This window comes from Mirounga angustirostris, unplaced genomic scaffold (assembly GCF_029215605.1).
Source record: "Mirounga angustirostris isolate CCGP_5_RB_7025 unplaced genomic scaffold, mMirAng1.0.hap1 SCAF_14, whole genome shotgun sequence".
Lineage (NCBI taxonomy): Eukaryota > Metazoa > Chordata > Mammalia > Carnivora > Phocidae > Mirounga > Mirounga angustirostris.
Window position 1 is genome coordinate 51,503,367 of NW_026991722.1, and position 72,089 is coordinate 51,575,455.

Genomic DNA, 72,089 nt, shown 5'->3' on the forward strand with positions numbered 1-72,089 from the left:
TTGTCTCTCAGACTGATAGTCAATTCTACAATATTTTCCAGCTCCACAGCCCGATTAGAAGTCTATCTCTGAGATAGACTTGAGACTTTGTCTAAGAGGATGGAGCCCAAGATGAAAATATGGCAACCATTCACTATAATCACTGAGGTGAATGTCATTTCAACTTCCTGGTGACTATCACAATACAGGTTATTGGGCTGCAATTTGTTAATGTTATGCTGCTCATCACTATATTTAGCAAACAAAATCTTAAGAACTATGATTATTTTATTTCTAAGCATTATCTGAACTTTGAATAACTGAAAGATATAGGTAGGAGTGAGCCCACCTACTGAATCTGTCTCAGAGGCTCACAGATATAATTGCTAGTAATACAAGATTTCATATCTCTGGTTTCACTGGATTCAAGCTTAGCATTAAGTAAAGTTTTGACTTTTCTTTTGAATAATATGTGCACAGGGGCACCTGGGTGGCTCAGTCATTAAGCGTCTGCCTTTGGCTCAGGTCATGATCCCAGGGTCCTGGGATCAAGTCCCACATTGGGCTCCCTGCTCGGCGGGAAGCCTGCTTCTCCCTCTCCCACTCCCCCTGCTTGTGTTCCCTCTCTCTCTGTCTCTCTCTCTCTCTGTCAAAAAATAAATAAAATCTTTAAAAATAATAATAATATGTGCACAATATTTTAAAAATCAAGTAATAAAGGAGTATAGTAAAGTTAGTCTTTTGCACCACCTGTATCCCGCTTCCCAGTTTCTCTCTTCAGACACATCTGCTTTTAATTATTCCTGGACATAAAGGGAATACTGTGTAAGACATGCCCCCATCTTTCTTCCAAGTTACTTTTTTTTTCTTTAGAATTTTCTTTTTTTTTTTTTAGGATTTTACTTATTTATTTGACAGAGAGAGCCACAGAGAGAGAGAGAACACAAGCAGGGGAAGTGGGAGAGGGAGAAGCACACTTTCCGCCAAGCAGGGAGCACGATGCAGGGCTCAATCCCAGGATCCTGGGATCAGGACCTGAGCCAAAGGCAGACGCTTAATGACTGAGCCACCCAGGTGCCCCTCTTTAGAATTTTCTGGTTGATTACTGTTCTCACACTGGGGCCAGACCTCCTCTTCAGAGTAAGCTGTTGTTTACCTTTGGTTCTATCCTAAATGTGGACAAAAGCCCCTCCTTTTCTTTCTCCTCACCTCAGTTATGACAAGTTGGTATTACCTAATGGCTCTTTGCTAAAAAATGGATAGAAACCAAAGGAGAAACAAACAGGAAAATAAAACAACACAAAAGAGACAAGTTCACTGTGTACAGATGTCGGAACCTCAGTAACAACAGCAGACAGACATACTCGACTGTGAAGTTCTCCCGGCCAGCTTTACACCCTTTTCAGAATACTGTTGATTGATACTCCTAAATGCAATGGATCAAAGTTACTAGCTTTTCCGCTCTTCAGAATTCTCCGTCATATGCCTTCGCTCCTGAGGAGGCAAGCTGCCACAATAACCCGTGTCATTTTCCAAGGTCAGCATATAAGTACAAATCAACAATAGAACACACAGAATTTTCTCATGTCTCCACAAAAAACTACAACAGTGATGGTGGTGGTGATAACAGTGATGGTCATGATGGCCAAAGTGTGCTGAGTGTTCCTTCCATAATCCTAAAGAATAAAAAACACTGAAGCCAGTAAGATGCACCTCGAGGACTTCACCATCTTATTGGTTACCACACTTCTTTTCATAACTTCTCCTTAGGAAGTAACTGCAGAGGTTATAGAAGAGAGAGGCACAGATGGACCCACCACGCATGCCAGGACAGAAACACAGCTACTCCTCGTGTGGTAAGAAATCCTCTTCTCGGGCACCCGGCTTCCAACTCCGCCATCTCCTTTGTCGGTAAACTAATGCACTGACTGTTTCTCAGAGTCTTTTGAGAGAAACTACATTAGAACTGATTTTTATGAAAGCACAGTTGCTTCTTAAATAGCACCCAGGATGGGGGAAAGTTCTCCACTGGAGGGATATAGTTTGCAGAAACCAAAAAGAAAGAAAACAACCCTAAGATTTGCTTCAGGAAACAATTCAAACAAACTGGTTTTTCCACTTCTCAACTGCTGTTTACTTTTTTTTTTTCCTTCAGTTCTATGGCTCTATTTTATCTTTTCCTATGATGTTCCTGTATTGACTTATAATTAAGATTTAAATCTTTCTTGCCAAAAAATTATAAATAAGTAAATTAATTAATTAATTATATCTTTCTTGTAGTTCTATTTCACACACGGGCAGCCTGGACTACTAGAAAAGTCAAATAACCTTAGAGGCTGACTGTATGTAAAACTTTAGTAATTCAGACTAATAGGGAACTTAGCTCATTCATCTTACAACAAAATATTGCTGGGTAACTATTATAAGAGAGTGTTTTGCCAGATAATATTTATCTAAATAAACAATTATTGAAGGGCGCCTGGGTAGCTCAGTCGGTTAAGCGTCTGCCTTCGGCTCAGGTCCTGAGACCAAGCCCTGATTCGGGCTCCTGCTCAGAGGGTAGCCTGTTTCTCCTCCTCCCGCTGCTGCTCCCCCTGCCTGTGCTCCCTCACGTGTGCTCTCTCTCTCTCAAATAAATAAATAAAACTTTAAAAAAAAGAAATATTTCAATAACTCTAACAATATCCATATATATGGAATAATAACTCTAATAATATCCATATATCCTGGAATTAATTTTCACAAAGTAATACAAAAAAAAGACAAGATTATCATCCTGAAAATTTTCATTTATTGCAGCATAGTTTATAAAACAGATATAGAAAATAGCTAAATATTCAACATTAGAGAAACGGTTAAGTAAAAGCTGGCATATCTATTGAATGTGACATAAAATGCTTATGCTATAATGATTAGTGAAAAAGTAGAAAATATAATTGTATCTATGCTATGATAGTAACTTTATACCTATGAATATAGATTTGCAGGGACTATGCAAAAGTAAAATATTTAATTTATAAGCATAATAGAACTGCAAAGAGAATGTATTTCTATTGTCATAATTTTATTTGTGCAATTGAAAAGTAATTCAAAGGAAAGAAGAAAATGTAATTATGTAGTATCTAACTTGTGCAAAGAAAACTAAGACATTAGACCTGCCCACAGGAAACTTATGGATACAAGTAGTATGTAAAAATAGAATGCAAAAACTGTAATACATAAGACAATGTGTCATAAAAGATATTAAAATGAAATGCTACGGAAAAAAAACAGAAGATGTCTTTATATCTATGAACCAGCAAGAAAGTACAATTTTTCAAGCTACACTATTAGAAGGTACAAATATTCTAGGAGATTTATCATTTGCTTTTGCAGCAATCAGAACATTGCCTCACTTTATGACTTTAAGATGTGCAGTTAAAAGACAAAAGGGGAAAAAATCAACACCTTTTGGAAGCTGCTTCTAACAGTTACATTCTTACCAAATCATCTTCACTGGACCTCTTCGCCTTTATCAACTGCACATGGCACACCCATCTGTCTGCCCTTGGAAACAGGGAGGGAGGGATTTGTTCCCAGCAGGAGGAAGCCTTGGGAATAAATACTCCAATCTGCTATTGGCTAAACTCAGTGGGACTGCAATGGGCGAAGGAGCTTGGTTGACACTGTCCACACAAATCAGCTTCCAAGAGCAGGGAGGTGGAGATGGTGGAGAATAAATAGAGTTGGGCAAACAAAAACAAACCAGCACGTATATCTATGAAAATAAACTTCCAGAAGACATCATATTTACTGGTGAAAACCTGAAAACTTTCCTTACAAGATTAAGGATGACTGCTAAAATGACTTCTATTAACTAATAGAAGTCTTAAACAGGACAAGGAAAGATAATGATTAGAAAATTAAAAAAAAAAAAATTTACTATTATTAACAGTGAAATGAGTGTGTATATTTAAAAATCTACATATAAATTATTAAAGTCAGTAAGTGAGGAGCATGGCAATTAATGTCAGGTCAACACACAGAAAATCAATTGTATTTCTGTGTACGAGCAACAAATGAAAAATAAAATTTATTTTTAAATATGTAACATCTTTAAAAGCATAAAAATACAAAAAACTTCGTTAATAAAACAAAGAACAAGAACCATATGATCCTCTCAATAGATGCAGAAAAAGCATTTGACAAAGCACAGCATCCTTTCTTGATCAAAACTCTTCAGAGTATAGGGATAGAGGGTACATACCTCAATATCATAAAAGCCATCCATGAAAAACCACAGCAAATATCATTCTCAATGGGGAAAAACTGAGAGCTTTCCCCCTAAGGTCAGGAACACGGCAGGGATGTCCACTATCACCACTGCTATTCAACATAGTATTAGAAGTCCTAGCCACAGCAATCAGACAACAAAAAGAAATAAAAGGCATCCGAATCAGCAAAGAAGAAGTCAAACTCTCACTGTTTGCAGAGGATGTGATACTTTATGTGGAAAACCCAAAGACTCCAACCCAAAACTGCTAGAACTCATACAGGAATTCAGTAAAGTGGCAGGATATAAAATCAATGCACAGAAGTCAGTGGCATTCTTATACATCAACAACAAGACAGAAGAAAGAGAACTTAAGGAGTCCATCCCATTTACAATTGCACCCAAAACCATAAGATACCTAGGAATAAATCTAACCAAAGAGGCAAAGGATCTGTACTCAGAAAACTATAAAATACTCATGAAAGAAATTGAGGAAGACACAAAGAAATGGAAAAATGTTCCTTGCTCATGGATTGGAAGAACAACAATTGTGAAGATGTCAATGCTACCTAGAGCAATCTACACATTCAATGCAATCCCTATCAAAATACCATCCACTTTTTCAAAGAAATGGAACAAATCATCCTAAAATTTGTATGGAACCAGAGAAGACCCCGCATAGCCAGAGGAATGTTGAAAAAGAAAAGCAAAGCTGGCAGCATCACAATTCCGGACTTCCAGCTCTATTACAAAGCTGTCATCATCAAGACAGTATGGTACTGGCACAAAAACAGACACATAGATCAATGGAACAGAATAGAGAGCCCAGAAATGGACCCTCAACTCTATGGTCAACTCATCTTTGACAAAGCAGGAAAGAATATCCAATGGAAAAAAGACAGTCTCTTCAACAAATGGTGTTGGGAAAATTGGACAGCCACATGCAGAAGAATGAAACTGGACCATTTCCTTACACCACACACAAAAATAGACTCCAAATGGTTGAAAGACCTCAATGTGAGACAGGAGTCCATCAAAATCCTAAAGGAGAACACAGGCAGCAACCTCTTCGACCTCAGCTACAGCAGCTTCTCCTAGAAACATCGCCAAAGGCAAGGGAAGCAAGGGCAAAAATGAACTATTGGGACTTCATCAAGTTAAAAAGCTTCTGCACAGCAAAAGAAACAGTCAACAAAACCAAAAGACAACCGACAGAATGGGAGAAGATATTTGCAAATGACATATCAGATAAAGGGTTAGTATCCAAAATCTATAAAGAACTTATCACACTCAACACCCAAAGAACAAAGAATCCAATCAAGAAATGGGCAGAAGACATGAACAGACACTTTTCCAAAGAACACATCCAAATGGTCAACAGATACATGAAAAAGTGCTCAACATCGCTCGGCATCAGAGAAATCCAAATCAAAACCCCAATTAGATACCACCTCACACCAGTCAGAATGGCTAAAATTAACATGTCAGGAAATGACAGATGTTGGCGGGGATGTGGAGAAAGGGGAACCCTCCTACACTGTTGGTGGGAATGCAAGCTGCTGCAACCACTCTGGAAAACAGTATGGAGGTTCTTCAAAAAGTTGAAAATAGAGCTACCATATGATCCAGCAATTGCACTACTGGGTATTTACCCCAAAGATACAAAAGTAGGGATCCGAAGGGGTACGTGCACCCTGATGTTTATAGCAGCAATGTCCACAATAGCCAAACTATGGAAAGATCCAAGATGTCCATCGACAGATGAATGGATAAAGAAGAAGTGGTACATATATATAATGGAATATTATGCAGCCATCAAAAGGAATGACATCTTGCCATTTGCAATGATATGGATGGAACTGAAGGGTATTATGCTGAGCGAAATAAGTCAATCAGAGAAAGACATGTATCATATGATCTCACTGATATGAGGAATTCTTAATCTCAGGAAACAAACTGAGGGTTGCTGGAGTGGTGGGAGGTGGGAGGGATGGGGTGGCTGGGTGAGAGACATTGGGGAGGGTATGTGCTATGGTGAGCACTGTGAATTGTGTAAGACTATTGAATCACAGCCCTGTACCTCTGAAACAAATAATATATGTTAAAAAAAGAAGAAGATAGTAGGAAGGGAAAAATGAAGGGGGGGATATTGGAGGGGGAGACAAACCATGAGAGACTATGAACTCTGAGAAACAAACTGAGGGTTCTAGAGGGGAGGGGGTGGGAGCATGGGTTAGCCTGGTGATGGGTATTAAAGAGGGCATGTATTGAATGGAGCACTGGGTGTTATACGCAACAATGAATCATGGAACACTACATCAAAAACTAATGATGTATGGTGATTAACATAACATAATAAAATAAAAAAAATACATGTAACATAAAAAAAAGAATAAAGCTACTGAAAGATGTGCCATAACTCTATGCAGATAATTATAAAACCTTACTGACAGGAAGTGAAGAAGAACAAAATAAATGGAAGGGTACACAATGTACATAGGTCAAAGACCTGATATTGAAATATGTTCTTTCTCTTAAATTGTAATATATAGATTAAACCAACCCAAATAAAATCACAATTGATTTTTTTGGAATTTGATCAGATTATTCTAAAACTTGTGTAACAATTGAAGAAGTTAAAAATTGCTAATATTAAAAAAGAACAAGTCTATCACATATCAACACATCAAAATTTTAGAGCAAAATTTTAGACCCAAGAATATTTGTTGACCCAAGAATAGACATATATCAATGGAACAGAATTTGGAGCTCAGATACCAACCCAGACAAACATGGCCACTACATTTATGATTTTTTGCAGGTAAGGGAAAAGAACCACTTTTCAATTAGCGGCACTAGGTCAACTGGGCATCCACAGGGAAAACTAAACAACCTTACTTGACACTTTTCATAAACATCAGTTCAAGTTGCATCTTAGGCTAGATTCCCCAGGATATGAAGACTTGTGTGCAGTAGGTTTATCGGGGCATGTCCTCAAGATCAACACTTATGTGAGAGTAAAGAAGAGGATTAGTCCAAGTAAAAACTGAACTGCAGTGCAGCTGTAACAAAGGCCTCTACCAACCACATGAGTTGCTCCGAGCTGAGTCAACCCTTCAAAATTGCCCACAATTTAGGCAAAGGGGCCAAACCTTTATACCATCCATTTAGCAGACACTGAAGGCAGGTTGCCCCTAGGGAAGGGACAGGACTTTGGGTAAGGTGGCTTTTTGGGGAGGGGGCTCAGGGTAATAGCCAAAAAAGGCCTCAGCATCCTCCTGGAAGAAGTTCCTAAAGGGAGAATGGATAGGGGAAAGGGAAGATCTAGGTGACATAGGTCAGGATCCACAGCAAGGTGCAATGTAAATCTAAATATAAGCTGTAGAATTATAAAGCTTCCAGAAGATAATGTCAGAGAATACTTTCATGACTTCAATATAGTAGAGGTCTTCTTAAACAGAAGCCCAAAAGCACTAAACAGAAAGGAGGAAACTAACTAACAAATTGGGATACATCAAAAGGCACCATTAAGAGAACAAAAAGACCAGCCATAACATAGGAGAAAATATTTGCAACATATATAACAAAAGAAATTTCTATAGTTTCTATAAGTCAAAAAGAAAACAACAAAGTAGAAAAATAAGAAATGTGCAAAGATGTGAATTGGGGGATTCCATTCAAATGACCATTTAAACAGGTACATTAGTCATCAATCAAATGCAAATTAAAACCACAATGAGATACCACTACAACCCACAAGAATAGCCAAAATGAAAAACACTGGCAATTCCAAAGACTGAGAAGATATGGAACAAATGAATTTCTCATACACTGCTGGTAAAACCAGGGTGGAAAACAACCTGCCAATATCTACTAAAGTGGAATGTACACAAAACCCATGATGCAGCAATTTCTCTCCAAGGTATATATATTCTCTATGTTCTATTTTAAACTACATCAAAATTCCTGGTGGCTTGAAAAAATATAAAAGAGAGTTCTTCCAACATAAAAATTTCCAGTGTACGGGCGCAGAGACTGATGATTTAAAAAAAACAACAACTCATTTCACCAACATTCAACATCACTCTTCTAAGGTGTATAGACAAGCAAAAGACTCTACTGTTTCAGACGTGGTGAGAGCATCTCAGGTACAGGCTTACCTCACTCAAGAGTCCGGTGATAAGAACAAATTGTAAGTCTGTGACCAAAGAAGCAGGTGTGGAATCGTTCGATTCTGATAAGTGCAAAGATTTGTTAGTTACAGTATTGTTCATTCTTCAGATAGCTTTGCTGTTAATTAAGATGGGTCTTGCACCTTAAAGCTAAATATAGCTCTGTTCCTAAAAAATTATCATTAATGATCAGAAACAGTGGTGGGCATAAGGCACCATCATGTACTAGCACATATCAATAGGTGACGTTAGCAAACCTAACTGCAAAGAATACAACAATCAGAAGTTCTGCTAAACCCATTCAAACAAAGAAATAGGTGAATGATACAACCTGATGTGTGCCCACCCCTGGTTAAAGGTTACAAAGTAAATTAAGTTCTATTGATGAAATTTTTGGCATCAGCAACCTAAGCAGCTGCAATCCTCAAATATTTTGGACAGGGGCTAGAATGTACCTAAGTATCACTGAAATCACCACTATATCTGTACTTCACTGAACCTCAGTAGCCATTGTCTGTAAACCACACCATTATTTTATGTACCACTAGGAAAGGGGGTGGGAGGTAAGTGCTACCAGTTAAACAATAACAGACCATCCATTGTCAGAGCTATCCTAATTTAGAGATGATAAAATGTGGGTGAAAATGTGTGTCTTAGAATCAATGAAACTTGGTAAGTTCCCCAGTATGCCAGATTTGAGTCTGTCCCCTACCTCCCCTCCCAAGAGCTGGGAATTCTATTTGCCATTGCAGTGGCTTCATGAAACAAGAACTTAGCTGCATCTGTTTTTATGAAACCACTACTGTTAATTTCTATATTGCTTTTTCCCTGAAGAAACTTATCCTCTCTCTCTCTTTCCTTTTTTTATTCCTCATGTTCTCAATTATTCTAACTCCCTTATGGATATCACATTGCATTCTTTAAACAAAAAGGATGTTCTGTCCACAATAGCCAAACTGTGGAAAGAGCCGAGCTTCCCTTCAACAGATGAATGGATAAAGAAGATGTCGTCCATATATACAATGGAATATTACTCAGCCGTCAGAAAGGATGAATACCCAACTTTTGCATCAACATGGATGGGACTGGAGGAGATTATGCTAAGGGAAATAAGTCAAACAGAGAACGTCAATTATCATATGGTTTCACTTATTTGTGGAACATAAGAAATAACATGGAGGACATTAGGAGAAGGAAGGGAAAAATGAAGGGGGGGAATCGGAGGGAGAGACAAACCATGAGAGACTATGGACTCTGAGAAACAAACTGAGGGTTTTAGAGGGGAGGGTTGTGGGGGGATGGGTTAGCCGGTGATGGGTATTAAGGAGGGCACGTACTACATGGAGCACTGGGTGTTATACGAAAACAATGGATTGTGGATCACCACATCAAAAACTAATGATGTACTGTATGGTGACTAACATAACATAATAAAAAGAAAAGAAAAGAAAAGAAAAGGGTGTTCCATAAGAACAATAAAATAAATAATACACGTGTCATTTTAAGTTAAATATTTTAACCTCTTTAAATACTTATGAGAAAAGTTTTTTAAATGGCTGCAAGAACAGTAAGAGTATAGATAATAAATTAATCTTGAGTGTGATAAACCAGCTGCAATTCAGAAATATGGATTGATCCTTAGGACCTTCTCTGAATCCTCAGAAGTATCATACACAGAGCTTAAAAGTGCAAAACACAAAATTCACTCTATTGAGGATGTCCAGAGGATTGACTTCACCCAATTCAGATTTTATGAGTGCTGGGTGATCAAAGTATTATTATTAAGTACCTAAAAAACAAGATGCAGTATTCATTAGCTGCCTTATATTGCATCTGTGCTATGTCTTCTGCAGCTGTTACTTGGTAAGGAAAAAATTGAGAATGATAAAGATACGGAACAAAAAAAGAAAAGGAGACAAAGAGAGGAAGCAGAAAGGAGAAAAAGAAAAAGGAAAGGAAAAAAAGGAAAGTAGAAGAAAATAAGAGAGAAAAATAAGAGAAAATATTATTTCAGTAGAATAATCGATAGATTTTCCTAGAACTTTAATTTTCCAGGATTTACAATTCTACTTTTATATAACAAAAGAACTTTACAATTTATATATTTGAAATCTCCACCAGATTGCCAGCAGAGGCTGTCTTCTTGTCTGTGTCTGCCCAGCCTCAGCACTATGCACACAGCAGCAGTTGAGCTCAATGGTGATGACTCATTAATAAGTGCATATATTTTCTGTTAGGCTTATATCTTATTTATGAAAAATCTGTTAAATGTTTGTTTTAGTCATTATTGGGGGTTATTCGTTCAGTGTTTTTTAAATATTCATGAGCATTTTTGTTTTTGAAAACAAGAATAAAATAGCAAGCCAGGCAGAGAACATTTGAAGAAAGGAGAGAAAGGAAAAAAAGAAATGAGCTCTGAACTATAGGAGGAATGGAGTAAATATGAAGGAATTAATTCTCACTATATGCAAAGAAAGGTATCAAGTCAATTGTTGGAGGCTTTATTCTGAAAAGGAGCTCAGTATAAGCTGACAAGAAAACCAGAGAAATGAAAGGTACTTGGGAAAACAAGCTGAAGGAAAAAAAAAAAAAAAACTAATATTGGGTGAAATTGATATTAGAATAATTTTTAAAATCTAAGAATTCCACAGCTGGATGGGATCAGGTCATTGATCAAACCTTCCATCTTTAGGAAAGGAAATAAACTGTTCACTGTCCCAGGTGCCACCAGACACTCTGTAGCTGGGGATTTGTGGCCCCTACATCAGCACAGTGTCACTGAGGAACTGAGAAGCATCTAGATCAGAGCTTCCCAAATGTTACTGTGTGTGTACAAACCATGGAGTTATTCTTAAAATGCAGATTCCAATTCTATAGGTCTAAGATAGAGCCTGAGATTCTGATTCCTAACAAGCTGCCAAGGGAGGCTGAGGCTGCTGGTCCATGGACCATGCTTTAAGTAGCAAAGTCTATGACAGTGTTTCTCAGAGTGTGGCCCACAGACATATGAGCTAGAAGAATCACAGTACTTGTTAAAAATCCATATTCCTGAGCTCCACCACAAGCCTGTAGAAATGCTGAAGCAATTAACACTATATTCCAAATTTTCTTTAAATATCATGTATTTACATCAAAAGCACTAAGACACATAACCCAACATTTAAATATATTTTCATTCCTCTACTTTAGCCTGTCACTTATTTTCCTTTTATTTATTTTTTTGGTCATTTTTCTTTGAAGCATCACCTTGAAAAGTTTAAAGCTAAAAAATGAATGATAATAACATAAATTAAAAAAATACCCTCTCCCCTTGTCAGTTGATGACTTAAGTCCTTGTACCTCATCCCCCATCCCATCCTTGCCACTATTTCAATTTGTCAGAAACAGGTCACCAGGTTTTCTGTCTGAGAATGCACTATCCCCAGGGATGGTGATTAAGGCTGAAATTCTAGGTTCCAAAATCCCAAATTCACCACACTGGATTTCATTTCTCTGAATCACTAATATGCATCTTATCTTAGTATCTTGAAATACCATAAATTTTACTGCCCCCTAAACCAACAGTACTCTTCCCAACCCTTTCTGCTCCTTACTATTGCCAGCATTTTTATTGCTGTTGTTAATATCATTTTTAGCCAACATTGAGTTTTTGCTATGTACCAAGCATAGTGCTAAAACACTTTTACACATTGTCTTAATCCTCACCCCACAATGAAAAAAAAAAAAAAATACAAACTTAATCTATTCCCATTTTATAGATAAAGAAAGAAATGTTAAGAAAATTAGCTTACTCAAAGGTTATACAGCTAGTAGTAGATGGATGAGCCTGAATTTGAACTCAGATCTATTTGACCCCAAAACATCAACTAGTCATCTTGCCATCATTATTATACTTGCCATCATTTCTTACTCCAACACTGAATTAAATTTCTTAAAGCATTGATTTTTTTTAATTCCATTTGAAAGGGTTGTTTGTTTTCAGATGCTTATCACTCTGGTCTCAGCAGCCATCTAACTAAATGCCATTATTCCTATCCATTTCTGTTAATATGTGATATTTAAATGAAAGGTTACTAAAAACAAAAGCCCTCATCTCTTCCCACACTGATGCATAGCTGAGACGGGCATTTTCATACTGATTTGTTCAAACTGGGAGTGCAGCAGACACTCTAATGTGTTTCAGCTTTCAATATTTCCAAAAATAATGGGAAAGAGTGATGCAATACTGTCACTATTTCAAGGAGAGAAAATAAAGACACAGTGTTTGGGTGTGCTGGTGTGTATACATAATGTTCAACATTAACCTGCCACCTGATGAGTTGGTCTTGAATAGTTCTCCAAATGCGCTCATGCATTAAATGGATGTTTGAACTCTTTTGGTGGTTTTTATTAGTACTCACCCAGCAACATGAGATCTTTATGTCTCTGAGATTGCCAGCTCTGATTACGGATGAAAGCTACACAGCTTCTTTGACCAAATTGCATCTTGGCAGTTACAGCTGTGATCCACTTCCCAATGATTATTTCAAAATCCATTAAAATGAAGAAAATCAAGAGGATGATGTTCATTGGAGACTGTGGGAAAAAAAAAATCATTTCTTGCTCTTAGATACACTGACACTATGTTTACAAAGACAAATATATAGTAATAAGACTCATGCACTGAACAAAAGACATTTTGTTTCTCATATAAATGGTAACTTTGTTCATGACTTGCATGAAATCATAGTTCCTTTATCTGTATTTTCTTATTATCAGTTGAAAATATAACTAGTAGCTGACAAAGGATCTGTCAAGCTTTTAGTTTCCCTGAGTAGAGAACTAGATTTACCAGTTCTTGTGTTGTATTTGCCTTTGAACTATTTTTTTCCATCTTTCAAGATAAATTCTTCATAGATACGTTAAAAGATGTAAAATTTATTTGCCACTTTTTCAAGAATAGATAAAAAGGCCTATGGTTAGCTAACTAATGAAACATCATTCTTTTAAAAACTACTTCCACCCTGCTGAATATTTGAAGAATAAAACTCAGAAATTAAGTATTTCTGCAGTTGGGCCCTTGGTATCCATAATAGCAATAGAAAAAAAAGACAAAATATATCCACTTATAATTTGGCCACTAGTTTTTACTTCAATTTATTTTTTTATTGTGACCTGGATCAGATAAATTCATGGGTTTTTATTTACATATTAATATAAAATCATTCCAAGACTTTCATTTAATTGCAACAAATTACAAATTAGAGGCCATGAAAACACATAATTGTAAACCATGTTAAAACATGATGCTTAATGGTGCAGCCACTCTGGAAAACTGTATGGAGGTTCCTCAAAAAGTTGAAAATAGAGCTACCATATGATCCAGCAATTGCACTACTGGGTATTTACCCCAAAGATACAAAAGTAGGGATCCGAAGGGGTACGTGCACCTCGGTGTTTATAGCAGCAATGTCCACAATAGCCAAACTGTGGAAAGAGCCAAGATGTCCATCAACAGATGAATGGATAAAGAAGATGTGGTATATATATACAATGGAATATTATGCAGCCATCAAAAGGAATGAGATCTTGCCATTTGCAACGACGTGGATGGAACTGGAGGGTATTATGCTGAGCGAAATAAGTCAAACAGAGAAAGACATGTATCATATGATCTCACTGATATGAGGAATTCTTAATCGCAGGAAACAAACTGAGGGTTGCTGGAGTGGGGGGTGGGGTGGGAGGGATGGGGTGACTGGGTGATAGACACTGGGGAGGGTATGTGCTCTGGTAAGCTCTGTGAATTGTGCAAGACTGTTGAATCTCAGATCTGTACCTCTGAAACAAATAATGCAATATATGTTAAGAAAAAAAAAAAGAAGGTAGCGGGAGGGGTAGAATGAAGCGGGGGAAATCGGAGGGGTAGACGAACCATGAGAGACGATGGACTCTGAAAAACAAACTGAGGGTTCTAGAGGGGAGGGGGGGTGGGAGGATGGGTTAGCCTGGTGGTGGGTATTGAGGAGGGCCCATTCTGCATGGAGCACTGGGTGTTATGCACAAACAATGAATCATGGAACACTTCATCTAAAACTAATGATGTAATGTATGGGGATTAACATAAGAATAAAAAAAATTAAAAATAAAAAATAAAACATGATGCTTAAAAAATATACTCAAAGAAAGATAAAAATCTTAGACTGCAGTATCCCCCAAACAGTGCGTAGTGAATGAGAGAGAATTAGAAGTACGTTTTAGCAACTATAAAATTCTCTTGAACATGAAAACCTAATGGTGTGATTTTTCTTCAATATGAAAAAAAAAATGACTTACTTTCTAGGTTGAAAGGAAACAAGAAGTTACAAAAGAACATTAAGAACTATACCCATATATGTTTTATGTGGAATTTGCTATCTTTAAAGTTTGGACGCAGACATTTCCTAAAGTAATAAAAGTTGATCAGAAACAAACCAAAAAGCAATAACCTCAGCATGTGGGCAGGTTCTCAGGATGGGTTTAGATTAGAGACATGAGAATTTACAACCTGGAGGTTGTTGGAATTTAATCCAATGTTCTTTTACTCCATCTATATGATACAAAACTTTGGGATAAAAAAGTGAGAAATTCAACCCAAATAGAATGCTTTATCTGCACAATGTCTAATACCCAAAAGGTTCCAAATCCATCCTATCAGTTTATTTCATCCATTTACACAACTCCAATACATTGTTCCACCTTACTATTAATATTTCCCAAGTAATTTTTAGCAAATTTCATTTCAAATGAAGAGTACAATCATGTCTATATTATTGACACTAATTGGCAGATGATATACTATAGGAAAAAAAAAAAAAAAAGATCAAGTTGTAGGCCATAGATCAAGTTGGGAAATCAAGCCAGAAGATCAGGGCTCAGCAAAGTCAAAGTCTAGAGCTGGGGTCTCAATGTGTCAAATACATCTTGCACACATTCCAAACCCATTGAGAGGTAAACAGAATGCAAATCAAAATATCACTTTTATTATTGACACAAATATTTGGAGAATGTGGCTTAGGCCTAAGAACAGAAAGGGCTTGCCAACACTCTCTGCAAGTCTAAAACTTGGGAAAGCTACTAACAGGAAAGTTTAAGTGCACAGACCACAAAAGCCTGCTCTAGGGTAGAAAAAGAAAAACAGAAAACAGAACCTCCAGTAAAGATAGGCTCTGCCCCAATCGAGAAACTTACATCAATAATGGTCACTTATTAGGAACTTCCCTCCTGCTCCATGGGGCAAAAGATCAGGAGACTTACTGTAGGGAAGCACCTCCACATGGAGACCTGAGGCTGAGAAGTATTTGTCCCTAAAATTCCATAGCTATTTGTTCTGTTAACTCATTTGGCCTGTAGTCAACCAAGACATTAGTTATTCCTTTCTGACAAGAGATCAGAAATCTATCATGACAGTTCTGTACCAACTTCATGAGCCTTCTCCCCCAATACTAGCCATGATTGTTTTGTGGATAACACTAGTAAATAGCACTGAATTTGTCCCTAGAATGTTCTAAAAATGGTCACCAATTAAATTAACTCTAAGGCCATATAATGTCTAAATTTCTCATTTCAAGTTATGTCTGGCCACATCCAACATAGGTCATCAAAGGTTTTGCAAAGAGATTGAATAAAAACATCAAGATACACCATTAAAAAATGCCAACACATATAAGAGCGATACATTTGAATACAAATTACTTTCCATTTTAAATTTCCTAGAGAGACATTAATGTCCCCAAATTAAATTTCCTTACAAGTTAAAGTCCACAGGATTTAGAGTCCAAACAATTCAATCCAAAATCAAATTGCCTTGCTTCTGTGAGTTTAATGTCCAAAGTCATTATAGCACAAATAAAATTTTCTTGTCCTTGTAAGCAAAAGTTCAAAGAAACTAAAATCCAAAGTTCTCAAGTAAAGTCCTATAATCATTATTATCATTATTTCAAAAGCTTTTATTCTTCTCAGGCATAGAGAGAGGTGTCTTATTTTGAACCTGAGTATAGCTGAGTTTTTTTCAGCAGCTACTGCCTGGGTTATTATCTTTCTCAGGAATGTGTGTGGTTCCTCTGGATCTCAGAATTAAAAATCAATTTCTCATGTGTCCCACTATCTTAAAAATCCAAAAAGTTGGTACACATAATATTATATGTTCTATACCAACATCCACTAAGTTTAGAAAATACAGCAATCTTTGCCCTCTTAGAGCAGTTAATCCAGGCAAAATTATGTTCCTAGAACCCAACATTTGGTGTTGCAAATCCCACTGCAGACATTCATGGTACCTGAAGACAGAAAGGTAAATGGAAGATGTTTTCTTCCATTTTGGCCTAGCTAAAATACCAGAGTGCTCTAGAATTCATGAGCTGAAAACAAGCTCACTCAGGAGTGGTGGCGTACTTTCCTTGTTTGGGAGGAACATACACCTATGCCTGCCATCTCTTCTCTCAGGCCATTGTATCGAGACAACACTGCTTTTTTGCAAATGAAGCAAATTTGCAATAATAGCAGCCCAAATTTGTTCTTTATTCTAAAACAGACCTATCTCATTTTATTGCACTCTGTTTTATTGCACTCTACAGATAACAGTCTCTACAGATTGAAGGTTTATGGCAACCCTGCATTGAGCAAGTCTCTCGGCACCATTTTTCTAACAGCATTTGCTCACTTTCTGTCTCTGTCACATTTTGGCAATTTTGCAATATTTCAAACTTTTTTATTATATTTATTATGGTGAACTATGATCAGTGATCTTTGATATTACTACTGTAATTGTTTTAAGGTGCCATGAACTGTGCCCATATAAAATGATGAACTTAATCGATAAATGTTATGTGTGTTCTGACTGCTCCACCAACCAGCTATTGCATCATCTCTCCCTCTTCTCAGGCCTCCCTACTCCCTGAAACACAACAATATTGAAATTAGGCCAATTAATAATCTTAAAATGGCTTCTAAGTGTTCAAGTGAAAAGAAGAGTCACATGTCTCTCACTTTAAATCAAAAGCTAGAAATGATTAAGCTTAGTGAGGAAGGCATGTTGAAAGCCAAGAGAGGCTGAAAGCTAGGCCTCTTGTACAAACAGCTAAGTTGTGAATGCAAAGCAAAAATTTTTGAAGGAAGTTAAAAGTGCTAACCCAGTGAACTCACAAATGCTAAGAAAGCAAAACAGTCTTATTGTTGATATGGAGAAAGTTTGAGTGGTCTGGATAAAAGATCAAACCAGCCACAACATTCCCTTAAGCCAGAACCTAATCTGGAGCAAGGCCCTAATTCTCTTCAGCTCTGTGAAGGCTGAGAGAGGTGAGGAAGCTGTAACAGAAAAGATGGAAGCTAGAAGAGGTTGGTTCATGAGGTTAAGGAAAGAAGCCATCTCCATGACATCAAAGTGCAAGGTGAAAGAGCAAGTGCTGATGTAGAAGCCACAGCAAGTGATCCAGATGACATAGCTAAGATCATTACTGAAGGTGGCTACACTAAACAACAGATCTTCAATTTAGACAAAACAGCCTTCTATTGGAAGAAGAGGCTATCTAGGACTTCCATAGCTAGATAGGAAAATGCCTGACTTCAAAGTTTCAAAGAACAGGTTGGCTCTCTTGTTAGGGGCTAATGCAATTAGTGACTTTAAGTGTAAACCAATGCGCATTTACCATTCCAAAAATTCTAGGGCCCCTAAGAATTACGCTGAACCTACTTTTCTTGTGCTCTAGAAATGGAACAACAAAGCTTGGATGACAGCATGTCTATTGACAACATGGTTTACTGAATATTTTGACCCCGCTGTTGGGACCTACTACTCAGAAAAAAAAATTCTTTTCAAAATATTACTGCTCATTGATAGTGTACCCAGTCACCCAAGAGCTCCAATGGGGATATACAATGAGACTGATGTTTTCATGCCCGATCACACAACTTCCATTCTGCACCCATGGATCAAGGAGTAATTTTAACTTTCAAATTTTTTTTTTTATTTGAGAGAGAGAGAATGAGAGACAGAGAGCATGAGAGGGGGGAGGGTCAGAGGGAGAAGCAGACTCCCTGCTGAGCAGGGAGCCTGACGTGGGACTCGATCCCGGGACTCCAGGATCATGACCTGAGCCAAAGGCAGTCGCTCAACCAACTGAGCCACCCAGGCGCCCGGAACTTTCAAATTTTACTCTGCTGCTGCCTGGGTTCTACTGTGGGTAAAATGCTATCAAACAGCATCACATGCTACAGAGAAATCATTTATGAAAGGAAGAGTCAATTGATGAGACAACTTCCATTGTCTTATTTTGAGAAATTGTTTCAGCCAATTTTTTTAGAAATAAAGTATTTTTAGACGCACCTGGGTGGCTCAGTCAGTTAAGCCACTGCCTTCAGCTCAGGTCATGATCTCAGGGTCCTGGGATCGAGTCCCGCATCAGGCTCCTTGTGCTTTCTCTCTCTCTCTCTGACAAATAAGTAAATAAAATCTTTAAAAAAAAGAAATAAAGTATTTTTAAATTAAAGTATATGCATTTTTTTTTTAGACATAATGTTATTACACATATAATACACTATAGTATGGTATAAATGTAACTTTTATATGCACTGGGAAACCAAAAAATTCATTTGACTCACTTTACTGTAATATTTACTTTATTGTGGTGGTCTGGAACGAAACCCAGAACATCTCCAAAGTATACCTGTCCTCGAAAAGCCTATTTACAGAAATACTCTTTCGCCCTTTAGTTGAAACCTTACTTTAGCTTTACATGCCTACTAAGGTAGAGAAATAAGGGATCATAGAATGAGGATTCCGGAAGACTGTGTTAATAACCTACGTTAAATGATCTAGAATAGATTGGGATTGACAAGCTCTCTTAAAAGGGTCAGATAGCAAATATTTCAGGCTTGCAGGTCATGTGGTCTCTGTTATAACTACTCAACTCCTGGTGTAGCCTGAAAACAGGCAGAAAATACCTAAACAAATGGGTATGGCCATGTACCTATAAACTTTATTTATAAAAACAAGTGGCAACCAAAGCTGTAGTCTGTTGGCCCTGTAAAAGTTCTGGATGTTACCTCAGTGCTCATGTAGGACACATGAAAAATTTTCTCATCCAGAACACAACTAGCAATAGAGCATGCATGTACAATTCAAACTCTAGATGAGAAATGCTGGACAAGATTGGAAATTTAACCTAACTGGGAGGTTTGAAAACATACTTTATGGTCAGTGGCCAGAGGTTGTTAGGAATGATCTTCAGGGGCACCTGAGTGGCTCAGTCGTTAGGCGTCTGCCTTCGACTCAGGTCATGATCCCAGGGTCCTGGGATCGAGCCCCGCATTGGGCTCCCTGCTCTACGGGAAGCCTGCTTCTCCCTCTCCCACTCCCCTTGCTTGTGTTCCCTCTCTCACTGTGTCTCTCTCTGTCAAATAAATAATAAATAAAATCTTAAAAATAAAAACAAAAGAATGATCTTCAATTAGTGTTAAGTCCTGTGAGAATGGGGGCTCTTGTCTGTTCGGTTTACTGCTATGTCTCCAATGTATTACCAGTACCGAGAAATACATCCAGCACATAGCAAATGCACAATTTGTATTGCACCAATGAATTAGGAATAATTTCAAAGAACCACATATGAACTAGATAAAGCATCTAGGAAAAATAAAAACATGCACCTAAATGGCAAATCAGACAAGCATATGCAAAAAAAAAAAAAATTAGCCCAAACTGACTCATTCAGAATCCAGATAGATTACAAAAATCTAGAGACACACAAATAGCAGAGAACAAATGAGATATATATATATATAGCCAATGAAATCAGAAAACATAACTCTTCTAGTGGCAAATGACTGAAAGGGAGGAGAAATACGTGGTCATGGGAACATGCAGTTCCTTAAGTGTACCTTGTATTTTTTGCCTCAAGAATTTGCCTACACTGTTCCCTTTACCTGTGTCATTTCCCCCTCTTTCCACCTTACTTTTTGCCTGAATTACTCCATCTTCTTTATCATGTCTTCTCCGGGAAAGCTATCATCCCCTAAGACTAGCTCAGGTGCCTCACACTGCACTTATTCCTGTAACAAGACTTCTCACACTGTGAATTCACTGTTTATGAGTCCATCTCTACCCATTAGATTGTAAGTTACTTAAAGAAAAGAAGATCTTGTTTAATATATATTAAACTCTTGTAGCATAGTGCTGGCAAAGAAGTGCTAAGTAAATATCTGTGGAATAAATAGGATTGGCAAGACCCCAAAAATAAAACAAAGCATATAGAAGAGCTTTAAGGACACATAACAAAGAGTCTTTTGATGAGTGACTGTGTAATTCTATTTCACATGACTCCACAGAAACCAATCCCACCATGGTAACTATAGAAGTCCAGGGAAGTGGCACTCGACCCTGACTGTACTTGGGTTCACCTGGAGAACTTTAAAAAATACTGTTGCTGAGGTTCCCACCTCAAGATATTCTAACTGGTCTTGGGAGTAACCTAGGCATGGGTAATTTTAAAAGCTTCCCATTTGATTAAAATGTACTGTTAAGGCTCAGAGCAGGTCACTGGAAACACCTGACCAAAGGTGCAAAGTGTGGGAAGAAGTAGGAAGCAGTCTGATAAACAAATCCCTACTAAGGAGGATCTATTTGATCTTTGGTGTTTTTGTAGAGTTCAGTGTCATTTAAAAGACCTTTAACAAATACACCAACAACTGAGTCTGGTGGTGTAAACCCTGGGAATAAGGGAAAAACAAAAAACTCCAGCCAAGTCTTTAGTTAAATACCTGATTGTATTAAGGTGATGATCTGCCACCACTTTTCCTGCCTACTAGATGATAAAGAAAATCCTCAAGAGGAAGATAATATTATCTGGAGCCTCTGTAATGTATCATACACAATGTCCAATATTCAATAAAAAGCACCAGGCATGCCAAGAAACAGGATCCAAAGAAAAAATAAGCAATAAAAACAGACCCAAAGGTAGATATTTATTGGAATTACCAGAGATGGAATTTTACAAATCTATAATTAATAACTCATGATAATAAATGACATGTAACTCATGATAATAATAAATGACATGTAACTCATGATAATAAATGACAAAATAAAGTTATCTTGAAAAATAACTGGCAAAATAAACAAGAGTTCTAGACTTGAAAAAACTTAACTAAACTTAAGAATTCAGTGGATATGATTACCAACATATCAGACATGCAAAAGAAAGAATTATTAAAACTGGAAGACAGGCTGGTTGAAAACATATAAGCACAAACAAAGAGAGAAAAGGCAATGAAAAATGAAGGAAAGAAGTGACACATGGGACATAGTGAAAAAATTCCATCATATCTGTAACTGAAGGCCCAAAGGCAGAAGAAATTTGGGCAGAAGCAATATTTGAAGTGATAATGGCCACAGATTGCCCAAGAAAATATTTTTTTTAAAGATTTTATTTATTTATTTGACAGAGAGAGACAGCACACAAGCAGGGGGAACAGGAGAGGGAGAAGCAGGCTCCCCACCAAGCAAGGAGCCTGACATGGGACTCAATCCCAGGACCCTGGGACCATGACCTGAGCCAAAGGCAGACGCTTAACCGACTGAGCCACCCAGGTGCCCTAAGAAAAGATTTTGATAGGGTTAGAGCTGCAAAGCTTTTAAAAAAATGTTGAAGACAGTCAGAAAGGTACAAATTAAATGGCACATTTCATGGAATAGAGGTAAAATGAAATTTTCTGGGAGCTCTATGGAACTGAAACTGGAAATGCAAAATCAAAATCAAACCTATCTTGGGACCCCAAAGTAAGGGCATGGTAAGATACTCACAAATACGGCCCTCACATCTCTATATGGAAATCTTAGTGTTTCACTGTCTTTTTTCACTCAATTGGCCTGGAGTGGACAGCTCACTTTCAGTCACAACAGTGAGCTGGTTATTAGCAAAGATTTCCAGTCCCCTTTAAAGATTCTGCCCCAGCATCTGGGATGTACCATGCAGATTCAACTCCCTTTAACCACTAGAGAGTCCTACTTCATTTCTCGTACCTAGAAATCTCCCTATCTTGCTTTTAAACTTCACTACATCTTTTAAGTATATTTTTAGGTTTTCACACATGTTCTAAAATATTTTACCCAGTATTTCTGTTTTAGTGTGACTCACATGAGATCAGTCTGCTATACTGATCAAAGGTCTAATTAGTGCTATCTCAATCTAATGTATGTAATGTTCTAAATGGCCCCAACATGGTAAAGGATTGTGAAAGCAGATAGGAACATTACCAATGGGTCAGACATCTTTTTTTAGTGGAAGAGAGAAAAGTAGAAAACATGGAAGAATATGGTAATTTAGCATTTCTCTAGCTAAAATGGAGCATTAAAGTGGCAAATTTTTAGGAAGAATTTGTGTGTACAACAACAGGATAAGGCTGGGTTTCATCTCACTTAATTTCAGGAAGAACTGCAAACATTCCACACTTTTTCTCCCCTAAAACTACAAGCCATGGTTGGTTCCCAGACTGATTCTGGATTTTTTCAATCCCTTAAGGGGTAATATCCTGTTTGGAAAGAGAATAAGGCTCTTTACTCTTCTATTCCTTTCTGCAGATTAGAAGGGATGGTAATTTTGAGTAGCTAATGGATTTTATAGGGTTTGTCACTTCTCAGTCCAAGTTTAACAGGTACATTTTGTGATGAGAATACTTAGCTGCCAAACTCTTTCCACTCTTACCAGTACCTATTGCCCAGTCTCCAGTATTAAAGATAAAAATCAGCTTTTTGCTCATCAGGAGCTATGATACATCTCATGTCACTGTCCTCAGTAAAAGGTTTTTACTTTCAGGGACTGAACCTTAGCTGTTGTGTTTTCTACAAGTTGGGTCTTATTTCCTGGAAGAAGAGAAGAATTGTTCTGAGAGCATTTTGATACAATCTCTAGTTCTAGATGAAGCAAAGTGTTACATTTATTGATTAGACTCTCAGGTCCTCACAGAGGTGGAGCTTCCAATTTCTGATATTTCCACACTGCAAGGCCAATTTATGGGGCCCTAAAAAAAAAGTTTAACTTTGCAAGATATTCACTTGCTAATTGGTATCTTAATTTCATTATTATTTTAAAATGATACTTTCAAAGTTTTCATAAGCTCTTATAAGGTATTAAAAATAGATGGAAGCATGAAGTTTGGAAAAACACTTAACCTCAGTGAAAATAATTTATTATAATGGCCATTAATAATATTATATCAACGCTGGTTATTCCTGTCAAATTCCTTGAAATTGAAATCACATTTAGGACAGGAGGCACACTGAATTTGTAAGAGCAACATTTTGATCTGTTTCCATAGGGCTAAGTACATAGTGACAATTTTCAATTAGCATTGCTTCTGTATAAAAAATATAGAGAAAAGAATTCTTGAATCTAATCTCACTAATTACCTCTGCTGAATCATCCCTTGGATTTTTTCCAACATGCTTATAAAATCTGCTTGTGTTAAAAGATCTATCATCTCCATGTTCTTCTTTCATTTCCCACCAAGAACAGGGTAGTTTAGGATAGCATTGCTTTTCCCTCGAGTCAACATTTCCCAACTTTTTGAATCATGAATACTTTCACATTCCTAATAATTTTTGTCTATCCCCATAGGAACTATTTACTTACTTACTTACTTATTTATTTATTTATTTATTTATTTATTTACTTATTTATCTTGAGCGAGAGAGAGAGAGAGAGAGCAAGGATGAGTGAGGAGGGGAGGGGCAATGGGAGAGGGAGAGAGAGAATCCCGAGCAGGTTCCATGCCCAGTATGGAGCCTGACACGAGGCTCAATTTCACGACCCTGAGATCATGACTTGATCCAAAATCAAGAGTCATATGCTTAATCGACTGAGCCACCCAGGCACCCCACATAGGAACTTTAAATAATCACTTTTGCTTGGCATAGAAGTGATTTTTAAGTAAAACACATATTTCCATTTTAAATAAATATATTTTTAATTCTAATGCAATTAAAATTTCAAAATTAGAATACAAATCTTCTTAACACTTAAAAAATGACACACACCTCTAAATTTAATTATTTAAGAGAAAGCATGATTTGGGGCACCTGGGTGATTCAGTCAGTTTAAGTGTCTGCCTTCTGCTTAGGTCATGGTCCCGGAGTCCTGGGATTGAGCCTACTTCTTCCTCTCCCCTGCCCCTCCCCCTGCTCCTTCTCTCTTGCTCGCTCTCTCTCTCAAATTAAGTAAAATCTTAAAAAAAAAAGAGAGAGAGAGAAAGCATTATTCAACCCAAATGCTTTAAATTTTTTTAAGTAAACCCTACCCCCAAAGTGGGTCTTGAACTTATCACCTCAAGATCAAGAGTCGCATGCTCTACTGACTGAGCCAGCCAGGCATCACCAAACCAAATGTTTTTAAATGACATTATAATGCTCAACCACTCTGCTGGTCATGTTGATAGTAGACTAAAATTCACAGAAAGGCTAGACCCAGCCACCATGTAGATAAGTCAAACTGGGTTTCTATAGCAAAGGATATTGAAGGAAGCCAGGGCAGTCAAGGTCCACAGCAGAGTAATCAGCAACATCCCATAGGACAGGGTTCTCACCTGGGAGCCCAGGTTTGCTGATAATATTTAACTGAGCAAGAGTCACATCATACCTTCTGGAAAATCACTATCCCTCTCCAGGAAGATCAAGGCTGGAGACATAGTGCTGCTACAGGTAGGCTAACTGGATATTAACCTGGCCCACAGTTACTCCATCTCTCTCAGGGCTATCAACATTACACATATGACCACAGAGTCCAGGACATAAAGTACACTCAGGCATAAACCTAGTCTACAGCAGCCTGGTCCAAGGACATTTCTGAACTCAGTTCAGGGGAACCAAATCAAAAGGGAGTTCCTCATTCATCTCTAGGAGTCCTGCTAACATTTAGGTTGGCAGCATATGTTAAAATATACATTAAATAAAATATGCATGTGTTTCAATATTAAAAATATTTTTTAAATGTTTTCATTGTTTGAAATCCTTGCCTCTAGAAAATTCAACAGGATTATTTTTATATTCTTAAGTTTTGATTGCAAATAACAAGATGAAAGATAAAGTCTCAGGATACAACTGGCAAGTAACATACTAAGGCGGAAAATAGGCTTCATTTCCAATCAATGAAATCATAAAAACAATATGATCATTTCTGTGCATTTCTGGTTTTTTCCCTTTTTTAAAAGATTATTTATTTATTTATTTATTTATTTATTTATTTATTTATTTATTTATTTATTTATTTATTTGAGAGAGAAAGAGAGAGAGCATGAGTTGGAGGGGCAGAGGGAGAGGGAATAAAAATTTCAAGCAGAGTCCACACTGAGCTCAGAGCCCCATGCAGGGCCTGATCTCTGAGATCACAACCCAGGCCCAAACCAAGAGTCAGACACTTAATTGCACAACCAGGTGCTCCTGTACATTTCTTAGCAAGATTTTGCTTCACTTACATAAGAATTTTAATTACATGTTTGCCAAATTATAGATTTGTTGTTACAAATTATTTTAAACTAAATTTGAAGATTTATCAGAATTTCATGCTCTTTGTTATATCCTTAAATATCAATGTCAACAGTCCTAATGCTTCATCACTATTACCAGTGGGTCTGTTATGTGTATAAAATAAACAGCAGATGGTTAAAAATATACTGACTTCAAATCAAGTGATTCTCCTCTGTGCCTTTGTTCTATTGTTGGATTTTCTATTTGTAATACCTTTTTCTGGTCATCTTTGCATTTGAACACCATGTGCAAGGTACAGAAGCAAGAAACAAGAGGTACATATGGAGGGCTGCCAAGTAGCTCAATATGCAGGCATTGTGTGTTTATGAAAAGGTACAGTGATTGCAGGCAGGGGTGAGAATGGGAGAAGCCTTGACACCATTCTAATGTCATTCACCAAAAAAGAGAGCAATGGAAGATATTAAAGCAGAGGAGTTATATCATCAGATTAGTGTTTTAGAAAAGTCATTTTGGCTGCATTTGGCAAATCATACTAGAGTTAGAAAGATCACTTAGGATGATCAGTTACAATATAGCAGGAAATAAATATCAAATGTCTGAACCACTGAAAAGTGTCAGTATGGATGGAGGGAAGGGCAGGTCCAGAGGTATCTGAGAGGTGGGATCCCTGACACCCACTAATAGAGTTCTGACCTGTAAGACCGGAAGTGAAGAGCATCTTGGGGTGGACAGCAAGTTCGTTTGGATGCACTGCATAGAATACATGTATATTTGTTTTTAATTTTTTTATTGTTATGTTAATCCCCATACATTACATCATTAGTTTTAGATGTAGTGTTCCATGATTCATTGTTTGTGCATAACACCCAGTGCTCCATGCAGAACATGCCCTCTCTAATACCCATCACCAGGCTAACCCATCCTCCCACCCCCCCTCCCCTCTAGAACCCTCAGTTTGTTTTTCAGAGTCCATCGTCTCTCATGGTTCGTCTACCCCTCCGATTCCCCCCCTTCATTCTTCCCCTCCTGCTATCTTCTTCTTCTTTTTTTTTTTAACATATATTGCATTATTTGTTTCAGAGGTACAGATCCGAGATTCAACAGTCTTGCACAATTCAGTGCTTACCAGAGCACATACCCTCCCCAGTGTCTATCACCCAGTCACCCCATCCCTCCCACCCCACCCCCGACTCCAGCAACCCTCAGTTTGTTTCCTGAGATTAAGAATTCCTCATATCAGTGAGGTCATAAAAATACATGTATATTTAAAGAGATATGTGAGGTAGGCAGTGGAACAGGAGGAATCAAGGAAGATGGGGGAAAATATAAAATGAAATGAAGCAAGAGACAGTTTGTATACTGATAATGACAATGATAATAAATATGGAGCATAATTAACACTTAACTCTCTGATCTCAGGGGTTAAAAGGGAAAGAAAAACTGAAATAAGAGAACAAGCTGTTCTGTAGCTGTTAAGTAAATAATAAGCAAACCAGGTGCTCCTGAGGAAGTAAGAATTGTGTTTTTGGAACACTTTGGAAAAGGAAAACATATCAACCTTTCCCACAGAGCTATTTATGGGATCCCAAATAGCATTATAAAGAATTTTACACCTCAGTACGCCCATTACAAGTACTGTTACCTCTTAGTGTCACTTTTGGCCTTAACATAGCTTTATATCATCATAGGTATATTTAAGGGATATAATCTCTACATCTAACAATCTGCACACTCCCAATTAGTACCTAAATATATATTTGAGGTGGGTTTTTCTCCTCCCAATTAATCTCTGTGTAATATGTGGATAAGGGCAGGAGGAGCTAAGATGGTGGAGTAGTAGGAGGACCCTAGGCTTGTCTCATCCCTCAAACACAGCTAGATAAATATCAAATCATTCTGAATACCCAAAAAAATTGATCTGAGGCCTTACAGAACAAACTACTCAACTAGAGGAAGAGAAGAGGCAACACTGAAAGTAGGAGGTGCAGAGACAGGGTTTGGGGGAGAAACAGATTGCAGATGCTGTGGAAAGGAGGGAGCCCTGGTCATGAAGAGAGGTGAGAGAGAGACAGAGAGGAGCACACAGAAGATTGCACAATGAAAACACTGCCCCAAAGTCATTGACTGGGAAAATGTAAGGGGCTGACTTTTGTGAGTTTTTATAGCATAGGGGGGCTTAAAGACTGGAGTTTTAGAGGTCTGCAGTACGGCCGGTGCGGTATCCAGGGGGCACTGCAGTGCTTCTGTGGAGAAGGAGGGCAGATAGCCCAGGGTGCAAAAGGTGTGATCTGAAGATCCTCTGGGATGTACTGGGAGAGACGGTTCCCCCTTCCTGGAGTGCATCTGAGAGAGGTGGCATTGCCTCTCTGGGGACAAAAGAGCCAGCAGGCATCATTTCCCTTGCCTGTCCCCTAGGATAGGCACAAAGACACCTGCTGAGGGCAGCTAACCTGGACACTGGCTCTTTCCTGTGCTTTACCACAAACCCCATGCTTTGGTACAACTGCCCTTCTGGGACAAACCTGCATCACCCTAGTGCAGCAAGACCCTCCCTCATAGGACCAGTGCAGGTCCCTGCCATGCTAGGTCCCTAAAGTTTGGAGTTTTAAAACTCAGCTGGCCTGCCTGGGATACCCTCCAAGGTACATTGCACTGCCAAACAGGCAGATGGCTCAGACACAGACAGATTGAAGGCAGCGATCTCAGGGACACCTGGGACACATGAGGGGAGATTATTTGCTCTTCTGAAAGGGCTTGCTGGACAGCATCAAACAAGAACTATCCTCTCAGGGGAATTGGGAGCTGGCTGGTGCCATATTGTTCTGACCCAGCCCCTTAGCACAAACTAACTTCAGTAAGCAGCACATTGCCAACAGTGGTGGTCTAAACCACTTACACCAAGCCCACCCCCTTGCACTCTGCAGGTGCTGCTTTGCTGGACAAGTGTGCCTGAGAACCAGCACAGCAGGTCCCTGCCCCAGAAGACCTGCACAAATACCTACACACACCACATCTACTGACCATAGAGTTCTGCGAAGCTTCAGCTCTAGTGGAAATAGCATCAGGTCTCTATTAACAAGCAGACCAGAGCGCACCTAGTTAAAACTCACCTCTGGCCAAGGTCCAAACACTCCCCATTGCAGGCAAGGAGAAAGTCTGCAGAAGACTGACCTGAGAGACAGAGTAGAGTGCATAGCAGCATAATGCAGAATGCACACACCATACACCAGAGACACTTCCTGAAGCACTAGGTTCTAGTGCTAGTATCTGGCTTCTTCTTCATAAAATCGTTAGTCTCAGTAGCAGGAAACATAACAGACTTTCCTAACAGAAAGACAGAGACCTACACAAAATGCCAAGATGGAGAAATTCATCCCAAGAGAAAGAACAAGAAAAGGTCACAGCCAGGGATATAATCAAAACAGATATAAGTAATATGACTGATCCAGATTTTAAGGCAACAATCCTAAGGACACTAACTGGGCTTGAGAAAACCATAGAAGACACCAGGGAGTCACTTGCCACAGAGATAAAAGATCTAAAAACCAATCAGGCTGAAATGAAAAATGCAATAACTAAGATTCAAAACTGACTGGATGTAATGACCACAAGCATGGAAGAAGCAGAGGAACAAATAAGTGATATAGAAGATAAAATTATCGGAAATAATGAAGCTGAAAAGAAGAGGGAAAGAAAAATGTTGGAACACAAATGTAGACTTAGGGAACTCAGTGACTCCATAAAGCATAATAACATTCATATCATAGGAGTCCCAGAAGAAGAAGACAGGGAAAAGTGGGCAGAAGGTTTATTTGAGCAAATGATAGCTGAAAACTTCCCTAATCTGGGGAAGGAAACAGACATCCAAATGCAGGAGGCACACAGAACTCCGATCAAAATCAACAAAAACAGGACAACACCAAGACATATTGTTGTTAAATTTGCAAAATATAGAGATAAAGTCCTAAAAGCAGCAAAAGAAGTCCCTAACTTACAAGGGAAGACAAATAAGGTTAGCAGAAGATCTCTCCACAGAAACTTGGCAGACAAGAAAAGAGTGCATGACGTATTCAACTTGCAGAATGGGAAAACATGTGGCCAAGAATATTTCCAGACAAACAGAAACTAAAGGATTTCATGGCCACTAAACCAGCCCTGCAAGAAATATTAAAAGGGACTCTTTGAGTAGTAAAGAAAGACCAAAAGTGACAAAAACTAGAAAGGAACAGAGAAAATCTCCAGAAACAATGACAAAACAGGTAATAAAATGGCACTAAATTCATATCTAGCAATAATTACTCAGAACGTAAATGGACTCAACACCAATCAAAAGACATAGGGTGTCAGAATGGATAAAAAAAAAAAAGACCCATCTATATGCTGCCTATAAGAGACTCATTTTAGACCTAAAAATACCCACAAATTGAAAGTGAGGAGACAGAGAAATATGTACCATGCATATGGATGTCAAAAGAAAGTTGGAGTAACCATAGTTCTATCAGACAAACTAGATTTTAAACCAAAAACTGTAACAAGAGATGAAGAAGGGCACTACATTATAATAAAGGGGTCTATCCAATAATAAGATCTAACATTGTAAATATTTATGCCCTCAACTTGGGAGCACCCAAATATATAAAATAATTAATAACAAATGTAAAGGATATTATTGATAATAATACAATAATAGTAGGGGACTTAAACACCCCCATTTACATCAATGGACAGATCATTTAAGCAGAAAATCAACAAGGAAACAATGGCTTTGAATGACACACTGAACCAGATGGAATTAACAGAAATATTCAAAACATTTCATCCTAAAGCAACAGAATACATATTCATTTTGACTGCACACAGGACATTCTCCAGAATAGAACACATACTGGGTCACAAATCAGCCCTCAACAAGTATAAAAAGATGGAGATCATACCATGTATATTTTCAGACCACAATGCTGTGAAACTTGAAGTAAAACACAAGAAAAAAATTGGGAAGACCAGAAATACATGGAAGCTAAAGAGCATCCTACTAAAGAATGACTAGGTCAATGAGGAAATTAAATAAGAAATTTAAAAATACATGAGAACAAATGAAAATGAAGACAAAATAGTCCACAACCTTTGGGATGCAGCAAAAGCAATCACAAGAGGGAAGTATACAGCAATACAAGTCTACCTCAAAAAGCAAGAACAATCTCAAATATACAACATAACCTTACACCTAAAGGAGAAAAAGAACCACAAATGACATCTAAAGCCAGCAGAAGGGAAATAATAAAGACTAGAGCAGAAATAAATGAGACAGAAACAACAACAACAACAAAACAGTAGAATAGATCAATGAAGCCAGAAGTTTCTATGAAAAAATTTTAAAAACTGATAAACTCCTAACCAGACTTATCAAAAAGAAAAGAGAAAGCACCCAAATAAATAAAATCATGAATGAAAGAGGAGAGATTATAACCAACACCACAGAAATACAAACAATTATAAGAGAATATTATGAAAAATTATATGCCAACAAACTGGGCAATCTGGAAGAAATGGATAAATTCCTAGAAACATATAAACTACAAAAACTGAAACAGGAAGAAATGGAAAACTTGAACAAACTGATAACCAGCAAAGAAACTGAATCAGTAATAAAAAATCTCCCAACAAACAAAAGTCCAGGGCCAGATGGCTTCCCAGGGGAATTCTACCACACATTTAAAGAAGAGTTAATACCTATTCTTCTCAAACTACTCCAAAAAAAAAAAAGAAAAGAAAAAAGAAATGAAAGGGAAACTTCCAAAGTCATTCTAGGAGGCCAGTATTACTGGATTCCAAAACCAGACAGACACCCAACGAAAAAACAGAACTAGAGGCCAATATCCCTGATGAACATGGATACAAAAATTTTCAACAAAACACTAATAAATCAAACCCAACAGTCCATTAAAAGAATTACTCACCATGATGAAGTGGGATTTATTCCTGGGTTGCAAGGGTGGTTCAATATTTGCAAATCAATCAAGAACCATATGATCCTCTCAATAGGTGCAGAAAAAGCATTTAACAAAGTACAGCATGCACTCGCAATAAAAACCCTCAACAAAGTAGAGATAGAGCAAACGTATCTCAACATAATAAAGGCCACATATGAAGGCCCACAGCTAATACCAGCTTTTCCTCTGAGGTCAGGAACAAGACAAGGATGTCTATCCTCACCACTGTTATTTAATATAGTACTGGAAGTCCTAGCCTTGGCAATCAGACAACAAAAAGAAATAAAAGGCATCCAAATCAGCAAGGAAGAGGTCAAACTTTTACTATTTGCAGATGACATGATACTCTATGTAGAAACCCAAAAGACTCCACCAAAAATTTGCTAGGTCTGATACACAAAATCAATAAAGTCACAAGATACAAAATCAATGTACAGAAAATCTCTTGCATTTCTATATACCAATAATCAAGCTGCAGAAAGAGAAATCAAGAAATCAATCCCATTTAAAACAGCACCAAAAATAATAAGACCCCTAGGAATAAACCTAACCAAAAAGGTAAAAGATCTGTACTCTGAAAACTATATAACACTTATGAAAGAAATTGAAGAAGACACAAGGAAATGGAAAAACATTCCATCCTCATTGATTGGAAAGACAAATATTGTTAAAATGTTTATACTACCCAGAGCAATCCACAAATTCAATGTAATCCCTATCAAAATAACACCAGCATTTTTCACAGAGCTAGAAAAAACAATCAAAATTTGTATGGAACTAGAAAAGACCTGGAATAGCCAAAGTAATGTTGAAAAAGAAAAGCAAAGTGGGAGGCATCACAATTCCAACTTCAAGCTGTATTACAAAGCTGTAATCCTCAAGACAGTATGGTATTGACACAAAAACAGATGCATAGCAATGGAACAGAATAGAGAACCCATAAATGGACCCACAGTTATATGGTCAATTAATCTTTGACAAAAAGGGAAAAAATATCCAATGGAAAAAAGATAGTCTCTTCAACAAATGTTGTTGTAAAAATTTTACAGCAACAAGCAGAAGAATAAAACTGGGCTACTTTCTTATACCATACACAAAAATAAATTCAAAATGGATGAAAGACCTAAATGTGAGACAGGAAACCATCAAAATCCTAAAGAACACAGGCAGTAACCTCTATGACATTGCCCATAGCAACTTCTTAATACATACATCTCCGGAGGCAAGGGGAAATAAAGCAAAAATGAACTATTGGGACTTCATCAAGATAAACAGCTTTTGCACAGCAAAGGAAATAATCACTAAAGGCAACCTTCAGGATGGGAGGAGATATTTGCAAATGATATATCTGATAAAGGGTTAGTATCCAAAATATATAAAGAACTTATAAAAGTCAACACCCAAAAAACAAATAACTGAATTAAGAAACAGGCAGAAGGCAGCAATAGACATTTTTCCTATGTCTATTGGGACATACATAAGGCTAACGGACACTTGAAAAGATGTTCAACATTACTCATCATCAGGGAAATACAAATCAAAACTATAATGAGATATCATCTCACGCCTGCCAGAATGGCTAAAATTAACAATACGGAAACAACAGATGTTGGCGAGGATGTGGAGAAAGGGGACCCTCTTACACTGCTGGTGGGAATGCAAACCAGTACAGCCAGTGTGGAAAACAGTATGGAGGTTCCTCAAAAAGTCAAAAATAGAACTACCCTATGATCCAGCAATTGCACTACTAGGTATTTACCCAAAGGATACCAAAATACTGACTCAAAGGGATACATGCACCTCAGTGTTTATAACACCATTATTTGCAACAGCCAAATTACAGAAGGAGCTCAAATGTCCATAGACTGATGAATGGATAAAGAAGATGTGGTATATATAGGCAATGGAATATTACTCAGCCATCAAAAAGAATGAAATCTTGCCATTTGCAACAACATGGATAGAGCTAGAGAGTATTATGTTAAGCCTAATAAGTAAGTCAGAGAAAGACAAATATATGATTTCACTCATATGTGGAACTTAAGAAACAAATGAACATGGGGGGAAAAAAGAGAGGCAAACCATAAAACAGACTCTTAACTATAGAGAACAAACTGAGGGTTGAGAGGAGGCGAGTGGGAGGATGGGTTAAAAGGCTGATGGGAATTAGGGACACTGATTGTGATGAGCATTGGGTGTTGTATGTAAGTGATGAATCACTGAATTCTACACCTGAAATTAATATTACACTGTATGTTAACTAATTGGAATTTAAATAAAAACTTGAAACTAAAAAAAAAAAAATTATATATATACAATGGAATATTATGCAGCCATCAAAAGGAATGAGATCTTGCCATTTGCAACGACGTGGATGGAACTGGAGGGTATTATGTTGAGCGAAATAAGTCAAACAGAGAAAGACATGTATCATATGACCTCACTGATATAAGGAATTCTTAATCGCAGGAAACAAACTGAGGGTTGCTGGAGTGGGGAGTGGGGTGGGAGAGAGGGGGTGACTGGGTAATAGACACTGGGGAGGGTATGTGCTCTGGTAAGCGCTGTGAATTGTGCAAGACTGTTGAATCTCAGATCTGTACCTCTGAAACAAATAATGTAATATATGTTAAAAAAAAAAAAAAGAAGATAGCAGGAGGGGAAGAATGAAGGGGGGGAAATCGGAGGGTAGACGAACCATGAGAGATGATGGACTCTGAGAAACAAACTGAGGGTTCTAGAGGGGAGGGGGGGAGGATGGGTTAGCCTGGTGATGGGTATTAGAGAGGGCACGTTCTGCATGGAGCACTGGGTGTTATGCACAAACAATGAATCATGGAACACTTCATCTAGAACTAATGATGTAATGTATGGGGATTAACATAAGAATAAAAAAATTAAAAAAAAATTATGTGGATAAGGGCTTTTGAGAATGTCTTCCTCCCCTTTGCTATTCATTCATTATTTCCTCGGGGAAGCCTTTTATGAACCCAACACTAGGTCAGCACCTACTGATACACTCCAGTAAAAGTGCTCTTCTTCTTAGTACTTGACACAGACGCCATTGTCTTTATTTTGATGTTTTTCATTAATACTGTTTCCTCACTAATCTGTAAGCTCCAGAAAGGCAGAGACCATGTTAGTTTTTTTGTTTTATCCTCCAGGGTCTAGAACAGTGTCCAGCACATAGTAGGTATTCAATAAAGAGTTGTAGAATTAATGTATAAAAGAAAGAATGAATAAATGAAATGAATGGTTTAAACTAGGCCTTTGGCTAAGTGGCACCTTCCCTTCACTAAGAGAAAATTCATATAGGACCTCCAATTTTGATAAGGGCAATACTTACCGAAGCCCATCAGAGAATACTAGCTCTATGCAATGGCAAAGCAAGGAGAATATTGAATAATTATTTAAATTTAAAATATACTTAGCTATCATGCATATTATGTTTTTGCCTGGAGGTCTGCATTGTGAGATTTTCATAAAGAAAAATGAGGAAATAGATATATAAACAATGGCATAAAGACATGAACTCTGCACATTTGGCAGGTTGTGGCAGGACCTAAAGTGAGTACACAGGTGGGGGATACATCTATAAGTCACATTTGAAATCAAGTTGGAGAGAGCCTTGAAGTCCACAAATTTGTTTTTTTAAAAAAGATTTTATTTATTTATTTATTTATTTATTTATTTATTTATTTGAGAGAGAAAGAAACAGAGAGCAAGAGAGAGCATGGGGGGTGAGAGGGCAGGCAGCAAAGAGAGGAGAAGCAAGCTCCCTGCTAAGCTGGGAGCCCGATGCAGGGCTCCATCCCAGGACCCTGGGATCATGATCTGAGCTGAAGGAAGACGCTTAACCAACTGAGCCATCCAGGTGCCCCTCACAAATCTGGGTTTTAATCAGAACATGCTGATGGGGGTAGGGGGGAAAACTCAGGATTTTTAATGCAAAATTTACACTCATTACAGCCAGGCTTTAGAAAGCTGATTCCAGAAGCAAAGAATGGCTAAAAATCACAGGGAGGAAAATCTGCTAGGAAATTACTGATATAGCTCATTATCAGAAGCAATTAGGACTTGAAATAAGGTAGTGGCCAAGACAAAGCAAGAGAAAGAGGTCTGATTATTCTTCCGAATGCTGGAGTCATTAACTGCAATACTGATTAAGGAGGCAGAAGATGTTTAGAGGGAGTGGTAATGAATTCAGTCTCATTACTAAACCTCAGGGTTGTCTGTCTGAAAGAAGTCTAGCATGCACCTAGATGAGAGCCAGAGCCCTGAAGAGGATCTAACCAGGATATGAGGATTAAGAAGTCATGGGTGTGGATGAGATGGTCAAGGAAGGTAGTACAGAAAGCAAAAAAGGAGAAATTAAGGAGAGAATATTTAGGAAAACCTACATTTAGAAGTGAGAGGAAGAGAAGGGCATAAACATGGTTGTCAGAGAAACAGGAGTATTGGCACAGAAGTGAGACACAGGGATGTTTCAAGAAGCCAGAGTCACTGTTAAATGCTACACAGAGGAAGAAAAAAAGGATGAGTAATGCCATCAGGTTTGTGATCAGGAGATGAACTGATTTCTTGAACAATGTGGCAGGCTGAATAATGGCCTCCCAAAATTCCAGATGTGATTAAGTTAAGGATTTTTAAGTGAGAAAATATCCTAGGTTCTTTGGATGGACCCTAAATGTAATCACAAGTATCTTTAGAGAATGGAGGCAGAAGGAAAGCTAATACAGAGGAGAGAAAATTGTGCAATGACATCAACAGAGAGAGAGAGAGACGTGAAGATGCTACAGTATGAGCTTTGAAGATGGAAGAAGGGGCCATGAGCCGAAGAATACAGATGGCCACCAGGAGCTGACAAAGAATACAGTGCTAGAGGCTGGAAAATGCAATGAAACAGATTCTTCCTAAAGTCTCCAGACTGCCAACACCTTGGTTTCAGCCCAGTGAACCTGATTTTGGAACACCATCTTCAAGAACCGTAAGAGAATAAATTTGTGTTGTTTTAAGCCACCAAGTATGTGGTGACTTGTTATAGTAGCCTAGAAAACTAATACAGAAGTAAAGGCAAAAACAATTTTTTTTATTAAATTTTTTTTTAAGATTTTATTTATTTATTTATTTGAGAGAGAGAGAGAGAGTGCAAGAGGGGGTAGGGTTAGAGGGAGAAGCAGACTCCCCGCCGAGCAGGGAGCCCGATATGGGACTCGATCCCAGGACTCCGGGATCATGACCTGAGCTGAAGGCAGTCACTTAACCAACTGAGCCACCCAGGCGCCCGGAAAAAACAATTTTTAAGTGCTTGGAAAGTGAATAAAATACAAAGAAGTGAAGGTAGATAGTATATATCATGATCTCAAAAGGTTGGCAGTTAAAGAAATGAGAGAGTTGAGACAGCTTGAAGAGAAATCAGGTTTAAAAGAATTAGTGTGTGTAATGTTTTAGATTTGGGGATATTGGTGTGTGTATATTCATGGGCTTAGAAGAAATGATCAACAGAAAGTAAATCTGAATATGCCGAGAGCAATGAGAGAATGGTTGATGGTCAAAGTCTTACGAGAAAGGTGGTAAAATGGTAAGGGGCTAGACCCAGGAAAAAGTAGGCGACCCTCAGGAGTTGGGAACATAAAACACCTACACATCATTTACTTTAGCACTCATTAGCATAAGTTCAAGGATTGTAAATTTTTTTTGAGATTTTATTTATTTATTTGAGATAGAGAGAGCACACAAGCAGGGGGTGAAGGGGAGGCAGAGGGAGAGGGAGAAGCAGACTCCCCATTGAGCAGGGAGCCTGATGCAGGGCTTGATCCCAGGACCCTGAGATCATGAACTTAAGGCAGACACTTAACTGACTGAGCCACCAGGCACCCCAGATTGTAAACTGTTTTAATGTTAGCCCAAGCAAAACATAAAGAGATAGTTTAGGTCTACTACTCTCTAAGATAGAAAGCATCTCATTGATTTTAAAGTACATCATTATTTTGGGTGGTCCGTGTTACTATCCATCCCCACCAGTGTTGGTATTACAAACTTAAACACACATTTATTTATTTATTTATTTATTTATTTATTTATTTATTTTAAACTTCAATTTATTTTTTTTTTAAGATTTTATTTGACAGAGAGAGAGGGAGAGAGCACAAGCAGGGGGAGCAGCATGCAGAGGAAGAAGGAGGCTCCCTGCTGAGCAAGGAGCCTGATGCAGACCTCGATCCCAGGACCCTGGGATTATGACCTGAACCAAAGGCAGATGTTTAACCGGAGTCACCCAGGCATCCCTTAAACACACGTTTAAATGAGTAAAGAATAATACAATCCATAAAAATATTGATTAGGGTAGAATAAAATGTATTATGATCATATTTTTTTAGTTCTAGGAGCTTCAAGACTTAGAATTCATAATCAGTCATTCCTCAGAAGTGCTCTCTGTTCAAGGCAATTATTCAAATCCTCATCCTGAGTATTAAAGGGTGTTTTTTTTTTTAAGAAGTGGACATTATTGAGACTCTAACATTTGGATAACCATCAGAGAGAACTTTGCCCCAGCAATTTGCAAACTAACTAAATCAGAAGAATCTCTCTCTTCAGTCCAAACCTTTCCATAGGTTTTGGACAATTCCTAACAAGTTCTTTGTCAGAAAATTCATTTTTCATATTAAAAAAGTAGCAGAAGTTATTAAGTTATGTTGTAAAAGGACAACAAGCTTCCAAGAAGCTAATGAATTAAATTCTCTGTCCATACCTATAATTCATTTCTCTGGAGCTGTTCAGAGATTAAAGGAGCTATGTTTCAAATGGCCTCAGGTAACCTACATGCTTGCCTGGAAGCCTGAAAGCATAGGACAAGGCTAAGTATGGGAGAAAAGAGGATTTCCCCTATTTCAGAATGGTCAGACTGTTAGGGTGACTGGGAAAACAGGTATATACCATGGCTTCCTGAAAGAGCAGTTGCCCAAAGGCAATTTGACCAATGTTTTTCTTCATGGAGAAGGCTTCACTGCTGAGGAATCAAGGGGACACTGTACTTCACACTTCTTCCTCTTAGCTATTCCTGACTGAGTAAAAAGTAAAAACCCATAGTGGGAAATAGGAAGATCATGACACAAGTGGATTGTCTTCTAAGTCCATTATGGATCTGAAAAAGGAAGGAAACTGGCAGAAAACAAATGCCTGTATACCATCGACAGATTTTTTTTTCTTTTCCAATAAATAAGAAGAGTCCTTAGTTGATGAATCACAGACCTGTACCCCTGAAACAAATAATACATTAAAAGTTAATTTAAAAAAAGAATTAAAAAAAAAGAAGGGTCTTTAACATTTCTGGAAAGATCCACATCAGTAAAAGCATTTATGAAGGTGAAAAATGAACCTCAGTACAACCTGAAAAGGAAGGTTGCTGTGAATGGTAGTGGTGCAAGGTAGTGAACAGGCAGTAGCTGCAGAAGGAATCACTCAGCAACACTAGACAGATAAGCACGCAAGAAGAGCAGCAGAGATGGTGAGAAAGATGGGTAACTTAGTACCACTCTGGGTAAGTAATGAAGTTCATGAACACTGCCTAGGGCTGACAGAGGAGGCCTCCTGGGAGGCTAGCATTCCTTGGTTGTACACATATGACAGCACTAAGAAAGGCAAAGGAGTAAGAAGTTTACAATATTCTGTATAACAATATACCAGATTATATTTGCCTTGAGCTGGCAATGCTACGATTCGAAAAGAATTCTTTTCATGAGATAGGGACATAATTTGATAAATTAATTAAAGGGCAGGAGCAATGAAGCTTCCCTTGTAATTTATCCTCTCCTGTTTGTAATTTATCCTCTCCTCCTCACCAACATCTCCCAAATTTAAGATTTTCCTTTATTTATTCATTGTTCCAAAAAATATTTCTTGAACATCCACCCTGTTCCTCACACTGTGCATGTGCTAGGGATACAATGAATAGAATGATCAATGTCCTTACCTTCAGGAAGCATGTAGTCTAATGGAGGAAGAAGACATTAAACCAATAAATATAGACCCAAATAAATACAGACTTTCAAATAAAATATTTTGACTGTATTTTCTGTAATCTGTAAAAAAAAAAAAAAAAATCTGTAAAGATTGTTCTAGTTACTGCCTAGGGGAAAATAAAAGACAATGTCAGGGAGACATAATTTAGTTTTAGGGATCAGAGAAGACAAATAAATACTATTTAAACTAAAGGATAGAAAGAAGTTAGTGAAGTGAAGAGAAGAGCTTTCTAAACACAGTGAACAGCCTGTTTAAGGGCCTGACAATGAAAAGAACTTGGCATGTTCAAGAACCTGAAAATGACCAGTGGGTCTGCAGCAAGGTCTGCAAAGACAGGAGTGGCATGAAGCCAGCCTGGAGGGGTGTGCATGGGTGTCGAAAGGTAACACTGATGGACACGGACACATCGTCAGATACAAGTGAAGCAGTTCCTTGAGAAGTTAACTTTGATCCCTTCTCAGAGGGTCTTCATTCTCCCACTCAGTTGTTCTGGCTATTTGCTGGTCTCTGGCCTGGAGCAGCTACGTAGAAGTGAACAATCCACCATCCAACAGATGCCAACATAACTGGAGTGAATCAAGGGTAGAACGGGGAAGACTGGGGAAAAGATCAGGCCTGGGAATAGAATACAAGTTCAGTTTTTGACACGTTAATGTGAGATGACTCCAACGTAAGACATCTAAGTGAAAAGTTTAGGTTGGCATTTGGATTTGAAGCTCGGAAAAGAAGTCTGGGCTAAAATTATGAATCTGGACATCATGGCAATCAACAAACAATAAGAACCAACTCTAGCTAATTTAAGTAGAAAAGAAATTTATTGAAAAGATATTGAAAAGATACCATGGAATTTCCAAGGAGTCTGGAAAAACACACCCAGAAAAAAAACAAGAACTACAAAATGCTGGTCAGCCAAGAACAGTAAAAATCATGCTATTGTTCCTCTGCTGAGGCCTTGGCAGGGGCCACTGCTGGCCCCAGATGCTGAATATGGCCACTGGCACCACAGTTCAGACTGCCCCCAGGATATAGATTTGGGTGCTGCTTATTCCCACCCAGATAAACTCTCTACCATCCCTGCTTCTTTGAGTCACTAACGTCCAATTCAAACCCAGGCACCAGCACCTAATTTGCCAAGCCTACCTGCCCATACTCCAACTGCCAATAGTAAAGATAAATCAAGTACCAGGAATATTAATTTTGGGTGGAGGAAAAGGGGACATTGATAGGAATGGATAAGGCCATTTACAGAGCAAGAGAGAAAGAAAAGAAGGAAAGGAAAAGAAATGGACAGGACAGGATAGGAAGAAATGTGTAGAGAAAGGAAAGAATGGAGGAGGAATACTGGAAGGGGCAGCCTAGGACAAAGGCTTGAGACTCTCCAGCATTGAGTTCTGCCTGAATTAGGATTGTCAAGGCCTATTCTGTGATAATACATTCCACGTCAAATCTACATAGTAATTTACTCGAAAATAAGTCAGAAATAAAGATGGTATCCCTAAATTAGCAGTACACTTGATTCTAACACACTATTCTCAAAGTGAATTCTAAGAATCACAATATAAACCTGACTCCTCAAGATAGCATTTTCCACATAGCCTTGCCCACTCTATAGCCAAATATAATTAAGTATGTTCATATGGCTTTTAAACTGTCCAACAATGACAACAGCACAAAGAAAAGAACGGATAGGAAATTAATTAAAATACCATATGTATTGTCTGGATGTACTCCAGTATTCTTAAGTGACCTATGACTCTTTCAGTAATTATCTGCAGATCTTCAAAATGGGTGAGACTTTAATCAAAAGCAAATAAAAATGCATGCTACATCTTTTGTGCTAGGAATAAAATCGGGTCTAATTCCTTATGAAAAAAATAACTTGGGCATTATAATGAGAGATATCATGGCAAAACAAAGTGTGGGTGGTGGGGAGATGGAGTTCCCCTCCTTGCCAAGATAATATATTTTTCCCAGACATTCTCATCATTAGAAATATATTCCATTTAAATTTCTTTTCTTTAGAAAAAAATTGTCTCATTCCTTTAGATTTCCTCACCTCCACCAAAGTATTTAGAATGCTTGATCACAAATACAGTAGAAAGGAATTTTTTTTTTTAAATGGTGATCTTTTTAGCCAATTCTTGATGCTAAAGCAGTGGTCTTCCAAGTGAATACCAAGGAGTCCCAGGTTTTCACAGACATGCTTTAGGAGCCACTGCAGAAGATAAAGGGGAGACCCATTAGATATGGCTCAGGACTCTTAGCACCACTCTGATTTTATACTTCCTAGATAAGTTCTATAGTGTTAAAAGTTTAAATGCTGCTCTAGAGGAATAGAATTCATCACTAGCCATTACTTACAACACTGCTATAAATAATACAGTTTTCTAAAAAGTCCATAAGTTCCATTTTAAGACCTCAGATGTGGAGGATGCTAATATCTCTAAGAACAAAAATGCTACTGAAGAAGAAGGAGGTCTTGCTTTCCACCACATACCTCAAAGTGTGGCCCACCAAGATCTGGACCTCCAGATGAGCTTCAAATCTAGGGCTGCCAGATTTAGCAAAGAAAATATGCTTAATTAAATTTGAATTTCAGAAAAATAAAAATTTTTGTGTATGTATACTTACTGTAGTATACCCCATGTAATATTTGGGGCATATTTATAATAAAAGATTTTTCATTGTTTATCTAAAATCCAAATTTATCTAGGCATCCTATACTTTATCTGGCAACCCTACCCAAGTCAGACTCAAGCACGTGGATCTGCTGTTAAGAGATGATTGTATAACCCATAAATGTCAAAAATCACCGTAAGTTTGTATTTTATATTCCAGAAAAATCTACCGGGGGGTGGGGGCAAAGATTAATCTGGATGGTACATCACAAGTTTAGCACAGGAAGCTATTCCTGCAGATTCCCTGTTACTCATTTTGCTTCTAGTCTTTCTGATTTAGCTATTCCCTCATCCCAGTTACTGATTTAAATCTTACTGATTCACCTAGCATCCTTTTTCCAGGTCCCTCATTTCCTAGGGATACCAGTTCCCAACCTGACCACATGCAGATCCTCAAATGGATTCTTAAGTCCTTTCACTTCTTCACAGTTATGTTATAAAGAGGACTTCTCAATTCCATGAACCAGAGATCCTAATCTTCAAAGCTGAGACCCCAAGATTCATCACTACCCCAGAGATTATTCCTATATATACTCAAGTAATTGTTAAAATTGTTAAAACCCCAAAAGAAGCTTAGCATGATCTGCCTCAAAGCTGGGAACTCTCTAATCTTGTACCCTTCTCAAATATGACCTTCTCAGTGAACACCTCCCTAACCACACTAAAGTTGCATACATATCTCTCCCATGGCACTCTATATCCTCTTTTTTTTTTTCTATAGCACCATCTAAAATGCCAACTCTTTCACAAGTTCATCTTGTTTAATTTCTATATCTCTTCACTAAAAGATCAGCTGCCATGGGGGCAGTCACTTTGCCTATGTTCTTCAGTAAAGCAGTATATGGTATAGGATAGATATCCAAAAATATATTTTTGGAATATCATACTTTTCTTCTAGTTGCTGGATTACTAGAAGTTATTATCTTGTTATTCTGTCCTAGGTCTGTGCCTTCATTTCTTGCCCAATACCTCTGTAAGTCCAACATTAGAGTTCTACCTTACTTCCCTAGTCAAAGACTTTGCAAAAATGTGCATCCTAACCTAGTCCTCAAAACCACACAGCTAGCTTACTGGTACTTGTCATCAATGCTTCTTGACCTGAACGTCCTATCTGCTTGAACCTCCCTCTAATGTCAAAGTCCAGATTCACCTGCTCATTTTTTTTTCCTTTTAATGTACCCATTATAAAAGAGGGGTGCACAGCCTCCTTGTCATCTTGAGATCAAAGGGGCAGCCTAGCAATGAGGAAACCATCTTCACTCACACATGATGTAACACCATCTCCAATTCTCTAACCTCTCAGTGCTCTTCTCTGTGCAAACATATCAGTAAGCTGTCTTCCATGTCAGGATTTAGTGAATTAGGCAAACTTCTAGAACTTCACATGATTCACTACTTTTCATACCAAATAAATAAGCTAACTTTAAAACATAGACATCCTGACAGAACACAATATTGCATTTACATTTTTAGGGGCAGTTAGTGTTCTAAAAACCTAGAGACAATCACCATTAGTTAGTGTGATTTTGTGATTTATGATTAGAAATACATGTTTGGTTTTTGTTCCTGTTTCTAGCACTAAAACACTTGGAATTCTCTAAGTGTTAAGACTGATAAAGGTATGTTTTGTCATGTTAATGAGGTGACTTTTGGTATGCCCCAAGGTCACCTAAAGATGGGAGCTGGTTGTCAGGGGAACCAAGCCTACCATCTGAAAGTTGGAACTTTCAGCCTGACCCCCTTGACCTCTGGGGAGAGCAGAGGGTCTGGAGGTTGAGTCGATGGCCAATGGCCAACAATTTAACCATTTGTGCCTATGTAATGAAACCTCAATAAAAACCCAACAGGACAGCATCTGAAGAGTTTCCAGGTTGGTGGACACATGGAGATTTGGGGAGAGTGGTGCACTCAAAGAGCATGGAAGTTTCTCACCCTTTCCCCATCCACTGCCCTATGCATCTCTTCTGTCTGGTTGTCCCTGAGTTATATCCTTTTATAATTAATCTAATGATCTAGTAAGTAAAATGTTTCTCTGAGTTGTGAAGCACTCTGGCAAACTAATCGAACCCAAGGAAGGGGTTGTAGGAACCTCTGATTTAAAGCTAGTCAGTCAGAAATATAGGTGACAACCTGGTCTTGCAACTGGCATCTGAAGTGGGTGGGGTGGGGGAGGGGGAGGTGGTGGATGGAGGACAGTCTTGTGAGGAATCTGATCCTCAGCCTGTGGAATCTGATCCTATCTTGGGTAGATAGTGTCAGAATTGAGTTGAATTACAGGACACCCACAGGTGTCCAGAGAACTGGTGGATATGTGGTGAAATACTGCCCCCATCCACTTCACATTGTAAACTGGGGTCACAAGTACCCTTTAGAAGAATAAAAGCAAAAATGATTACGGTTTATCTTATCTGACTTTCTCATCCTCCTGCATCTCTTATTTCTCAGGACCAATTTATATTGAATAATAGTACCTCCCTTGTCCTGTATCTATATATTTATACACATACTATTTGTGTAGTATTAAGCAAAAAAAAAAACACCTTATGTATGTATGGATTTTCATGAGGTCCTTCAGTATCAGAAAGATCTGTGGCTATGAGAGAGACTAAAAGAGTCACATTGGGTCATTTTGTAAAGTGACCTGTACTAAAATAAAACAAAATATATTCAAGAACTTCTATATTGAGACTGTCCAGAACAGGTAGTAAGGAACATGTGCTTAATCTCCAGGAGTTGTGATATACAAAAGTAGGCAGCAATTTTTCCCAGATCATTAGTACTTATGGTGCCCAGTCCAATCAGGTTCAACAATCAATCTCAAATTACCCAAAGGTATAAATTGCAGAGAAACTAGAGTGTGACTTTTATGAAAACAAAATTTTGTCAGGTTTTATTCACTGTAATATCCCCAGTGTCTAACAAAGAGTAGTAACTCAGCATATACTTGTGGAAGAGAATAGTAGTGCTCCTGGAAAATAGGCATATTTTGGTTATGGGTAATTTCAGGTTTCCAAAGCTCCAAAATTTGGAGACTTCTTTAAACATTCCCCCCAAAAAAATCTCTGAGTGTGACTTGTGATTCACAGGACCATCTTTTGGCTCCATACAATCATTCCCTTATGTGTATTACTTAGGTTTCCATAATTGTCAAGGCAACCTATATATCACTATAAAATCAATTTTGATTAATGTAGAAATACTGAGAAACGAAACTAGAATCAACATTTGTCTGAGGCTTCTGCTTTCTTATTACTTCTACCAAACTCTCTATACAAAATTAAATTACACAAATGAAAAGGAAAATAGGGACATATTTTCAATATCAAAATGAAAACAATGAATATCCAGGAGACAACATCTATTCCTCCTAGATTTACCTAAATTATTGACAGTGGAAATTGATATTTAATAATCACTGACTTTAAACATATATTTGATTCCATTTAAACAACAGGAAAATAAATATGATAATAAGACATGTCTAGAGTTAGGGAACAATCAATCATAAATATAATACTAAAACTGTCCCAGAATGCCTGAAATTATGGCCCAGAATTCAGCATAAGTGGGTTTACCATCAATTCCTTGGGGGGTTAACTACTAAGAGTACATACCAATCATTATAGAACAGTCCTTCAGTTTTATTCTTCAATAAAACATTGTAGCCTTTCATGAAGTTTGTCTTATGCTTTCATCTTTGTTTTAGAAATAATGTCCATGGTCTCCCGACAGAAATTGATTAATAACTTGACCACTAGGCATATTCTAGTTCTTCTAGAGAACTCAAATGGTGGAGTCTAATGAATTTGGGAAATTTGTAATTGCTTTTATAATTAGTCATTCTAAAACTGTGCCAGGCAATATGGTAGCCACTACCATAGCTACCCACAGTGGCTACTTAAATTTAAATTAATTAAAAGTAAATAAAATGGTCGTAGTTAATGATGAAAAGGAGGGGCACCTGGGTGGTTCAGTCGTTGAGCGTCTGCCTTTGGCTCAGGTCATGATCTCAGGGTCTGGGATCAAGCCCCACATCAGGCTCCCTGCTCAGTGGGAAGCCTGCTTCTCCCTCTCCTGCTCCCCTGCTTGTGGGCCCTCTTTCTCTCTCTTTCTCATACTCTGTCAAATAAATAAATAAATCTTTTAATAAATAAATAAATAAATAAATATGAAAAGGAGTAACCATGCTTCACTCTTTCTTTCATATTGAATACAACTCTAAAGCCCAATATTGGACAACTATTTGAATACCTTAAAAGTTGGGCGCCTGGGTGGCTCAGTTGGTTAAGCAACTGCCTTCGGCTCAGGTCATGATCCCGGAGTCCTGGGATCAAGTCCCACATCAGGCTCCTGGCTCAGCAGAGAGCCTGCTTCTCCCTCTGACCCTCTCCCTTTCATGCTGTTTCTCTCTCCCTCGCTGTCTAATAAATAAATAAAATCTTTAAAAAAAAAAAAAAAGTAAACAGCTGCAGGCCCATCAAGGAAGAACACCAGAATTTGAAATACCACAGAATCAGTAGTGAATTTACCATTCATCTTCTCCAACAGCCTGTGACTTGAATTCAGTGAAGCCTGAAACTCACAAGTAAGCACTGCGGCACAGACATACTGAACTCCAGGAGAAGCACTCTAGACTGGCTGAGGAATAGGAAAGGCAACTCTGAATACTCAAGGTGGGGAAATTTTTATTTTTTTGTTCTGCCATGTTCCAGCCCCCCAAAAATTCTATAGCAGAATTGACAGTAATTGCTATGAGATCCTCAAGAGTCCAAATTCCTAAAGCAGGAAAACTTATTCCCTATCTGCAAACCTGCAGTTGAAAGACAGTAGGGCAAAATCATGTTTTTTTTTTCTCTCTCTGTCCTCTGTCTTACTAGACCAGAATGTGAGCCCAATCACAAAAGTACATGACAGAGAGGTATCACTAAAGCCCCAGACAGAGAACCAAAAAAGGGGCTCAAGGAATCAAAAAGCACCTGGGAAATGATGGATGCGAAAGAGCTTGGGAAATCAACTTCATAAAGTTGTTTATGAACTCCTGAGCTCACTCCTGACCTGCACCTGTATGTCTCTGATTCTTTTTTTTTTTTTAAAGATTTTATTTATTTATTTGAGAGAGAGAATGAGAGAGAGAGAGCACATGAGAGGGGGGAGGGTCAGAGGGAGAAGCAGACTCCCTGCTGAGCTGGGAGCCCAATGCGGGACTCGATCCTAGGACTCCAGGATCATGACCTGAGCCAAAGGCAGTCACTTAATCAACTGAGCCACCCAGGTGCCCCTATGGCTCTGATTCTAATTAGCACACCAAAGACTTTGAGAACTGAAGTTACTATATACCACTGCTTAGGCCCCAGACTGACCACTGGGTGGTACATACCCAGAACGTACCTGAAGAGCATTACCAAGCCTTTGAAAACTAAACTGACATTGAAACCATAGCCCACAGGAGGTAGGTAGAGATGTGTGGCCTGAATCTAACTAAATCAATTGCCTGCTAAAACAAAAGAAGCTATATTCTCCATAAATTTTACTGACTCAGAGTCTCAAAATGTAATATTCAAAATTTCTGCTATATAATTCAAAATTACCTGACATATGATAAACCAAGAAAACTTCAATAGACATCAATGACAAGATGACACAATTGTTGGATTCATGGACAAAGACTAAAATCCTCAAACTAGCAATTGTGAACACTGTTACAACAGATGTTAAAAAAAAAAAAATCTTGGCAAATAAACACAAGATACAGAGAAGAAAGAACTGAAAAGCAAAATAACTGAGATAAAAATACATTGGATGAAGTCAATAGCAGAAAGAAGATGGTAGAGCAGAGTCAGTAAACTTGAAGATGGTATAATAGAAATGACCTGAACTAAGTAATAGAAAGAACAAATTAAAAAATGAACAGAGCCTCAGGGACCAGTGAGACAGTAACAGAAAGTCTCATGTCATGTCATTGGAGTGTCAGAGAGAGGAGAAAAAGTATAGTGATAAAAATATATTTGAGGAAATAATGGCTGAAAATTTTATGAAATTTGGCTACAGCCGTACATCTATAAATAGAAGAGCAAACCCCAAGCAGGATAAATCCAAACACTCATGCCCGCAGACAGCAATGAATCTAATGACTGTATATTTCTCATCAGAAATCATAGAGGCCAGAAAGAAGTGGTACCATAATTTTACAGTACTTAATGACTATTAACAGTGAACTCTAAACTTAGCAAAAGCATTTTTCAGAAATGAAGTAAAATAAAGAAATTTTCAGATAAAAAATACTAAGACAATTCTTAGCAGATCTTCTTTAAAAGAAATCCTAAAGGAAACTCTTGAAAAGAATGAAAATGATACTAGAAGGAAACCTGAGACAACCTGAGAAAAAAAGAATAGCAAATATAAACAAACAAAAAAACAAAACCCACACAGGTAAATATGGTAAATATCTTGGTAAACATAATAGACCATTCTTGTCTTGAATTTTTAAAAATATGCTTGACTACTAAAAACAAAAATTATAACTGATTGATGGTATTTAAATGTAGATATACTATATAAGACAATTATAGTATAAAGGGGGAGGGCAAAGGGACCTAAATGGTGATAAGATTTTTACATCCCAATTGAAGTGGCAAACTATCTGCTGAATTATACTGTGAAAAGTTAATTATGTATTTTGGAATCCCTAGAGCCATCACTTAAAAAAAAAAAGTCATACAAAATGATATAGTAAAAAGTCACAATAGATAAATTAAAAACAGAACACTAAAAAATCTTCAAAGACTCCAAAGAAGCCCAGAAAGGGGGAAATAGGAAACAAAAAAGAAGGGGAACAAGAAAAAAACACCCAACAGAAAAATAGACTTATATCCAAAAGTATCAATAAAGGCATTAAACATAAATAAATGGTCTAACCACACCAGTTAAAAGATACAGATTGTCAGCATTAAAACAAACAAAAAAAATGACTCAACTCCAGGTTTTCCACAGTAAACTCACTTCAAATATAATGATATAGTTATGTTGCAAACACTAACCAACAGAAAGCTGAAGTGGCTATATTAATATCAAACAAAGTAAACTGCAGAGCAAAGAAAATTTTCAGGAATAAAGAAGGATATTATCTACTGATACAAGAATCAATTCACAAGGCATAAAAATTCTAAATGTGTATTCATCTTACACTGTAGTTTTGAAATACATGAAGCAAAAACTGAAGGAACTAAAAGGAGATATACATAAATCTATGATTATAATTAGAGATTTTGATGCTCTCTCTCAGGAACAATGTAACTAAAAGACATAAACTCTGTAAAGATATAAAATAAGCCAACAATGCCAGTTTTAATAGACATTAATAGAAAATTCCACCCAAAACCATAATTTTTTCCAGTGTATACAGAACTTCCACCAAGATATGACCTGAAACACAAAGCAAATCACAGGATATTTAAAAAATTGAAGTTATAGAAAGTTCATTTTCAGACCACAGTGTAATTATACTGAAAATCAGTAATAGAAAGATAACAGGAAAAGTTAGAAATTAAGCAGCACTTCTAAATAATCCATCGTCAACAAAAGGACTCTCAAAGAAAATTTTTAAATATTTTATACTGAATGAAAATGAAAAAACAGCATACCAAAAGTTGTGGGATGCAGCAAATATCTTTTAGAGGGTTATTTACAGCATTACATACTGATAAGAGAAAAGAATAAAAGTCTCAAATCAATAACCTAAGCTTCAAATTTAAAGGTTAGAAAAGGAAAAGAAAAATACAACCAAATTAAGTGAAAGGAATAAGAGCAGAAATCAATGTAATTGAAAAGAGGAAAGGAATAAGGAAAATCAATGAAGCAAAATGCTGGTCCTCTGAAAGGTCAATAAGACTGATGAACCTTTAGCAAGGATGAATTAAAAAAGAGAGAACACAATACCAATATAAGAAATGAAATAAAAACTAAAGGAATATGACTACTATACACACAAATGGATTTCTTCTTCCATTTGTTTAATTAACTTCAGCTAATTTTTATTTTATTTTTTTAAGCTTTTAGTTAAATTCCATGTAGTTACATACAGTGTACTATTAGTTTCAGGTGTACAATACTGTGACTGAACACTTCCATACAACACCCTCTGCTCATCACAACAAATGCACTTCTTAATCCCCATCACCTATTTAACCCATTCCCCATCCACCTTTACTCTCATAACCAACAGTTTGTTCTCTCTAGTTAAGAGTCTATTTCTTGGTTTGCCTCTCTCTCTTTTTTTCCCGTTTGCTCATTTGTTTTGTTTCTTATATTCCACACAGGAGTAAAATCATATGATAATTATCTTTTTCTGACTGAAGTCCTTCACTTAGCATAACACTTTCCAGTTCCATCAATGTCATTGCAAATGGCAAGATTTCATGGCTGAGAAATACTCCATTATGTGTGTGTGAGTGTGTATGCATATCTGTAGAGATCTAGCTCTATACAGATATAGATATATCTCACATCTTCTTTATCCATAATGGACACTTGGGCTGTTCACATAATTTGGCTATTGTAGATAATGCTGCTATAGACATTGGGGTGCATGTATCCCTTTGAATTAGTACTTTTGTATTTTTTGGGCAAATATCTTGTACTACAATTGCTGGATCATAGGGTACTTCTATTTTTAACTTTTTGAGGAACCTTTTGTACTGTATGAGAGAATAATATATCTATCTTACAATCCTGATGATATATTCAACATGCTAAGAGAAAAAAAAAATGGCCAGTACTATACTTGGCAAAACTGTCCTTTGCTAATGAAGGAGAAATAAAGACATTTCAAGACAAACAGAAACTGAGCGAGCTCATCGCCAGTAGAACTGCCTCAAAGAAATAGTAAAGGCAATTCTTCACGTAGAAATGAACAGATGTTAATTAGTAAGATGAAAACATTTATTTATTTTTTTTAAGATTTTACTTATTTGTCAGAGAAACAGAGAGAGAGTGCACACAAGCAGGGGGGCACCAGGTAGAGGGAGAAGCAGGTTCCCTGCTGAGCAAAAAGCCCAGTGCGGGATCATGACCTGAGCCAAAGGCAGATGCTTAACTGACTGAGCCACCCAGGTACCACAGTAAGATGAAAACATTTAAAAGTATAAAATTCAACGGAAGAAGTAAATATATACTCAAGTTCAAAATATTCTAATATTGTGATGGTGGTATGTAAATCACTTTCAACTCTTGCTTAACAGTTAAAAGACAAAAATATTAAAAATAACAATTCTGGAAGCGGGGTAAATCGGAGGGATAGATGAACCATGAGAGACGATAGACTCTGAAAAACAAACTGAGGGTTCTAGAGGGGAGGGGGGTGGGAGGATGGGTTAGCCTGGTGGTGGGTATTGAGGAGGGCACATTCTGCATGGAGCACTGGGTGTTGTGCACAATGAATCATGGAACACTTCATCTAAAACTAATGATGTAATGTATGGGGAATAACATAAGAATAAAATAAAAATAAAAATAAAAATAAAAAAAATAAATAACAATTCTGGGACGCCTGGGTGGCTCAGTCATTAAACGTCTGCCTTCGGCTCAGGTCATGATCTCAGGGTCCTGGAATCGAGCCCCGCATCAGGCTCCCTGCTCAGCGGGGAGCCTGCTTCTCCCTCTCCCACTCCCCCTGCTTGTGTTCCCTCTCTCACTGTGTCTCTCTCTGTCAAATAAATAAATAAAATCTTAAAAAAAAAAAAAACTGCTACATTAAAAAAAAAAACAATGCTACAATAATTTGTCAATAAATAAACAATATAAAAAACATAAATTGTGACATAAGTAACAAACTGTGGAGGGCACTAAAATGTTGAGTTTTTGTATGTGATTGAAGTTGAGTCCTTAAAAGCTTAGAGTAAACTTATAACTATAAATTTTGTATGTACCCTTATTGTAACCACACACACAAAAAAACATCAGGTGGATACACAAAAGATAAAGTGAAAGGAATGAAAGCATACCACTACAAAAAATCATCATCACAAAGGAAGAAGCAAGGATGAAAAGAACAGAAGTACTATAAAACCAAAAATAATTAACAAAATGGAAGAGCTAAGTCCTTACCTATCAATAATTACTTTAATGGATGAAATTCTCCAACCAAAAGACAAAGAGTGACTGAATATATTTAAAGTATTAAAAAATTCTATAATATTAAAAGATTCTATAATATGCTGCCTACAAGACACTTACTTCAAGCTTTAGGAAAACAACAGATGGCAAAAGATACTCCATGTAAATGGTAATAAAAATCAGGGGTAGCTATACTTATATCAGAAAAAAATAGACTTTAGTCAAAAACTGTCACAAGAGACAAATAAGGTCATTATATCATGATAAAGGTGTCATTTCACCCAGAGAATATAACAATTACAAATATATATGCCCCCAACATTGGAGTACCTAAATATATAAAGCAAATATTAACAGAGCAGAACAATGAATAGATCATCAATGTATAGATCATACAGAAAAACAATAAAGAAACAGCAGACATAAATAACACCATAGACCAAATAAACCTAAGAGACATGTCAAACAGTATCAGAATACACATCCTTCTCAAGTGCCCATGGAACATTCTCCATGATAGATCATATGTTAGGCCATAGAGCAAGCCTTAATAAAGTTGAGAATATCAAAATCATATCAAGCATCATCTCCAGCCACAATGATATGAAAGTAGATATTGATTACAAGAAGAATACTGGAAAATTCACAAAGGTGGAGACTAAACAACATGATAGTGAACAACCAATGAGTCAAAGAAGAAATGAAAAAAGAAGCCAAAAAATATTTTAAGACAAATGAAATGGAAAAGCAATATACCTAAACTTATGAAATGCACAAAAAGCAGTTATAAAAGGGAAGTTCATAGCAATAAACACCTACATTAAGAAATAAGAAAAATCTCAATAAATAGCCTAACTTTACAACTCAAGGAACTAGGAAAAAAACTAAGCCTGCAGTTATGCAAAGAAAGGAAATAATAAAAAGCAGAGTGGAAATAAATAAAATAAAGACCAAATAGACAATTAAAAAGATTATTGAAACTAAGAACTCATTCTCTGAAAAGATAGACAAACCTTTAGCTAGACTTACTAGGAAAAAAAGGAGAGAACTCAAAGAAAATTAGAAATGAAAAAGGAAACATTTCAACTGATACCACAAAAATAAAAAGAATCAGAAGAGACTACTATGACCAACCTTATGCCAACAAATTGGGTGACCTATTTTAAAAAAGGATAAATTCATAGAAACATACAATCTACCAAGACTGAACCATAAAGAAATAGAAAATCTGAACAGACCAATTACTAGTAAGGAGATTTAATCAGTAATCAAAATCCTCCTAACAAACAAAAATGGAGGACTACACAGCTTCACTGGAAAATTTTACCAAATATTCAATGAAGAATTAATACCTTCTCAAATTCTTAAAAAAAAAAAAAAATAGATGAGGCGAGAACACTTCCAAACTCATTTTACAAAGCCAGCATGACCCTGATACCAACACTAGAAACAAACACTACAAGGAAACTAAAGGCTAATAACCCTGATGGATATAGTTGCAGAATCCTTAACAAAGTATTAGCAAAACGAATTCACAATACATTAAAATGATATACACCATAATCAAGTAGAATTTATTCCAAGGATGCAAGGATGGTTCAACATGAGCAAATCAATCAATGTGATAAGCCACATTAACAAAATAAAGGATAAAAATCATATATTTCAATAGATGTAGAAAAAGCAATTCATAACATTCTACATCCTTTTATGATAAAAACTTTCAACAAAATGAGTATAGAGGAAACTTCCCTCAAAATAATAAACAAGCCCATAGCTAACATCATACAAAATGGTGAAAAGCTGAAGCTTTTCCTCTAAGATCAACATCAAGACAAGGATGCTCATTCTCACCACTTTTATTCAACAAAGTATTGGACATCCTCGCCACAGCAATTAGGCAGGAAAAATAAATAAAGGCATTCAAATTGGAAAGGAAGAAGTAAAACTGTCACTATTTTCAGATGACTTAATATCATATACAGAAAACCCTAAAGATTCCATCCAAAAAAAAAAAAAAAAACTGTTAGAATTAATAAACTATTTCAGTAAAATTGCAGGATACAAAACCAATACAGAAAAATCAGTTACACTTCTATACACTAACAGTGAATTATCACAAAGAGAAATTAAGAACACAATCTTATTTGCAATTGCATTAAAAACAATAAAATGCCTAGGAATAAAATTAATCAAGAAGGTGAAAGTTCTATACACTGAAAACTATAAGAAATTGATGAAAGAAGTTGAAGAAAAGACAAATAAATGGAAAAATATTCCATGCTCATGGATTGGAAGAATTAACAGTTAAAATGTCTACACTTCCCAAAGCAATCTCTAGATTCAATGCAATTCGTACCAAAACTCCAGTAGCATTTTTTTTTTAAGATTTTATTTATTTATTTGACAGAGAGAGACACAGTGAGAGAGGGAACACAAGCAGGGGAGTGGGAGAGGGAAAAGCAGGCCTCCCACTGAGCAGGGAGCCCAACGCGGGGCTCGATCCCAGGACGCTGGGATCATGACCTGAGCCGAAGGCAGACGCTTAATGCCTGAGCCACCCAGGCGCCCCAGTAGCATTTTTCACAAAAATAGAACAACAATCCTAAAATTTGTATAGAACCACAAAAGAACCCCCACAGCCAAAAAAATCTTGAGAAAGAACAACCCTGGAGGCATCACACTTTTTGATTTCAAACTATATTACAAAGATATAGTAATCAAAACCATATGCTATTGGTGTAAAAACAGATAATACATCAATAGAACAAAATAGACCAGAATAAACCCATGCATATATGGTCAATTTATTCACAACAAAGGAACAAAGAATATACAATGGGAAAAGAATAGTCTCTTCAATAAATGGTGTTGGGAAAACTGTACAGTCACATGTAAAAGAATGAAACTGGACACTTATCCTACACTATACACAAAAATCAATTCAAAATGGATTAAAGTCTTGGGTGCCTGGGTGGCTCAGTTGGTTAAGCGACTGCCTTCGGCTCAGGTCATGATCCTGGAGTCCCAGGATAGAGTCCCGCATCAGGCTCCCTGCTCAGCGGGCAGTCTGCTTCTCCCTCTGGCCCTCCCCCCTCTCATGTGCTCTCTTGCTCTCTCTCATTCTCTCTCTCAAATAAATAAATATCTTTAAAAAAATGGATTAAAGTCTTTAATGTAAGCTCTGAAACTATAAGACTCATAGAAGAAAACACAAGTGGGACTACATCAAACTAAAATCTTCTGCATCACAAAGGAAACAATTAACAAAATTAAAAGACAACCTATAGAATGGGAGAAAATATTTGCAAATCATATATCTGATAAGAATAACTGAATAGACATTTTTCCAAAGAAGATATACAAGTGACCAACAGGTACATGAAAAGATACTCAACATCACTAATCATCAGGAAAATGCAAATCAAAACCACAATGAGATATCACCTCATACCTATTAGAATGGTTATCATCAGAAAGGCAACAAATAAGTGTTGGTGAGAATGTGGAGAGAAGGGAACCCTTTTGCACTGTTGCAGGAATATAAATTGTTGTAGCCACTACAGGAAACAATATGGAGGTTCCTCAAAAAATGAAAAATAGAATTACTATATGACCCAGCTCCCCATTTCTGAGTATATATCCAATGAAAATAAAACTAAATATCAAACTGACATCTGCATTCCCATATTTATTGTAGCATTATTCACAACAACCAAGATATGGAAACAACATAGGTATCCATCAATGGATGAATGTATAAAGAAGATGTGGTTTATATATATACAATGGCTTATTATTCAGCCATGAGAAAAAAAAAGAAATCCTATCATTTACAAGAAAATGGACTGACCTGAGGGCATTATGCTAAGTGAAATAAGTCAGACAGAGAAAGATACTACATGGTATCACTTATATGTGGAATTAAAAATGTCAACCTCATAGGAACACAGAGCAGAAAACTGGAGCCAGGGGCTGGGAAGTGGTGGAAATAGGGAGACTGGTAAAAGTATACACAGTTTCATCTATAGATAAGTAAGGCCCGAGGATCTAATGTAAAATATGGTTACTATAGTTGATAACACTGGATTGTAATATGAAATAAGAGAGTAGAGCTTAATTGTTGTCACAAAAAAAAAAAAAAGATAAGTATGTGAGGTGTTAGATGTGTTAATTAACTAGATTGGGGAGGACGGAGGGACTCCTCTTATAATATATATGTATATCAAACTACCATGATGTACATTTTAAATATCTTACAATTTTATATTTCAATTTACCTTAATAAAGCTGAAAAAAAAGGAAAATGAAAAACATAAAAGACTCCAGAACTCGATAATATTTAGATCTAAAAGCACAATTGCTGGTTTTTTAATTCTGGTATACATTTCAGATATGCTTATGAAATTTTTTTAGCCTTATCTTCTGAAAAAGTAAACATTTTTACTTGACTATTTAAAAAAAGAATAGAATAATGAATATCAACTATAGTTGCATCTATTACAGTGTTTTTAAACTTTTGAAGGTCAAAAATTTGATTTTTAAAATTTGATTTGATTTTAACATTTTGATAAAATTTTATTTTAAAAGTATCGATTACATAATACACAAATTTCATCAAGCCTAGACATTACCCACCAGTTTACAACTGGTTTACAGTATGTAAGAAATACAGGGATGGGGGAATTAGAAGTTAAATGACAATACCAGATGGCAGTCATCCAAATCCAAGCTATCGGATGTTGCATAGAACAAATAATTCAGTTTCTCCAACAATTTAATAGCAAAATGAGGGAAAAAGGTGATTATTACAAAATAAAGAGACTTGACATATATTTACCAGACAACTGGTGAACTATGTTTAAATTCTAATTTAAACAACTGGACTATAAACTCAAATAATCTACCTCATCAAAGAAGTTATACAGATGGCAGGGTGCCTGGGTGGATCAGTCAATTAAGCATCTGCCTTCAGCTCAGGTCATGATCCCAGAGTCCTGGGATCGAACCCCACGTCAGGCTCTCTGCTCAGCAGGAAGCCTGCTTCTCCCTCTCCCACTCCCCCTGCTTGTGTTCCCTCTCTCGCTGTCTCTGTCAAATAAATAAATAAAATCTTAAAAAAAAAAAAGAAGTTATACAGATGGCAAATAAGTATTTGCAAAGATGCTCCACTTCACTTGTCATCAGGAAAGTGAAATTAAAACAACAATGAAATAACCACTGCACAACTTTTAGAATGGCCAAAATCTAGAACATGACAACACCAAGTGCTGACAAAATTGTGGAGCAACAGGAATTCTCATACATTGTTGGTGGGAAGGGGAAATGGCACAGCCACTTTGGAAGACAATGTGGCAGTTTCTTATAAAATTGAATATACTCTTATCATATGATCCAGCAACTATACTCCTCGGATTATATCCCATGGAGTTGAAAACTTATGTCCACACTAATACCTGCACACAGATGTTTATAGCAGCTTTTTTCATGATTGCCAAAACTTGCAAGCAGCAAGATGCCCTTCAAAAGGTGAATGGATAAATTGTGGAATATCCAGACAATGGAATGTCATTCAGCACTAAAAAGAAATGAGCTATTGAGCCATGAAAGCACATGGAGTTATCATATATGCATATTACTAAGTGAAAGAAGCTAATCTGAAAAGGCTATATACTTGTATGATGCCAACTATATAACACTCTGGGAAGGGCAAAACAATGGAGGAGTAAAAAGATTGGTGGTTGCCAGGGCCACATGGGAGACGGGGGAGATATATGAATAAGCAGATCACAGAAAAATTTTTGGCAGTGAAAATACTCTGTATGATACCATAGTGATGTATACATATCACTATACATTTGTCAAAACCCACAGAATGTGTAACACCCAGAGTGAATCGTAATGTAAACTATGGACTCAGGGTCATTATGATGTGTCAATGTAGATTCACCAACTGTAACTAAATGGTTGATAAAGGGGATGTAGGAGATACATGGGAAATCTCTGCACAGCTTTGCTATGAACTTTAATCTGCACTAAAAAATTGTCTTGATAATAATTTTTAAAAATATTGCACTCAAAAAAGGTTGAACAGTCCAACTGTAAAATGATATAAATTAAACAAAGAGATCTGAATATTGGCTAGAATTAGATGAGTTTAAGGAATCAGTGTCCATTTTGCTATGTATGGTCATGTAAGAAAAAAACTAACAGTTGGAGATGTATACTTGTTTCTGTGGAAGAAATGATTATGTCAGAGATTTCCTCTGAAACACTCCAGAAAAACAAAGTAGTGAGAGATAGGTGAAATAAGAGTGGCAATGTCAACCTGATGCATTTGTAAATTTGAGACGTTAGTAATCTATGTACAAAAGTAAAAATAATTATATAATTATAAAATAAAGAAGTTAAATTTCTAAAAAAAAAGAAATGAGTGCCAAAATATTCATATGTGGTGTGTGGAAATTTGTTATATTCTCACTACTTCATGTTTGTTCCAAATTTTTCATAATAAAAAATGTTCTTTAAAATATGTCATTTCTAGGAAAATTAGTAAATTCAAATAGAAGTCATATTTTGCACAAAATTTTAGGGGTTTCACATAACTGGTAAGCTGATTGCAGGTTGAGAAAGCTGGACATAGTGTGAGAGAGAAACATTAGAGTATAATTTCAGGGAGAATGCTGTTAGTAAAAAAAAAATGCCATGGAGCTTAGACAATTGTCAACTCTTCACAACCACCAAAAGCAGGACCCAGGTACCCACAAAAATAGAGAAATGGAAAAGCAAGGAGAATTATCCAGGGACTTTTGCAGGCTTGACTTGGAGACTGGCAAGGGGTTTAAAGGGATGAATGAGCAGATACTAAGGAAGTCTGAAGAGTTTCAGATTAAAAAGGAAATGACAGCAAGTGAAATGACAAGGCTGCGAGGAGAGGAAATCAGTCAACAAACCATACTTCTCCATCAGGCATAGCAATGAGGACCTCCCAGCTCAAGCACATCCTGATAATAATATTAGAATTACTAGAAATGGTGTTTCTAAATAGTCCTAAGGGGTGTGTGTGTGTGTGTGTGTATCTATTTTGAAATTCTAAAACACTGTAAAAAAAAAATCCAATTATGAATTTTATTATAAAGGGAAGTGTTACTGCAAAATCAATTTTAGAGTATTGTCTAATATTTATTTTCATTAAATTGTTACCAACCTTGAGGTTCTCTGACTCTTGAACATAGAAACTGACATGAGGCCAAGGATGGTGTGGATGGGATTTATTGCAAGCACATGCCCAGGCATGAGAAAGGCAGCAAGAGAGGTAGCAGGCTGCTCCCCAGGGAAAGTTTCTGAAAGCTGAGGCAAGAAAGGAGGGACATCTAAGCATGAATGGTTGGAGAAATACCAGAAGTTGGGTGCACAGGTGCAGTTGACAGAACATGCTTCTTTACACACTGTTTCACTTGCATATTACGTCTCCACCTGGGGCATGATTTTTAGCATTATAATGAGGGGGAAGGTGATGAAAGGTCAGGGCTGGGGTCCATGGTGGCTTTGACTGGTCTGGTCTGGTCTTTGCAGGAGCAACCAGTTATAATTTGGGCCCTGGACTGTTTCATGCTTGTGCCTTTTGGCTTCCTGATTGTATGCACCTGCAAGGTGGGCTAGAGAAATGGGTTATCTGAGGAGGCCCAAGGTTTTCTCCAGGTTCCTTTTCTGTAAAAGAAATGCTTCAGAAAAGAGGACTAGAGATGGGCAGATATTTAAAGAGCTTCCATTTTGAAACAGGTTGAAATTATAAGGAGATTAGGGCCTTAGGGCAATTTTATCCCAAAATATGCTTTTCTAGGCAGGCACCTCAGAATCCCTATCTATCTCAATATGACTTATTTAATGTCACTTCATAGCTGTGCAGAACTCTGAAGATCAGCGTTGTAATGTTTACTTGTATGAACCCCACAAATGGACTACAACTCCCATCTAGAACAGAAAGTGCATCTGTCTTATTCCCAGTTATATCCCAAGCTCTTAGCATAGTACCTGGGTTGTAGGCACTTAGCAAATATTTGTTGAATTAAAAAATAAATGAGGTTCCATTTTCCAGAATGTTGGGCTGGGTAGTACAAACTGACCCTTCAACTAAAGACAACTAGAAAACTTAAACGTTTAAAAAAAAGAATCTGCTTGGAGGCATCAGATAGCAACAAGACTGTGAAGAATTACACAACAAGGCTCCCTAGAGGGCATGCTTAACAAGAAAGCAGAAAGAGCAAGGAAGTGATTGACAGTCAGGGTATTAGTTACATTTAGTGAAGAAGGAGGAGTTAGTGATTTGAAAGACACAGGAGGGAGACTTTCAGGATACAGATAATGTTGTTTGTTTTGTTTTGTTTTTTAACCTAGTTGTTTCCTTTGTGATAAACTGTTACACTGTATATCTTTATCTTATGTATTTGCACATACATCTCTTATATTTCACAACAAAAAGTTTTTTTTTTTTAATTAATTTATTTATTTGAGAGAGAGGGAGTGCACAGTGGGGAGGGACAGAGGGAGAGGGAGAAAGAGTCTCAAGCTGATTCTGTGCTGAGTGCCGAGCCCCACATAGGGGCTCCATCTAATGACCCTGAGATCACGACTTGAGCCAAAAGCAAGAGTCAGATGCTTAACCGACTGCGTCACCCAGGCATCCTGAGAAAAGTTGTTTTTTTTTTTTAAATATACCTTTAACCTATAAACAAAAGAGTCCTGATAGTGATAATCACTTGAAGTTAGAAGTATTTCAGAAAGTATATAGGAATTGGAGTAAGAGACAGCATTTCATTTCGGTAAATGTCTTCTCCTTTCTGTATCAGAAAATAAAATTAGTGGACTCCAAATGGGCAGTTCTGGCCAATGTGAACCATGGTAATAAGGTACTGCGAGAAGGGAATATGAGGACACAGAAGTATCTGGTGCTGCCTACATAAGGTCCTTTTTTTTTTTTTTTTTTGCCTCATGCCTAAAAAGCAGAAAGATAAAATATATTTTTCTTAGACAAAGGCAAAAAAACAAGCTTTCCAGACTGATCATTAGAGCTTCCCACACACACTCCGAATAGCCCTGGCTGGAGTGATAGTGCTCAGAAAAGCAAAAGTTCCCAAGTTAATGCAACAGAGAGTTTTCTGCTCACATTCCACTTGAAGAGGTAAGATAAAGACAAGCACATGTGCAGAGAACTGTATATTTCTAATAAACAAAACATGACTATGGGGAATGCCTAAAAATCCATTAGTTGCTCTTAAAGCTGATCTTTGGGGAGACTTCATTATCTCTATTTTGACTGCATTAAGAAAGAGGCTTGGGAAAGCCTATTAAGAGCTTTACAAAATAATCTTTTGACAAGCAGTTCTTCTACTGGACTGTGGAAAACCTGACAAAACTTTGATTTTTCATTTTGATCCCTTTTTTGGTTTTGTTCATAAGTGAGCTTCCATTTCAATACCAGTAAATTCATCAGCAGCCTATTGCAGCCTTTCTCTGAGCACTGTAGGGCATTTTTCACTTAAACTTACTTTTCTCCCTTGAAAGGATTTAGACTCCATCTGAGACTGAAAGGCACACACTGCCCCCATCAGGTCAAATTACCCTGCAAAATTAGATTCTTTAGAAGAAAAATAAACAAGTATGCACAGAAAAGCAGATATATTGCAAACCTCTGGATCCCATTTAAGGTTATTTCTATTTAATGAATCTTAGCTCTAAAGAAGCTTATTTTAAATGAATCACTCTTTAACTAGATCATTATTTAAATATTCAATTGTCAGCTTTGACACTTTTCTAACACTATGAACCTGGTTGTCTTATGTAATGCCCTTACTTCCAACCAAGGAAAGCAAACTGAGAAAAACAAAACAAAAAAACTCTCCATTCCTATAGAATCAATTCTGTAATTATTAATAAAATCAAGTTAATTCAAAACCATTCATAGTTTCCATAACAGGATCTATTCTATTACATGATGTTAATATTCCTCTGCAATTCTTAAACAAGAGCCATATGCTTTATTACTTTACTTCCTTAAACTGTCTTTGAGAAAATCTGTATTTTATTAATAAGTCACTGCAAGTGAAGTAAATAAACATTGTGATGGTGCTAATGGTAAAATTTACTCATTAGGAATATGTTGAGACCCTTCTGGAGAGAAGCTAATGATGATAAATGCTATTTAGTATATTTTAGTATTTGAAAATGCCTATTTATGTATGGCAACATGTCAGGCACTGTAGCAATTCATCCTTGATGTGAGCTAAATTGACCATGCCCTGTATGGTGTTATTTTAAAGAGGTTCTTGTATAAAAAAAAAAAAAAAAAAAAAAAAAAATCCCCACCTGTCTGCCTAGATATCAGAAATTTCCATATCAATTAATTTTTAGAATATAATAAATCTACAACCCAACTGTGAGTTCTAACATATTACACTATCTAGGGTTAAGTAGTCTCTAAAGAAAAAATATACAAGATAGGTAAGTTTTAATGGGAGGATGGAATGCAGAGATGGGGGAGAGAAAGAGAAGCAATATGTTATGGCAATACTACAATGATGTTTCCTTTTGCTTGAAATGATCTGCCTGAAGAACTCAAAAGTATTCTTCAAATTGTAACTCAAATGTCAAATCCTTATTGAAACTTTATTGAAATTATTTTCTGCTAAAATGGTACTTATTTATAATCTACACTTGAATAGATTTTCTTGCAGTATAACATATATAACAAAATTACATAATTTTAAAGTTTACTACCCAGTGATTTTTCAGTGAAGACATAGCCAGCACCCAGATCAAGACAGACTATCATCAGTAGCCAAAAGCCCTTCATTTTCCCCTCTTCAAAACACTATACCCCAAAGGTAACCACTATTCTGACTTCTAACACAGTAGTTACTTTTACCTGTTTTTTATTTTATTTAAATGGAATCCAGCTTTAGGAGATGCTACCAGTTTTTGCAAGTGATTAGAGCAGTTTATACTCCAACTAGTGGAGTTCAAGAATTCCAGTTGCTCCATATCTTTTTCAACACTTGATGTTTTCCATCTTTTTCTCTTTATTGATCCTCTTGAGTGTGCAGTTCATCATAATTTTAATTTGGATTTTTGGGGTGACTAGTGAAGTAAAGCACTTTTCATACATTTTTTGGCAATTTGGACATCCTCTTTTGTGAAGTTCCCATTGAAGTCAATTTATTCATTGTATTTTCTTGTTGATTTGTATGATTTCTTTACACTCAAGTAAAGTCTTATCATTATAAATATCCATTGGTATCCATTACAAATATCATCTCCTTTTTGGTATATTTTGTTGTTTTTAAGAGGTTTTATGGTGTTTTTCCTTTATCATTTAGACTTTTGATGCTCTGCTTAAGAAATCATTGCCTATGCCAAGGTCATAAAGGAATTTTTACATATCTTATTATTTAGGGGTATCTGGGTGGCTCAGTCGGTTAAGTGTCTGTCTCTAGCTCAGGTCATGATCCCAGGGTCCTGGGATCGAGCCCCACTTCAGGCTTCCTGCTCAGTGGGAAGCCTGCTTCTCCCTCTCCTTCTGCCCCTCCCCCCAGCCCGCTCGTGCTCTCTCTCTCAAATAAATAAATAAAACCTTAAAAAATTTACAGTTATACCTGTAAAAATTATGTCTACACTCTAATACTGAGTTTTGTGTATGATGCGAAGTAACTATCAACATTTTTTTTCAGTTCTTCCAATTAACACATCTTTTATGGAAGATTTCATCCTTTCCCAAATGTACTTCCATGACACCTTTGTCAGAAATCCATTAACTGTTTTTATGAGTCTGCTTCTGTACCCTATTTTGTTCTACTGTACTATCTGCCTATCTTTCTGCCAATATTATACTGTCTTATTTATTATACATTTGTCTTTATATTTCTACAATCTAACTCTGTTACAGAAAACATTTGAGGTAGCTTGAAAGGACAGATAAAAGACACACACTAAAGACAGTGAAGGTTCCAGTAGCACACAAATCTATCAAGAACAACTACACGCACATACATACACAAATATATCTGAAGCCCTCAGAAAGTCACCAAAACACCCAGAAGCCAAGATCCAAAAAGAAAAGAAAAACATTAACATTAAATGCTGACATTTTACTCCTGCTTTCCTCTTTTTTTTTTTTGAAGATTTTATTTATTTATTTGAGAGAAAGAGAATGAGAGAGAGCACATGAGAGTGGGGAGGGTCAGAGGGAGAAGCAGACTCCCCACCGAGCAGGGAGCCCGATGCGGGACTCGATCCAGGGACTCCAGGATCATGACCTGAGCCGAAGGCAGTCGTTTAACCAACTGAGCCACCCAGGCGCCCTCCTGCTTTCCTCTTTAAAGCATTTGTTTATTTCTAAACAACATGGCTGTGTGCTGGAGATGCCCTTCCAAAATAACTTAGCTAAGAAGTTGAAAAACTAAATAAAACATTTGACAGTCTCATGGAGCTAGAGAGGTGAGAATTGGAATTCGGGGCCCATCAAGATGAATGGGTCCTGGTTTATTATCTCAGATTTTCAGTTTGGACCCCTAAAAGACTACACCATAGGAGTAAGGACAAACCAAAATATATCATGTCTTAAAAGAACTGAAGTGCAGCTTTGATTCAAATTTTCCCTGGTTAAAATAAAATGCTCTTCTTCTGTTTAAACTACCTGCCAAAAGGTAAAGTTTCAAAGTATATGATGAAGAATGCATGAAAATATCAAATTGGAATTCTAAAAGTGAAAAACTAAGTTTTAAAATAAATAAAAATTATAACATCAGATAGAACACAGTGGAATACTGAACTAATGAATTGGAAGATAGATCAGTATAAAATATCCTTACTGAAGCACATAGAAAAATAAAATATAATAGAGAAAAGAACATTATAGATATAAAGGACACTGTGAGAAATTCTAGCATATATGTAAAGGAGTCCCAAAAAGGGAACAGTGATAAATAATGTGATTGAGGGAATAAATGAGAAGATAATGAACTCAAATTATCCCAAAATGATGAAATACATCAAGGCAGATATTCAACAGGTGTGATAATCTACAATCAGGATAAATCATAAGATAAACATGCCTGTCCATATTACAGTAAAATTGCTACGAAGTAAAGACAAACTAATTTTATAGGCAGCCAAAAAAATAAATACACATTACTTCATAGGAGCAAAAATATAACTTACAGATGACTATTCAAAAGAAATAAGGGAGGTGAATACACAATGGAAGAATATCTTTAAAACAATGGGAGAATAAAACTGCCAACCTATAATTATATACCTGGCAGGTAAGATATTTCCAGATACAACAGAGAGATCAGCAATATAGTCTAGAACAGAAATCTCACCAGAAGTATGTAGTTGTAAATGATAACATCTGAAGAATGCAGGTCACAACAGACTTTTTGGAAAACTTAACTAATCCCTATGGAGGAAATAAGGTTTTCAAAAGAACATGCCTATAGGCTAACTGGATATGTGACAATGTCCATTCATCTGTGTCATGGACATATCACCAGCCTCTGTATTACCAATATATTGTATATAACTTCCAAGCCCTAAAGAATAAAGTACACTCAGAAACATAGCTGTCCCAGACCAATAAATACTGGACAAAGCACATTTTATGCACAGCACAACTCTCAGACCGTTTTCCTTATTCCACTGACTGAGTTAAGAAATATAATTACCAACAGGGCCCTTGACTAAGTTTACAGTCAATTTTTCATAATCATATTTAGTTTGGGAATGAATTGTACCCTAAATTTTGCATTGAAATTTACCATGTGGTATAATATCAGTAATAGGTTTTAAAATACTTCCTGATAACACACTTGTAAATCTCGTATTTAAAATAATAAACTGGCTCATTTTCATGATTTTTGTATTTTGTTTAATGTAGCAAGATGAGAAATATGTTTTCAGCATCCTGCTTGTAAGAACTTCTATTTTTGAGGGGCGGAGCAAGATGGCGGAGGAGTAGGAGACCTGGATTTTGTCTCCTCTCAGGAATTCAGCTGGATAGGGATCAAACCATTCTGAACACCTACAAACTCAACAGGAGATCGAAGAAAAGAAGAGCAACAACTCTCTCATCAGAAAAGCGACCACTTTCTAGAAGGTAGGACATGCGGAGAAGTGAATCCGAGGCAATATTCAGGAGGATAGATGGCGGGGGAGGGGTCTCCATCGGCAGCTTCTGGCAAGTGATAGAACCAGGGAGCACAAAATCGGAACTTTTAAAAGTCTGCTCCGCCGAGGGACGTCACTCTGGTGGCTAAGTGGGGGGTGGAACCCTCCAGGACAGTGTGGTCTCAGGACCCTCGGGGTCACAGAAAGACCGGGGGTGCCTGAGTGTGGCAGAGCTCCCAGATATAGGAGCAGGGAAGCCGGCGGCAGAGGCGGAGCCCAGGTGTGGGCTCTCAGCTCGGGTTGCCATAAACTGTGATCCGCGGCACAGTCGGACCCCTGCTCTTCCAGCAGGGACCCAACAAGCGGCAGATCCAGGGAAACTCACCTTCCTCCCCAGGGAGGAGCCACGCGGGAATGCACCACAGGGATCTCCTGGGTTTGGAGACTCCACCAGAGGTCGGATGCCAGAGATAGAAATGTGCGGTCACAAGCTGGGTGAGCACGCAGTGCGGCCGGAGACCGGGGAGACGGGAGTGACTGACGGCTTTTCTCTGGGGCCTCACTGAGGAGCAGGGCCCCGAGTTCTTGGCTCCTCCGGGGCGGAGATTGAGAGGCGGCCATTTTCACTCTCCGCCTCCAAAGCTGTACGGAAAGCTCTCAGGGAACAAAAGCTCCGGAGAACAAACCTGAGCAGATTACCTAGCCAGGAGGGGGCAAGGGCGGGGCAATTCCACCTCCAGCAAAGACATCTGGAAACCACGGCAACAGGCCCTTCCCCAGAAGATCAGGGAGAACAGCCAGCCAAGACCAAGTTTACCGATCAATGAGAACGGCAGAACTCCAGCGCTAGGGGAATAATGCACATAGAATGCATGGCTTTTTTACCATGAATCTTTAGTCTTCCAAAGTTAGTTTTTTTTAAACTGTCTTTTCTTCTTTTTGAATTTTTCTTTTTCCCTTTTTCAACCAACATCTTATTAATCCCTTTTTTTAAAAAATATTTTTATTTTTTATTTTTAGAGTCATATTCTATCCCTTCATAGTAGTTACCCGTATTTTTGGCTTATATATATAAGTTGTTCTCTCTTTAAAATTTTGAGATAGCTTCTTCTAACAGATTGAAATATACCCTAAATCTCTAGTATATGGTGTTTTCTACTCCCCTGCCTGATTACATTCTCTCCCTTGTTTATTCTTTTTTCTCTTTTTTTAAATCCTCTTCTTTCTTTTTACAAACAACTTCTTATCAATTCCTTTTATAAAATTTTTTATAATTTCCATCTTTACAGTCATATTCCATCCCTTCATCATATCAACCCTTATTTTTGTACATATATAAGTTTTACTTTATTTAAATTTTTGGGAGGCACTTTCTTCTAAAAGACCAAAATACACCCCAAATCTAGTGTGTGGCACTGATCTATATACCAGCCTGATCATATTTGATCACATTCTGGTTTTTTGTTGTTCTTGTTGTTTTCTTTTGTTTGTTTTTGTTTTTATCTTTATTTTTTTCTTTTTCTTTTTTTCTCTTTCCATTTCTTTTTCCAGTGCTTCAGGTCTTTTCTGAATTGTTTAGAGTATATTTTCTGGGGACGTTGTTACTCTGCTAGCATTTTGTTCTCTCATTAATCTATTCTCCTCTGCACAAAATGACAAGACGGAAAAAATCACCTCAACAAAAAGAACAAGAGGTAGTACCGACTGCCAGGCACCTACTCAATACGGACATTAGTACGATCTCAGATCTAGAGTTCAGAATCATCACTTTAAAGATACTAGCTGGGCTTGAAAAAAATATGGAAGTTATTAGAGAAACCCTTTCTGGAGAAGTAAAAGAGCTAAAATCTAACCAAGTAGAAATCAAAAAGGCTATTAATGAGGTGCAATCAAAAATGGGGGCACTAACTGCTAGAATAAATGAGGCAGAAGAGAGAATCAGTAATATAGAAGACGAAATGATGGAAAATAAAGAAGCTGAGAAAAAGAGAAATAAACAACTACTGGATCACGAGGGCAGAATTCGAGAGATAAGCGATACCGTAAGACGAAACAACATTAGAATAATTGGGATCGCAGAAGAAGAAGAAAGAGAGAGAGGGGCAGAAGGTAAAATGGAGAAAATTATAGCAGAGAACTTCCCTAATTTGGGGAAGGAAACAGGCATCAAAATCCAGGAAGCACAGAGAACCCCTCTCCAAATCAATAAAATTAGGTCAACACCCCGACATCTAATAGTAAAACTTACGAGTCTCATAGACAAAGAGAAAATCCTGAAAGCAGCTCAGGAGAAGAGATATGTAACCTACAAGGGTAGAAACATTAGATTGGCAACAGACCTATCCACAAAGACCTGGCAGGCCAGAAAGGACTGGCAGGATATATTCAGAGCACTAAATGAGAAAAATATGCAGCCAAGAATACGATATCCAGCTAGGCTGTCATTGAAAATAGAAGGAGAGATAAAAAGCTTCCAGGACAAACAAAAACTAAAGGAATTTGCAAACACGAAACCAGCCCTACAAGAAATCTTGAAAGGGGTCCTCTAAGCAAAGAGAGAGCCTAAAAGCAACATAGACCAGAAAGGAACACAGACAATATACGGTAACAGTCACCTTACAGGCAATACAATGGCACTAAATTCCTATCTTTCAATAGTTACCCTGAATGTAAATGGGCTAAATGCCCCAATCAAAAGACACAGGCTATCAGACTGGATTAAAAAACAAGACCCATCGATTTGCTGTCTGCAAGAGACTCATTTTAGACACAAAGACACCCCCAGATTGAAAGTGAGGCGGTGGAACACCATTTACCATGCTAATGGACACCAAAAGAAAGCTGGGGTGTCAATCCTTATAACAGACAAATTAGATTTTAAACTAAAGACTGTAATAAGAGATGAGGAAGGACATTATATCTTACTTAAACAATCTATCCAACAAGAAGATCTAACAATTGTAAATATCTATGCCCCTAACATGGGAGCAGCCAATTATATAAGGCAATTAATAACAAAAGCAAAGAAACACATCGACAACAATACAATAATAGTGGGGGACTTTAACACACCCCTCACTGAAGTGGACAGATCATCTAAGCAAAAGATCAACAAGGAAATAAAGACTTTAAATGACACACTGGACCAAATGGACTTCACAGACATATTCAGAACATTCCATCCCAAAGCAACAGAATACACATTCTTCTCTAGTCCCCATGGAACATTCTCTAGAATAGATCACATCCTAGGTCATAAATCAGGTCTCAACTGGTACCAAAAGATTGGGATCATTCCCTGCCTATTTTCAGACCACAATGCTTTGAAACTAGAACTCAATCACAAGAGGAAAGTCGGAAAGAACTCAAATACATGGAGGCTAAAGAGCATCCTACTGAAGAATGAATGGGTCAACCAGGAAATTAAAGAAGAAATAAAAAAATACATGGAAACCAATGAAAATGAGAACACAACTATTCAAAATCTTTGGGATGCAGCAAAGGCAGTCCTAAGAGGAAAGTATACAGCAATACAAGCCTTTCTCAAGAAACAAGAAAGGTCTCAAGTACACAACCTAAGCCTACACCTAAAGGAGCTGGAGAAAGAACAGCAAATAAAGCCTAAACCCAGCAGGAGAAGAGAAATCATAAAGATCAGAGCAGAAATCAATGAAATAGAAACTAAAAGAACAGTAGAACAAATCAATGAAACTAGGAGCTGGTTCTTTGAAAGAATTAACAAGATTGATAAACCCCTGGCCAGACTTATCAAAAAGAAAAGAGAAAGGACCCAAATCAACAAAACCATGAATGAAAGAGGAGAGATCACAACCAACACCAAAGAAATACAAACAATTATAAGAACATATTATGAGCAACTCTATGCCAGCAAATTAGATAACCTGGAAGAAATGGAGGCATTCCTAGAGATGTATCAACTACCAAAACTGAACCAGGATGAAATAGAAAACCTGAACAGACCTATAACCACTAAGGAAATTGAAGCAGTCCTCAAAAATCTCCCAACAAACAAAAGCCCAGGGCAAGATGACTTCCCAGGGGAATTCTACCAAACATTTCAAGAAGAATTAATACCTATTCTTCTGAAACTGTTCCAAAAAATCGAAATGGAAGGAAAACTTCCAAACTCATTTTATGAGGCCAGCATTACCTTGATCCCAAAACCAGACAAAGACCCCATCAAAAAGGAGAATTACAGACCAATATCCCTGATGAACATCGATGCAAAAATTCTCACCAAAATACTAGCCAATAGGATCCAACAGTACATTAAAAGGATTATTCACCACGACCAAGTGGGATTTATCCCTGGGCTGCAAGTTTGGTTCAACATCCGCAAATCAATCAACATGATACAATACATTAACAAAAGAACAAGAATCATATGATCCTCTCAATAGATGCAGAAAAAGCTTTTGACAAAGTACAGCATCCTTTCTTGATCAAAACTCTTCAGAGTATAGGGATAGAGGGTACGTACCTCAATATCATAAAAGCCATCTATGAAAAACCCACAGCGAATATCATTCTCAATGGGGAAAAACTGAGAGCTTTCCCCCTAAGGTCAGGAACGCAGCAGGGATGTCCACTATCACCACTGGTATTCAACATAGTATTGGAAGTGCTAGCCACAGCAATCATACAACAAAAAGAAATAAAAGGCATCCAAATCAGCAAAGAAGAAGTCAAACTCTCACTCTTTCCAGATGATATGATACTTTATGTGGAAAACCCCAAAGACTCCACCCCAAAACTGCTAGAACTCATACAGGAATTCAGTAAAGTGGCAGGATATAAAATCAATGCACAGAAATCAGTGGCATTCCTATACACCAACAACAAGACAGAAGAAAGAGAAATTAAGGAGTCGATCCCATTTACAATTGCACCCAAAACCATAAGATACCTAGGAATAAATCTAACCAAAGAGACAAAGGATCTGTACTCAGAAAACTATAAAATACTCATGAAAGAAATTGAGGAAGACACAAAAACATGGAAAAACGTTCCATGCTCATGGATTGGAAGAACAAATATTGTGAAGTTGTCAATGCTACCTAGAGCAATCTACACATTCAATGCAATCCCCATCAAAATACCATCCACTGGTGGGGGCGGAGCAAGATGGCGGAGGACTAGGAGACCTGGATTTCGTCTCCTCTCAGGAATTCAGCTGGATAGGGATCAAACCATTCTGAACACCTACAAACT